Genomic DNA, 72,089 nt, shown 5'->3' with positions numbered 1-72,089 from the left:
TGTGTGCATATCAATAAATCTAAAAATAAAAGGGAAAGTACCTAGTGCCTGATTTATTATAATTTTACACAAAATACTCTATAGAGCAAAGATAGTTCATTTTAAAATGTATTTAACAGAGGCTGACAAAATCGCCTACCTTCTGGGTTTGAACTCTGCTGACATGCTGAAGGGTTTGTGCTACCCCAGAGTCAAGGTCGGAAATGAGTATGTGACCAAAGGCCAAACCGTGCCACAGGTATAGTAACATTTCCAGCATGCCATGTGTTTAACCTAAAATTCTGGCTAATTATTGCAGAAGCAGAATAAAATATCCACTCTATTCTACGTACAGGTGTACAACTCTGTTAGTGCCTTGGCCAAATCTATCTATGAGAGGATGTTCTTGTGGATGGTCATTCGTATCAACCAGATGTTGGACACAAAACAACAAAGAAATTTCTACATTGGCGTGCTGGATATTGCAGGCTTTGAGATCTTTGATGTAAGAATGATTCTTTTATCTCTTTTTATGTCAAAATGAATGATATTCAGAAGGTAATAAATGTTTCTGTCATTTTTTGTCCTCCAGTACAACAGCATGGAGCAGCTGTGTATCAACTTCACCAATGAGAAACTGCAACAGTTTTTCAACCACACCATGTTTGTGCTGGAGCAAGAGGAGTACAAGAAGGAGGGCATTGTTTGGGAGTTCATTGACTTCGGCATGGACTTGGCTTCTTGCATTGAGCTCATTGAGAAGGTTATCAATGGTTTATGAATTTATTAATTTCCATTGATCCTATTCTCCAAATCTCCAATTTCTGATAATAAACATTTTTTTTTATAAACAGCCGATGGGTATCTTCTCCATCCTTGAAGAGGAGTGCATGTTCCCCAAGGCTTCAGACGCTTCCTTCAAGAACAAGCTATATGATCAGCATCTTGGCAAGAACAAAGCTTTCGAGAAACCAAAGCCTGCCAAAGGCAAGGCTGAAGCCCACTTCTCCCTGGTTCACTACGCTGGAACTGTGGACTACAATGTCACTGGCTGGCTGGACAAGAATAAGGATCCACTGAATGATTCTGTTCTGCTGCTGTACCAGAAGTCTTCTGTCAAACTGCTGGCTACTCTCTACCCACCTGTTGTTGAGGGTAAAGAAAAAATCTATTTAACAAAACTTTGATTCAGTTTTGAACTTTCTTTCTTGTTTTTGCATTTATACATGTTCCTTTGTATTTTTATCTCAATAGATACTACTAAAAAGGGAGGCAAGAAGAAGGGTGGCTCCATGCAGACTGTGTCCTCCCAGTTCAGGGTATGTATAGAGATGACATCACAGCAATATTGCTTTATTTTAGAAAAAAAAAAAGAAAAAAAAAGAAATACAAAGCATGCCAACCTTTTTCTATTCTCCACAGGAGAACTTGGGCAAACTCATGACCAACTTGAGGGCCACTCACCCTCACTTTGTGCGTTGCCTGATTCCTAATGAGTCCAAGACTCCAGGTAAAGTATTTTTAAAAAAAGTACATATACTTTGGTTCTCAATATATATGATGAAGTTAATTTACCAAGTTCATGGTGTAAACTGTTCGTTTTAGGTCTCATGGAGAACTTCCTGGTTATCCACCAGCTGAGGTGTAACGGTGTTCTGGAGGGTATCAGAATCTGCACAAAGGGCTTCCCCAGCAGAATCCAGTATGGTGACTTTAAGCAGAGGTAATGGGACCACATGAAAACAACATTTCTTAGGAGGCTCCTAATTAAAAGATTAATTTATTTTGATAAATTCTCCACAGATACAAGGTGCTGAATGCCGGTGTTATCCCAGAGGGACAGTTTATGGATAACAAGAAGGCCTGTGAGAAACTCCTGGGATCCATCGACATTAATCATGACGACTACAGATTTGGACATACAAAGGTTCATTATTTAGCTTTACAAATTTCAAAGATTCAGTAATCATGGTCATTTAGCTTATAGAGTTTAAATCAATATATTTTGATGTACTGTTTTACATAAATTCAGGTGTTCTTCAAAGCTGGTCTTTTGGGTGTTCTTGAGGAGATGCGTGATGAGAAACTGGCTGCTCTGGTCACAATGACTCAGGCTCTCTGTCGTGGCTACGTCATGAGGAGGGAATATGTGAAAATGACAGAGAGGAGGTGATTATTGTCATGAGTAAAGATGACATCAATGATAACTGTGCAAACTTAATGATGATTATGCCATTTAATGATGAATTATTCACAGGGAGTCGATTTACACCATCCAATACAACATCCGTTCATTCATGAATGTCAAACACTGGCCATGGATGAAGGTTTATTACAAGATTAAGCCTCTTCTTCAGAGTGCAGAGACTGAGAAGGAGCTGGCAAACATGAAAGAGGACTATACAAAATGCAAAGAGGCTTTGGTTAAGGCTGAAGCCAGAAAGAAGGAGCTTGAAGAGAAGATGGTAGCACTGCTGCAAGAGAAAAATGATCTGCAGCTGCAAGTAGCATCTGTGAGTATATTTTATAATGAACTGAATTTTGGCTACATTAAAAATGAGCAAGGTTGTTTCCAATGAAATAGCAATCTATTTTACTAACAGGAATCTGAGGGTCTCTCAGATGCTGAGGAGAGGTGTGAGGGTCTGATTAAAAGCAAAATCCAGCTTGAAGCTAAACTCAAGGAGACAACTGAGAGACTGGAGGATGAGGAAGAAATCAATGCTGAACTGACAGCCAAGAAAAGGAAACTGGAGGATGAGTGCTCTGAGCTGAAGAAAGACATTGATGACCTGGAGCTCACCTTGGCTAAAGTGGAGAAGGAGAAACATGCCACTGAGAATAAGGTTAGAGATTGAGTTGGTTTAAGATTAGATTTAATCTCTGTTTTACATATTGATATAGAATATGAATTGTAATATTTAAGCTTATTTGGAACAAAAAATCCTACAGGTCAAGAACTTGACTGAGGAAATGGCAGCTCAGGATGAGAGCATTGCTAAGGTTACGAAGGAGAAGAAAGCCCTCCAAGAGGCACATCAGCAGACACTGGATGATCTTCAGGCCGAGGAGGACAAAGTCAACACCCTGACCAAATCCAAGACAAAGCTTGAGCAGCAAGTTGATGATGTGAGTTGATTATGTAAATTAATTATATTAATTCATCAAATCATCTGTTTTCTGCTGTGAACATATTTTACATTTCATTGTCCTGTAGCTTGAGGGTTCCCTTGAACAAGAGAAGAAGCTCCGCATGGACCTGGAGAGAACCAAGAGAAAGCTTGAAGGAGACCTGAAATTATCCCAAGAGTCCGTAATGGACCTAGAGAATGACAAGCAGCAATCTGATGAGAAAATAAAAAAGTAATTAAAGCAGGAAATCTTTGAAAACATTGACATTTTTTATTGTTGTGTTATGGTTTTTTTTACAAGTACTTATTGTTGAACAGGAAAGACTTTGAAACAAGCCAGCTGCTCAGCAAGATTGAAGATGAACAATCTCTAGGTGCTCAACTCCAGAAGAAAATCAAGGAGCTTCAGGTATTTTGAGATTTTTCAAACATTACATCATTATGATCAAATACAGATAACCAAAAATCAAATTAACTACTTACCACCATAGGCCCGCATTGAGGAACTGGAGGAAGAGATCGAGGCTGAGCGCGCTGCTCGTGCCAAGGTTGAGAAGCAGAGAGCTGATCTCTCCAGGGAACTTGAGGAGATCAGTGAGAGGCTTGAGGAGGCTGGAGGAGCCACTTCTGCTCAGATCGAGATGAATAAGAAGCGTGAAGCTGAATTCCAGAAGCTGCGTCGTGATCTTGAAGAGTCCACCCTCCAGCATGAAGCTACTGCTGGTGCCCTCCGCAAGAAGCAGGCAGACAGTGTGGCTGAGCTGGGAGAGCAAATCGACAACCTGCAGCGTGTCAAGCAGAAGCTTGAGAAAGAGAAGAGCGAATTCAAAATGGAGATTGATGATCTTTCCAGCAACATGGAAGCTGTTGCCAAAGCAAAGGTTGGGAAATATTCTAAAGAATATATTTGACCCATGCTGGCAAAATGAGTCAGAATACGCATGTGCTACAGGCAAATGTAAATTTTGGTCGAATTTTATTTTCATTCACAAAAATTGGTTCATTAAGCCCTCTTCTAGCGATCCTAATGCTCCAAATTGTAATGAAACATCTAAAATGATCTTTATTTTTATGTTCTCTGAGAGGTGTACCTTCCTAAATCTTTCCTTTGTTTTAATAATCCATGAAAAATTGCCATTTTCCTTTCTCGCAACGAATGCACAAGTTTTAATATTCATAGCGAAGTCTCGATGGCGTAAGCCTGAACCAATGAAATATGATTTTTAAACTCATGCTGATGTAAACAAAATGATCTTACTCGCACTGACTGACAGATAAACACAAAGCACAAAGTGCAAACCTTATCTGTTATGCCTTAAGTGAACGTTTGGTTAACTGTTGGGGAAAAACATCTGATATAACATTATATTAGATTACGTGCATTACAGTAGGTCTCAATATACAGGCTGCTGTCTCATTAATGTTAATCAAACAATTGTGGTATCATGAAAAAAAAAAATATATATATATATATATATTTAATTTTTTTCTATAAATATTTGGTTTTGATTTGGTGTGTGCCAAATTTGGTGGTATTACCATGGTTTTTAATGTATGGTTGCAAGGTGATTTTGTTTTGGATCCTTCAGAAAACTTTAACTAGATTTTTCTCAAAATATACTTTGCTGACTCTATTGACTTCAAATAGGTGTAGCACAGTCCTTTTTTGTCTGATTCCAACAAATCATACATCATCATACATGAAGGTTTTTTAATAACAATAAAAGTATATAACAATAACATTTTTGAAAATGTGCTCATTGTGACTCATTTTGCCAGCACGGGTCACATACAACAAGTCTTGAAGTTCTTTCAAATATCTAATGACTTTTGTTTTTGCAGGGCAATCTTGAGAAGATGTGCCGCACACTTGAGGACCAACTTAGTGAAATTAAGTCCAAGAATGACGAGAACATTCGTCAGTTAAATGATCTCAGTACTCAAAGTGCAAGATTTCAAACTGAAAATGGTAACTCATGAACAAATTAATATTATATCAAAAGTAATTAATGTCAATAATTAACAATAATTATCAACAATAATCAATATTAATTATCAACAATAATTAATAAAAAATAATAGTGTATTAAGATTATTCAGCTGTAAATTTCTGACTGTAACACTGATAAAATCTTACATCCATTTGTTTTTAAATAAACTGAGAGAGACATAGAAAAGTCTGACACAGTGAATCTAAATCTATACAGGTGAGTTTGGCCGTCAGCTGGAGGAGAAGGAGGCTCTGGTTTCTCAGCTCACCAGAGGCAAACAAGCTTCCACTCAGCAAATTGAGGAGCTTAAGAGGCATATTGAAGAGGAGGTTAAGGTAATACAGCATCATCAATTCATGAATTACTTTACTGTAGAAACAATAATACAATAATATTATGCGACTTTGTCCTTTAGGCTAAGAACGCACTGGCCCATGCTGTGCAATCAGCCCGTCATGACTGCGACCTGCTCCGTGAGCAGTTTGAGGAAGAGCAGGAGGCAAAGGCTGAGCTGCAGCGGGGAATGTCAAAGGCCAACAGTGAGGTTGCTCAGTGGAGAACCAAATATGAAACTGATGCCATCCAGCGCACTGAGGAGCTTGAAGAGTCCAAGTATGTATATTATTGTATAATATTCCTAACTCCCACAGCTATTTTATAGATTAGAATTCAAAATAATGTGTATTACTTAACAGGAAGAAGCTGGCTCAGCGTCTGCAAGAGGCAGAGGAACAAGTTGAGGCTGTGAACTCCAAATGTGCATCTCTGGAGAAGACCAAACAGAGGCTCCAGGGTGAGGTGGAGGACCTCATGATCGATGTGGAGAGAGCCAATGGTTTGGCTGCCAACCTTGACAAGAAGCAGAAGAACTTCGACAAGGTAAACAGTTTTAGTCATATTATATTCTCTTTGTAAAGTATTGCTGGAATGGGCTTTGTTCAACATTTTTTTAAACAAACTCTATCCTAAAATATCTCCACCAAAGGTCCTGGCAGAATGGAAGCAGAAATATGAGGAAGGTCAGGCAGAGCTGGAAGGTGCCCAGAAAGAGGCTCGTTCACTCAGCACTGAACTGTTCAAGATGAAGAACTCCTATGAGGAGAGCCTGGATCAGCTGGAGACCCTCAAGAGAGAGAACAAGAATCTGCAGCGTAAGAATGAAACCGTTAAATTAGAAAAAAAAAAACTTAAAGGGATTATTCACCCAAATTGAAAATTCTTTTACTAATTACTGACCCTTATGTCATTCCAAACTCATGTCGTGAGACTTTTGTTAATATTCGGAACACAAATTAAGATCTTTTTTATGAAATCTGAGAGCTCAATTCATATGGATTAGTTTTATGATCTTTTTATAACCTTTTTGAAGTGTCAAAGAATCAATTGTGTAGCTGTCTATGGAGGGACAGAAAACTTTCAAATTTCATCAAAAAGATCTTCATTTGTGTTCCAAAGATGAACGAAAGTCTTATGGGTTTGTAATGACATGAGGGTGAGTAATTAATTAATGATAACATTTTCATTTTTGGTTGAACTATCCCTTTAAATGTTCTAATTCTCAGTGAGCATTAAAAAGTAAGCACATATGATTAATGAATGTGCATTATGATACATATTATATGTTTTTCTCTTTATAGAGGAAATTTCAGATCTGACAGAGCAGATAGGTGAGACTGGTAAGAGCATCCATGAGCTGGAAAAGGCCAAGAAGACAGTGGAGACTGAGAAGTCAGAGATTCAGACCGCCCTGGAAGAGGCTGAAGTGAGTATCTGGAGATCAATATGGAATTCTTGCTAGAACCATCATACAGTGTTGTTGTATTCATCAATACACTGTGTGTATTTTCATTCTTATATTTAAATGTTGTTTTATTTTTCATAGGGTACACTGGAGCATGAGGAGTCCAAGATTCTTCGAGTCCAGCTTGAGCTAAACCAGATCAAGGGAGAGGTTGACAGGAAGCTTGCAGAGAAGGATGAGGAGATGGAACAGATCAAGAGGAACAGCCAGAGAGTCATTGAATCCATGCAGGGCACTCTGGACTCTGAAGTCAGGAGCAGGAATGATGCCCTGAGAATCAAGAAGAAGATGGAGGGAGACCTTAATGAGATGGAGATTCAGCTGAGCCACTCCAATCGCCAGGCTGCTGAGGCCCAGAAACAGCTCAGGAACGTTCAGGGACAACTCAAGGTATTGGACTTCTGTTCGACTTTGTGATGTATTAATATGTTTGTATAATCTAACTTTTGTTAGGTTCAGGGCACCAGAAAGCACATTGAAAGCTCATTCTAAAGCTATTGTTATGTTCAGGATGCCCAACTGCACCTTGATGATGCCCAAAGAGGACAGGAAGACATGAAGGAGCAGGTGGCCATGGTGGAGCGCAGAAACACTCTGATGCAGTCTGAGATTGAGGAGCTGAGAGCTGCTCTGGAGCAGACAGAGAGAGGCCGCAAAGTGGCTGAACAAGAGCTGGTGGATATCAGTGAGCGTGTTGGGCTGCTGCACTCTCAGGTAAGGGCATATTGTTTCCCTGAAATTAAGGGAATTGAGAGCATCATTCAAAATGTTCAAACTGTTGCTTTCCATTTTGTAGAACACAAGTCTCCTGAACACCAAGAAGAAGCTTGAGGCTGACCTTGTTCATGTCCAGAGTGAAGTTGATGACACTGTACAGGAAGCCAGAAATGCAGAGGAGAAGGCCAAGAAGGCCATCACTGATGTGAGCAACAGTAGCTGCCAAATGTTTCATAAGACGCTTACGTACATTTTACGTCAAAAATGACTAATGACTTTCTGTATTAATGCAAAAGGCTGCAATGATGGCAGAAGAGCTGAAGAAGGAGCAGGACACCAGTTCTCACCTTGAGAGGATGAAGAAGAATCTGGAGGTCACAGTGAAGGACCTGCAGCACCGACTAGATGAGGCTGAGAATCTGGCCATGAAAGGAGGAAAGAAACAACTCCAGAAGTTGGAGTCCAGAGTAAGCCTCTTTATAGTTATGATATGGGCAAGGTGAAGTATGTTATATTATGATTTGTTTGAATAAAAATAATATGTTCTTTAGGTCCGTGAGCTTGAGACTGAAGTTGAAGCTGAGCAGAGACGTGGAGCTGATGCTGTTAAAGGTGTCCGCAAATATGAGAGGAGAGTGAAAGAGCTCACTTATCAGGTATGACCATATTCCTCACAAGTTTGTTCGGACAAAAGAGTCTGTATAACAGTGTATGTACTGACAATGCCTTTTTTTAGTAAAGGATCAATGCTTAATTTTGTAAATGTGTATTTTCTGAAGACTGACGAGGACAAGAAGAACATCACCAGACTCCAGGATTTGGTTGACAAACTGCAGCTGAAGGTCAAAGTCTACAAGAGGCAGTCTGAAGAGGCGGTATGTAAAATCTAATAGAATATTTTGACACTGTAATTATTTATATTGGAATTCTAATTTGATGAAACGTGATACATGAACCATATAAAAAAAACCTTTAGGAGGAGCAAGGCAATGCTCACCTGTCCAAGTTGAGAAAGGTGCAGCATGAGCTTGAGGAGGCTGAGGAGCGTGCTGACATTTCTGAGTCTCAGGTCAACAAGCTCAGAGTTAAGAGCCGTGACTCTGGAAAGGTTAGACTAAGTAGATGAGTTTTTTTGCATTATTTATTCAACTTGTTTATCCAAATACATGAACTACCTCTTAGAAGAAGTAGTGGAACTATAATAATTGCATTTTGCTGATGTTACATATCCTGTATGACATTTGCACATCTGTATTCTCTTCATTATGTAAAGTGAAGAACATTTTTATTAATAAGACTAATGTTTAACTCTTCCTTCTTTCCCAGGCCAAAGAAGAATGAATCTATAACACTTGAAAGGAGCATTTACTGACGTCATATAATATGAATGTTTATTGTAAAAGTACCTTTCTTAATAAACCTGTTTATTTCAGCAAATAATTAGCCTTTGTGTGATTTTTCAAAGAGATACACTATTACAACACTATCTGATCTGTATGATTACATTAAACCTTATTATTCGCATCACAAGTGTTGAGTGTTGAGTATCAGGAGTGTCTTGAATCCAAATTTGAACTTTTAAAGGTTCCATAAAAGTTCAAAGGGTTTCATACATTTTAATTCTCATGTTTACTGAATGCATTCGCTCAAACATTTCTGCTATAAAGTTTCCACCCTGGACTGATGTTATTGACTATTGCAATATTCTGTGAACTAGCCTTCCAGTTAGCACAATTAAGCCTCTACAGATGATCCAGAGATCTAAAAAGTAAATATAATACCTGGAAAAAGCTATCTGTAACCAATCACATTTATTATTTTCATTTTCATTAAATTATATTATATTATAATATATTATATTTTATATAATATATATTTATTATAATTATTATATTTAATATAATATAATTTAATTAATTTATAATATAATGCATGCATTTATAATATAATACCCTATAATGAGCAAGCAACAAGGTGTTTTTCTGAAATACAAAAATATGAGTGAATGACACGTGTGGAGTACTATGATGTATCACACAACGCTCCCAGACCAAGCACTGAATGAGTCAGAGATGGCTCAGTCACATGCAGTGTATGATATCTCGCAGATGTTTGCGGTGATGCCCAGCTCGCCACAGCACAAATGTCCTAAATAGAAACACCCCTGAACAGTGCCCAAGAGGTAACCATTCCTGGAGTGAGCTTGAAGCCCTGATGAAGATTGTCAATTTTTGCGTCTTTGTAACACATTACAATCGTGTTTACAACTCAGTGAGAGAGTGGTAAAACGAAATGGGTCCCCCCTTATAATTGTCAGCACAAGAGATGAAGAGCAGACTTCTCTTTCGTAACAAACTCATCCTCTGCACATTGACTTTAGGAACAAACTCCGGATTAGTTTTCAGTTTAACTTTCGATCCACCCACTAAAAACCGCATATTCACTCACCCGCTTTGATGTAGTTCAATAGGGGGCTGGAAGAGCACATCCAGAACCACAGATAAATCCAAGGATGGGATCACAGACTTAGTGACCGGAAGTAACCATCTCACCCCCTCATAAATCATTATACTGTATTAAGGGGTGCTGGCTTATTGTTTCTGAATCCAGCCTAACCCTAATGTCAAGCTGAGATGAACTTTTACTGTTGAAAAGGCTCTACCTTTTTCTAATAGTTCCTGCAGAAAGCAGAGAAAATCTGATACAGAGCATAAGAACGAAAGGATTCGTCTCTCTGCGCACCATCGTTCAAAAACGTCTCGGGTTACGACTGTAACTCTTGTTCCCTGAGAACAGGGAACGAGACACTGCGTCCTGAGACACTTTGGGGAACACCTCAGCATGACTGATGACTGAAGTTCTGTATAATCACTGCAATCGTATTGGCCGGCGACAGCCATGACGTCACTACTAGTGTGACCAGGAAGTTTAAAAGGGTGCCTAGAGAACATGTCATCCACTTCTTTGTCTGAAGGGACTGTGCAGGCAGCCCGGAGGCATGGCGACGAGACGCAGTGTCTCGTTTCCTTGGGCCCGTATTTATAAAACTTCTCAGAAATGCTCTTAAGAATAGTCTTAAGCTTTGACTTAAGTGTCAAAAAATTCTTAGTAAAAAGTAGGACTTCTCTAAGAGTAGGAGACTTTTATAAAGAGGCTAAAAGCAACTTTCAGTAAAGCCTTAGACTGATTCTTAAATGCTGACTGAAGTGGGACTTAAAGGAGAACTCCGGTCAATTTTAACATTGAGCTCATTTTTTTGTACATTTGGAGTGCTGTCAATACAGAGAACAACGACAAAAATCGGTGTTGCCTACACCGAGTTATTCTATTTTTAATAGGATGGAGGGTTAGGATAGGAGTGTCGAGTTCACGCGCGTGATCATAGGTACTAAACCTATGCGCGTGAACTCGACAATCGATTACTATGGCCTTCCACCGAAAACAGGATGTAAACAAAGGTATGAGCGCTGGCTGAATTAACTTCATTTTTATTAATATCTCTAACATCTACTGCAGTCAGATCCACCCGTGTTCACTCGGAAGGAATCACTCACATTTTCTGTGCACTTGTAATGACACTTAAAGGATGTTAAGAGGCTAAAAAGCAGGCTTACTACTTGCCCCATTGAAGTCAATAGGGTGCAAATTTTAAAAATAGAATAACTCGGTGTAGGCAACACCGATTTTTGTCGTTGTTCTCTGTATTGACAGCACTCCAAATGTACAAAAAAATGAGCTCAATGTTAAAATTGACCGGAGTTCTCCTTTAAGTTCTGCAAACTATGGACTACAACGATGTCAACCCAAAATTTCCGCCCTCAACCACTGAATCAGTCAATAGTGAGCCTGCAAGGGTGAGGTCACTGCAGCATGACACCAATCATTTAATGTAATTAAAATAAAATAATTTAATTAAGACACTGAAACTTTAATATTTCAATTATTATTATTTTTTTTTGCTTTGCATTGTGCAAAATTATCAGAAATTATTATTGATGCTGTGGAATCCCCTGTGGAAAAGTGAGGCAAAGGAACATTGTCAGATTCACCCTTTATTCAAATAGTATTAAAAATGTGTTAAAGATTTTGTAAGCGTATTGTGTACTTGTGCCTGGAGTCAATTGTTTATTTGTGATAACACAATGAAACATTCCAAATTGTACAGACATAATTTTTAGCCAGGCTGTCATACAAAGAAATTATGAACACATGAAAAAACAAGAGAGAAATATTAATAAATGACTATGCTGCAGACAATGTATGATTTTGTTTTTTTGTTTTTCTAAAACCTGTAGCTGTAGTTTGCCCTTTTTTGTCACTTAATATTCAACAATATTACTGATCTTCCTGCATTGACACCATATGTGAACTGAACTAAGCTGAACGATGACATCACTGTTTTCTCTAGAGCAGCTGTATAGATAAATGAACTAAATAGATAACTAATTATTTTTTTTACAATGGAAACGAAAGCTTTAGCGTAAGTTCTGCCAGGAAGTACCTTCTCATCTATCCAATCGTGTTCTAATACTTGTAGTATAAAAGATTGGTACTTACACATGTCTGAGTTTGCATATGCTGATGCCTACATTCACCTCCATCCTCCCCACCACCACCAGGATGGTCCCTTACCCTCCATCCTCCCCACCACCACCAGGATGGTCCCTGTCCATACCTCCCAGGGGGTAGGCTGTGCTCCACCTTCATCTTCAGGCAAGAAATACAGATTCTGTACCCTCTGATTGCGAGCCACGGATTCGTACTACTATGCCAATAATATTTGCTTGCTGGGCTGTTAATAAATGTACACTTTTTTCGGTATTTTGCCTCTCGAGTCTTTCTGGTAGAAATTAATCAACACTGAACTTACTTAAGCTGTTAAACTTACTTAAGCCATTTAACTCCAAAACATCATATTTTCGTTGAAAAGTGCTTGACCTTTCCGTTCCGCTGCCATCTTGTTACTTCTAACTAGGTTAGGAGACCTCTCCAGCTCTCTTAAATAATTTACGAGCTGAGACCAAGTCTTAACACTTAGGAACCTTTATGAATCACACTTATTTTAAGTTTAGGAATAAGAGTAAAATTATGTCATTCTTGGAATTTTGACAGACTTGAGACTAAAATTTTACTCTGAGTGGCTTTATACAGTACATACGGCCCCTGTTCTCAGGAAACAAGGGTTACAGTCGCAACCTGAGACGTTCCCTTTCAAAAGGGAACCCGCACTGCGTTCTGAGGCAATTTGGGGAACAAAATAACCATGCTGAGGGGATGTTTGCCAATCACATTTAACTCAAATCTCCCTACTGGTACACTACTGTTTTAAATGTAGTACACCACTTAATGTTACCCTTTTGTTTTGTTTGTTGAACTGTTGTATAAAATCAATGTCATATTTGGAATCGTGTGGATATTCAGGAACAATATATTTTTATTTTTTTTTTGCTCATATAATATGATCAACATTAAAAACACTGCTGGATATCAGCCTGCGTTTTGATCGCATGTTTTAGTCGCACAAACAGCTCAAGTGGCTCGTGACAGAACACAGTCCAACTGAATGACACTTTAATTTAAGCAGAACTTCAAATGAAGATCGTTGAACTCCAGCTTACTTGTCTGTGTTTTCAGATCATCCGCGCTTCTTCAGCAGTGTCGAGAGAGCGCGCGCGCATGGCTGCCAGATACTATTAAAAAGACTGGATAAAAAAAACGTGTTCTTTTAACCAGGGACGGACTGGGGCTAAAAAACAGCCCTGGACTTTCTCCCAAATAGGCCCATCATCCGGCCATTCGCCTCTAGCCGTGTGCGACAGACACTAGCCAGGATGTCCTGATACTATGCCACAATACTGTAGCCTATCAGACAAGGTATTCACAGCAAGTAACATCTCAAAACCAATGATGATAATTGGGGTTGTGTTTATTAATGAAGCCTCAGCCTTCAAATAAAAACAAAAAATGTACAATGCCATAAAATACAAATAATGAAATGTTACTGGCTACAGTAACCCCAAATTACACAAACTAGTAATTATAAAACATATAGTTACTATATACCAGGGGTCTCCAACCTTTTTGTGTGCGAGGGCTACCTCAAGGGATAAAATAATCTAGAAGGAATTTTTATTTGTTATACTCCAATATTTATTATACATAACATGGTGAAGCTTTTTTACTTTTCACCATCATATGGGAAATAATAAAATATCTTGATATTCTGGTTCAGACAAAAATTATGAAAATTTATAGATTTTTTTGTTGATTTTCTATAAACCTATTGTATGTGTTATCAAAAACATTAGCCCAAACATTTAGTATAAATATAAATGAAAAAATAAATAAATAAACTGCCATAACTTCTAAACAAAAACATTACTGCATTACATTTAATACATTTATACATGACTATATTAATATAACAGCATTTTTAATATGAACACAGGCACATTTCTGCCAAAAAAGTTTGTTTTACTAAAGTTAATTCATAAGTTGTGGTGTGAAATGGTTTGTTCTTGGAACAATGTTTCCCCTGTTTTTTTTTTTTTTTTTTTGTCAATATGTTGAGAATATCAGCGCTGTTTCATCTGGCTTTTTACAAGCTTAAATCACATAGTCATCTGTGGGTTTATAATAGAGAGAGAATTCTGCGCTGAATTGAAATGCTTCTCAGTGGATCGCGCAGCTCTGTGTAATAATGTTCGCGTGATCGAGATCAGCCCGCACAGCTGTTTTGTCCGCGATCGCTGTTTTTTAGGCCGAGCTGATAATGCACTGCTCAGATCAAACAAGTTTTGTTCCGCTTTTTAAGCGTGTGCCATTTGATGTTTCTCATACGAAACGCGAATGACAGCGTATAATCAAAGAGAGTTGGGTAATTTTGGCAAAAATTCAAATTGAAACGTTTAGTTGAAAAGGTCGCAAAATTATACCATTTATTCGAAGTCTGGAACCCCGACGACAAGTTGGGGCTATTTATAAAATGTGTTTAGCAGGCAACTCACAGGCACCACGCTGGAGACCACTGCTATTCAAATATAATGTAAGCAAATTTAAAAGTGCAGCCTTATAAAACTAACGTTATGTCAGTGGAAATAGGCCGACTCTTCTTCCTCAGTTGTTGTTTTTTACACGTAGCATAAGTGATCATATTAGTGCCCCTGCTGTTGGCTGTTAATATTGCTTTATTAGACTTTTTTTTTTTTCTGCCGACGGCCCTTGGTTGGACGGCCGTTCTGGACTTTTCCAGAACGCACAGATTGTCAATCCGTCCCTGCTTTTAACATAAAAAGCTCTGACTGGGGGTTTAAATTATTGAAATCTAGCAACCGTAAGCATGATGCTCGTAAAAACAGTCAATGTGTTGATGTCTCCTTTATATGACAAAAACAAGGTTTTGGTCAAGTTTTTATTTTTTTTAAACACATTTCAGTCTCGTCTTTTTTCGTCATCGATATTGCATGTGTTGATATAGTCACAATTATTGTTTAATGACGTGGGTGTCGTCTCTCATCGTCTTGTCTAAGTCAGGGAAAAACAGGTCGTCAACGAAACATTTTCGTCATAGTTTTCGTTAACGAAATTAACACTGCAGCTTAGCAATGAAAAAGTACATGCAGCACCTTGGGAAGAAAAATGCCTTGGCAAGAACTCTACAGGGTCCATAATAGCCGCTTTCTGACCAAGTAGTTACAGGAACTTAGTTATAGGAACTGTCCACTTCTAAACAGTTCTATGAACTACTCTCCCCCAAACTCGGTTTTGCTGTTTGCATTCGCACTGGCCAAGTGGCCATATGAACTGGTAGGAGGGGTAAGGGAGTGACGCTTGCTGTTGCGACCTTTATTTTGATGGCGCTGAGAACCCCAGAGCAAACAATGCTCGCATTCTGTGTTCATTAGTTAGCGATCTGTCTAACAGTACTGTTTAATATGTTATTAGATAGAACTGTTATACATAGAAAGTAGACAGTATGAAAAAAAATTATTAGCCTATGCCGTGTGGTTGATGTCCAGTGTTGCTAGCTGAGCAGAAACATATTATCATGTTTGGCTTGGTCCCCTCTGTTGCGTTGGATTTTCTCTTCAGCATGTAGCGTAGCGCCCATATGGAAAAGGTTTGCTAAAAACTCCTGTGATTCTTATATGTTCCAACAGAATATTGTAAGGGACATATATGCTGCAAAAACCACATATATAAATTGTATAATATTAGTGTATTTTTAATCATATTATGTCATATATGTCCTACATACAACTGAAGCCATATAGATTTTCATGATGTAAAAACATAGGAAAATAATGCTAATTTAATATGAATGTCCAGCATGGATGTGTATAAAACACAGTGCAGTTTACCAATCAGTATAAGGCTGTACTTCACTCATGCTTGTTCTTATCTTGTCCTAGGTCAAGCCCTATGCCTGTAGTCAATCATGGTTACTGTATATACTGTATAATCAGCCTTAGATGAAACACAACATTTAAACTACACACACAAGCACACATTTATTAGAGTGTGTTCTACAAGATACAGTTGCATATTTCACATATAAATAGTTTTCATTTTAAATCCTGCATCACCTGTTTTCATCTTCATTTGTGAAAATTTCTCTAAACATTATCTATTGTATACAACATGCAGTTCTATTCTTAACATATAACTTTCCTATATGTCGAAGTGATTCTTATGGGTAAAATAAAAAATAAATTCAAAAAAAAATAATTCAGTGGCTTAGTAAATATCACAGCAATAATTAACTTTATTCACTTAATAAAATCTCTGAATATCATTTACTTGATAGTTTGAGTTGAACATACCGAAATAGGCTAATTGACTAAAACTCCAACAATTAATTTTGTCTGAAATTTACAGTTATATTTAAGTTTGAAGTTTTTCACTAAAATAATTTAGTATTTGACTAACCAATTATTTATTTAAAATACACTGAGCTAATATATTTGTGAAATTTCCATCACCATATTTGAGAATGGATAATTAAAATGATCTGTTTCAAGAACCACAAATATTACTTAAATAAAATCAATATTATTAATATTTAACACGCATAAGAAATTAAGTTTACTCAATTAAAACAATGCGCGCACCTCCTCCCTCCCCCCTCCACTCTGACGTGACGACAGCTCAGCGGTTGAGTGAGCGCGCGCTGTTTGAATTCTCTTCAGAGAGCTCTTCTCTTCTCAGCGGCGCAGAATTGGTGCTTTTCCTCTGTGAAATTCAGGTGTGTGGATGTTTTATTTGATCTGTATAATCATTAATGTGCTTTAAATCATTTTATTTAATGCGAAAGAACATACAGAGATGCAATGTTACTCACCGAGTGTCGGCTCGCGTCTGCCTTTTCGCATGATTGTAACGCCTTGCATAAACACACGACTATATTCCTAAAGATAATGAATAGAACTAATTTGGATGATAAAATGTCCTCAGAACTGTGCACTGTTTGTTTATTGGCAGGTTATGGAGTCAGTCGCGTCGCAGCGTCTTTCGGCTGTGAGTGACGCAGGACGGCGGTGTAAAGTTAGAGGCTCCCCGGCAGAGGCGAGTCCATCTCCGGCACGGGAACCAGCGCTGATCCGGTGGATACTGGATAACAGACCGGTTGATTACACTTGAATTACTTGAATGTTTAGGCCTAAATGTTTAATTTTTACTTCGAAAATGTTTCTTACATGAGTTTAAATATTGTATACGTGTTAAAAAGATTATAAAATATGCTGTATTGCTGTAGGCTACTCATCGACAATAAAGGCCAATGTCATGTAGTTATACTGGTGGTTGTATGGAATATTTTTTACAAAGGTTTAGAGGAAATAAAGAAGTTAATATTACTGGCATATAAACACAGTTAATATTACTCATAAATATTTGTTTTTAAATGTTCTCCCCAAATTATTTCTACTCAATTTTATTTGTTAATGTACCAAATGCAGTTACTCAGATCTATTTAATTAGTTTTACTTACATTTACTCAGTTAATACAGTGTATGTAATTTATTTCACCGCTTAAAAATCTAATCAATATTCTAAGTGTAAAAATGTTTCACCAAAAAGAAATTGAGTAAATAATATTAAAAGTTTTTTGAGTGAATCACCACCAGAGTTCATATACAAAAGCATATTCCAGCCAATTTTCAACATTTTAATCACTGTTCTAGAAACATATTTGACTCAACTTTGATCATTTGCAATAATATGTTATGATTTGTTCACAAACAACAGACCCAGACAGTTCACAATTAATGTAAATGCACGGTCTTACAATGTCATTGCTTTATAACTGCTCTTTCAAATCCTGTAGGAAAATTAACAGTCTTCATAAGGTCAGTGATATTCTGACAGCTAGTAATCCTCGAACCGGCTTCTGCACTGTGTACAATTTAAAGGCATACTTCACTTTAAAATGAAAATTCTGTCATCATATATTCACCCTCATGTTGTTTCAATCCTTTATGAATTTCTTTCTTCTGCTGAACAGAAAGGAAGATATTTAGAAGAATATCAGTAACCAGACAGTTTCTGATCTCATTGACTTCCATAGTAGGAAAAAAAGTCAATGAGACCAGAAACTGTCTGGTTACTGATATTCTTCTAAATATCTTCCTTTCTGTTAAGCAGAAGAAAGAAATTCATAAAGGATTGAAACAACATGAGGGTGAGTATATGATGACAGAATTTTCATTTTAAAGTGAAGTATCCCTTTAAAAATTTGCCAACTGCATATAAGTGAATCAGATGTTGGTCATCAAAACATGAAATCTGTATGAAACACATAAACAAATGACACAAAATGTGTATAAATTCTATATGACTTTAATTTGACTAGCATATGATTCAATATAAGAACTTTAAATGATTTATATATGAATTTTATATGAGTTTTATATATTTCTACTAATACCATACACATTTGCATACTTTTGTCATATAAAACTCATATAAGTCTTTTAACAGTATTCATATATAACGCAAAAATCCCCTACAAGTTGTATGTGTGCTATTTAGTATGAAAGTGGCCATAATCGGTCTGATTTTGTATAGGACATATATTGGCCTTATATGAAACACAGAAGGTAATTCTGGCCGATTTAAGTAAGGAAGATATATGGTTGCTGTATATGAACCATGCAGGTTTTTTTCATATGGGCGCTCGGGAGAGGCAGCTCTATTTTATATGACATTGGGCGGAACAACAATTTATACCCACGCTCAGTTCAGTTTATTATTTCCGACTACGCCACTTGGGGAATTTCGCCCCAAGAATTTAATATAACCTCTAAGCTAAGGCACACACAGATCCTAACCACAGTTGGAGTCAGAGACATAGGTGATTGAAAACATATATATTTTATTAATTGTTAAAAGACAGTTCTGTTTTTATAAAAGGTGTTGACCAGCAATCACTCTCTTCAATTTACTAAATTCTAGAGTTGGCTGCAAAGGAACCTGGGCATACCCAAGGGGCAGTCTCAAGATATCACCTCTATAAAGAGTACTCTATTCAGTGCACACACACACCAACACAACACACACTCCACAACTCATGTCAGAGAAGACCACGACTATAGTGAGGACCCTACCACCTAATTGGTCACTCGTCTGCCCCCCGGGTGCCCAGGTCCTGCCAACAAACAAAAGAAAAAAAACATTAAAGAGCAGTGTTATGCAAAACAAAATAACAACAAAATAATGAAAATGATCATACAATTCCAGGGTGGAACCAACTCCTTGGTTCCGACCTGATCGTCACCAATCAAATCCCAAAAAATAACAAAGAAATCACATAAATTCAGCAATATAATTCAATCACAATAAATGAAAAAATATATATAAATTCGCTAATACGATAATTAGATTCAAAACAAAACACAAATTCAAAAGTACTCAGTCTTTGAAAGTAATTAAAGAAATGAACACAAAAAAAAGGAAACAACAAAAACTCAAAACATATCACGGAAACAGAGTCACCGTTCGCTGGAAACAGTTCACTTGAAATGGCTCACTTAGAACGGTTCACTCAAGACGATTCAATCAAGATGATTCGCTCGAGACGACTCGCTCGTGACAGAACAGCACACACCAAAAATAGAACAGCAGCTGATGAGGCCCAGCGCGAACAAAATCTTATGACGAAGCACAGGGCCGATGATGCTCATTCAGAAAGTCAGTATCATCCTTATCGCATGCCTAAAAGCAAAACAGAAGGTGTTACACTGAGAGTTCTTCTCCCTTGGCTTACACTCGAACAGCATACTCACAACCAAGCATGCTGTCCCAGAATCACTATCCCCAAGCTATGCGGTAGATGGAGCCGAAGATCTCCGACAAGCTCGTTGGCATGAAGCACTGATAGATCGTACGCTAAGCATACAGATCAGTCAGATTACTCGCCTAGTCAAAGCAAACCATAAAACTTCATCTACAAACCACCGTCGCATACAAATACTTCTCTTACCTGTCTCAAATGTCCACATTCAACTCTCCAAACAAGCACATAGACCCGCCAACAGCACCGCCAGTGGATAAACAGCTTTGGCAAATTTTTACAAGCAGCACATTTTACACTGACTCCAACAGAAAGCAGCAGGGCGCATGGATGACGTCACGACCCCGGATAATGACTCATACCAAGGAACTGGTAGCTCATGCTCTTATACGCACCGGACGCCTGGCCATTGGTCAAACACTAAACGATGACGTAGGAAGTAGGAGGGGTAATAACCCTTCCTGCTACAAGCATAAAGGTTTAGAGGCCCATCTATCACAGTTTTCCATGTTTGTATAGTTAGTTTCTGGAGTAAATATAAAATCTGTGTGTTTACATAGCTGTTTTAAAAATGGCAGGTGCTGGTGTTTTGCGTGCGTTCGGTCAGCGTACACTAACGTCACGAGTAGTTCCTACAGGTATAGTGCTGGTTTAGACCTTACTCTGAAGTAGGAGCTAAATTAGTTCCTCCAAATGGAGTTCCTAGAACTAAAATCGTTTCTAGTCGGCGTGTTCGCACCGCAGGAACATCCGGGAACTTTAGCCAATAGTTCTAGGAACTGTGAAAAGGTTCCTCCGGTCGGAAAGCGGCTTTTATCAGGGTCAAAAGCACCCACTGCTGTAACAAGACTTTGAATGTCCATAAAAGTAAGCTGTCAAACAACATAGCCATTTTCAGTTATTTGATCAATAACCCTCTTATTTGCACTTCCAGTCTGTCTTGTTTGTACTGGTGCTATTTGGAACTTTACAAAAGACCTGATTATGACCCAATCTAGACCCAATAAATCCTGATGCACTCGTTACATCATAAGAAGAATGGCGTCTATGCTAATATTAGTCTCTCTGTTTATCCCGAGGTTTATCGCAGTCCACCGTATCTAGGCCGTATCCAGATCTGATGAAGGACCTGCGCCTGGACACACCGACAACGCAGTCCTGAAGTGTCAACTAGTCTCTCCCCTGTGAAGGCCCCCTTCTCCTTACCTTTACCTCTGTACAGATAATAGTCAACCTCTGTCAAAATAGTTCCGGTTCACCAGCCCAGAGCCTGGTCAGTACTTATCAGGATGAGCATAGTGTTCCAGAATCTATCTGACGATCACTCTGTTTGAATACTTAACTCCCCAAGTCTGATCGGAAGGCCGAAGGACTCTCACGAGGCCTCCCTGTTAGATCAGCCCAAGAGCTGGAGGCGCCCCCCTTATTAGGGTCCCTTTAGAGTGCCCAGCAACCACAGGGGTTTGAAGCACTTTGTAGATCAAGGATCGAGTAGAGTTACTCCCCTCGTTTGCAAGGTTTATAAAGCGCTTTGCTGAGTTCTATTCTCCAGGATGCCCGTCTCTATGATCCGGTTTGTGAGTGAACTACTGCCATTAATTGCAGCTTATTCCTATTGGAAGAGACTGTGTTTAGGAAACAGACAGGTTGTTGGCAAGACTAGGTCAGTAAATTTGACCGAGTTAGCCTCCCTGGTGGCATGTGGGGTTGACTTTATGTTCCCCTCAGAAAGTGACTGGACTGGAATTCTTTCGGACCCCATGGCCATATTCCCTTAAAGGAACCCCTTCAATGGAAGCTGTTGGTTCCAAGCCTTTGAGCGGCCTTGGTAGGTTGTTCGGAGGCCAATTTGAGGCTTATAGCTTTGGCAGTGACCGTAGGGAATAATGTATGTGACCCGAAGGGGGAGTGTTTCTTGGCATTTTCTGTGAAAATAACTGCCATTTCTGACGTTTGTTACAGCCATAATTTGGCATGCACTCCCCTCAGCATGGTGGTGAAGGGGGGGATTTTGGAATACAATGTTGCTTCAATGTATATGTAATGAGTGATTATAATCTAGGTATTAATCAATATTTTTTCCTCTAAATATCAAATGAGTTGAATGAGTTCTCAAGGCTTGTGAGATTTTACTTTGTTATAGAAGTTACCAGTGTGATTACTGAAATGTTCTTTTCATGTATTCTCTAATGTCTGTATTTGATATACATGCAGTAACAGTGCATGCTCATTTAGCCTGGCTTCCAGAAATGAATTATGGACTTCTTTAACATGTCAATACATCCATATGCTTTTCTGGGGTACCATGACAACGAGGTTACAAGGGTAATTGGAACCAATAGTTTGAGTGACCATTTCGTGGTTAAAGCCTTACTTTCCAGTTAGACTAAAGTGTAGCTCTCCTTGAGAGAAAGAACGTATTATCTTGATGTTTGGAGAGGACTCTCCTGTTTATAGTTAGAGCCTGGCCAAATCCAACCTTGGAAAAGCTGTGTGTCGGTGTGTGTGTTAGTCTTCTCGGTTACAGGTTAAGGAACAACTGCATTATTAGTAGTGCTGGGAAAAAATTAATCGCGATTAATCGCATCCAAAATAAAAGTTTGTGTTTGCATAATATATGTGTGTGTACTGTGTATAATTATTTTGTATATATAAATACACACATATGCATGTATTTATTTAAGAAATATTTGCATGTATATACTGTATATACATTTATACATAATTTATATTATATATAAATATAAATAATTTATATATAAATAAATAAAAATCTTAAATATATACATGCATATGTGTGTATTTATATATACAAAATAATTATATACAGTACACACATATATATTATGCAAACACAAACTTTTATTTTGGATGCGATTAATCGCGATACATTTTTTTCCAGCACTAATTATTAGGGATTGACTGAGTTGTTGTTCTGGACATGCTGGCACCCAGCAACCCAAATCTGCAAACTGGAAGGTCATTACGTGCCTAAATTCAGGGTCCGAGTGTCAGCTGCATAATCGATGGAGATCAATCTATCTGTTTTAAGTGTGGAGAATTCTCTTCTGTCCTTGATTTCTTTTCTGGATTATTTAAAGGAGGGGGTTCCCTGACAAAAACCAGTATTAAATAAAGAAAAAACAAATTTTCTTACCTTTCCCAGGCTTTTTGAAAAATCCCTCTTGGCTGGCTCGCCAATGTTGGAAAAGTACAAAACTCTCTCACACCCTCAGATCACCATGAGTGTTAAAGGGATTTTAATGATAAAATATGCTATTTAAAAATCACATTTACCAATTGCATATTCTTCCTAGAGTGAATATTAAGCTAAAATAGCAATATTTTAGTTAAGGGCAGTCTGTTAGGCAAAGTCGAATTTTGATTGGTCGTTTGATTTAGTGCGCTCCCCCACCCTAACATTATGTTACATTTCTTGCACTACAGAAAGTTCACACGAAGGCAACGGACTGGAGTACAGACATTCCATAATTTCAAGGTTGCATATTGCATCTATTGTTTCACAATGGACATTCGAAAATGGATTAAAAAGAAAGAACCCACACCTGCTGCTACTTCCTCTGGCTCATCTGAGCTCCAAATAAGCAGTGTGGATACTGATAATGCAGGCTCGCTTACGCCACTGGCAGTCACTCAGCCCGCCAAAAGCAAGGACTCGCTGACACCATCACTGTATAGTCTACCAGAGGACCTCGGTAAAGACAAGCCAGTCCAGGTTTGTCTCAAGCAGTTTCCAAAGAAACAACAACATAAAAATGACTGTAAGCATTTGCGCCAAATTGGTACAATGATAGGCAATGGCAAGAATATTCAGAGCAAGCAGATTAGGCATTTTGTTTTCCCTGTCGGAAATTTGGCGGGAGTGACTCTGTGTTTACAAGCACTGGTTTTAGCTATTGGAAGCATGCGACAGATAAAACGAAAGGATTTTACAGACATGCTAACTGTAAAGAGCATCTGGCATGCATGGCTATTTGGAAAGAGCAGCAATTGCGATGTTCCACAGGAAAATAGATTTCAACCCTAGTTAATTCAGATCAGCTTTCTCGAAATCACCTTTATGTGTCTGCAATAATAGACATTATTGAATTCCTGGTATTAAATCATTGAGGGGTACTATTGATTCAGTTGATGACAGAGGTCACGCGGGCAGTGGACTGTTCCTGTCTCTATTTAATTACACACTGAGAAAAAAAAAAGCTAGCGCAGGCCTTCAGTACAATTCCTAAAAATGCTACGTACATATCACACGATGTTCAAAATGATTTAATTGAACGGATGAGTACAATCGTGACAGAGCACATTGTTAAAGATGTTGGGGAGTCATGGTTTACAATTAAAGTGGATGGAACCAAGGACTCGACGGGCAATGAGAATATCGCTATTGTTCTTCGATATGTTGACCAGAACTGCACAGTGAAAGAGAGGATGTTGTCAGTATTGACCACAGACAAGTGCGATGCCCTGTCACTCACAAACATCATGCTTGAAGAGCTGTCAAATGTTGGTCTCGATACAAATAAAATATTAAGTCAATGTTATGACGGGGCCAGCGTAATGTCTGGAAGAGGAGGAGGCATGCAGAAACATATTCAAAACAAATTAAACAGAGAAGTGTGCTACATTCATTGTTTTAATCATCAATTACATTTGGTTATAGTGCATGCAGTTTCATCCGAGAGTGCTGTTGGAGATTTTTTTGCCATTTGCAGTGCACTTTACAAATTTATGAGAAAGCCAACTGTAGCTGCACAGTAAAAGGGAGAGAAGCTTAAAAGGCTGCTGGATCAACGATGGACTGGACACCTTGAGACCGTGTCTGTGGTTCTGAAATCACACGACACGCTTGTGGATTTTCTGAATGAAATCGCAACCACAAGTAAAGGCGCTGATGTAAAAATTTTAGCTATTGGACTTCACAAGGCCATCACAGAACAGACTTTCAAATTTCTTGCCTGTGTGATGTACAAAGTTTTGGGCCTGATGGATCCACCGAATAGGATGCAGCAAGCTGAACAAACGGATCTATTGACGGCAATTCGGCTCATTGGCAGCGCTTCTTGCATTGAAAGTCTACTATCAGATGCAGATTTTGCGAAACTGTGGGCTGAAAGTATAGATGCAAATGATGCGGTTCCTGCCCCTCCGAAACGGCAGCAACAGGCCAGTAAGACTCTGCAAGACTACATTGTGGATGAAAGTGTTGGTCAGTGTGAAGTGAACATTGAACAGGAGTGCAAGCGGCTGTTTTTTTAGCATTATTGACTCCGTTTTGGGAGAAATGTCCATGCGTTTCAGCGAATGTAATAGCAACTACATGGCAGCTTTGGATGCACTGGACCCTGGTAGTGAGAACTTTTTGAATGCGGGGAAAGTGCAACTACTACTGGATTTAACGAACACCAAAATGGTGGAGTCTCAGTTCACCGTTGCACGTCAGTGTTGGCAAACACTGTGCACAGGCCAGGTCGAGAAAGTGACGTTGTTCAATCTTCTTTCAAATTACTCCAGCGTTTTCCAAACCATGCCAGTGGTGCTGACTGCCTTGAAACACGCACTAACATTTGGGGCCTCTACTGCTATGTGCGAGAACTCTCTCAACGCTGAAGAATGTATTTTCTGAGCACAGACGCAGCATGTTGCATAGAAAAAAAGCACATTTGATCCAGCTGGCATTTGAAAATGACCTAAGTAGAAAATTCAGAGACGAATGGAAAGAGTTACTGAGGAAGTTTCACTCATCGAAGAGAAGATTGCAGCTCTACTGAGGCTAAAGGTACGATTAAATATTTTGCTCGTGATTTAAAATGTTCGATAATTAGTCGCAGTTGTCAGCGTTATATTGTCTTTGTAGCAGTTCAGGTTGTTTTAATCGTAATTTTCCGTTAAATGGGTCGCAATGAGCTGAGCATGTGGGTTAAGCAGGCATACATTGATTTTGGTGGTGTTGCCGTGCCGTGGTACCCTGATTTGTATGGCCTTACATACACTGCATGTCTGGTGATCTAAAGACCTATTTATAGGCCTACCTATAATTTTTCTATAAAATTTAAGGAATGTAATAGCCTATGTATTTTCTAGCTGGGAGTATGCATTAATGTGATCGCCCCCTTTCAGTATTTCAGACGCCCCCTCATCAGCGCTCGGCTGGCGCTGGCTCTGCATGCATGCCTTTGTTTTTGTTTTGTTTTTTTTGTATGTGATATAATCACTGTCTGTCTGCCTGTTCATGTTATTATTCTGATTGTATATTTGTTACTGTCAATATTACATAAAGCTCTGGGCCCCTTGTACTCATTCCCAACTTTCCCCCTACAAGCAATGCCTCCGGCTGTGATGCTGGAAATGTAAGATTGAATAGATTAATTCAGTGTATTTAATCAAATAAAAGTGAGTCTTTAAAACCTTAAAATGAGCAATTGAAGTTGAATTGCTTTAGATGAGCAAAAACTAAATCCTTTAGTTCCCTTTCATGGTCACTACGAGTTACGTTGTGACGACAAATGGGGTTTCGCTTAGAAAGCCTCTCATCTTCGAGAAATAAAACAAGCCAATGGCAAAGAAATACCATGGGGCTTCGGAATTTGCATTGCGTAACTCCGCCTTACCTCGTAGGTATATAAGGAAGTATGCTGGCAACATGCAGATATGTTTTTGCTTCTGAGCCAAGAGTTCTCTTCACTCCCACAAGCCATTATAAATCATCTTCACTCTACGAGATGAGCGGCTCTTCAGTGTGTTGGTGCGACAGCGCGTTCCAGCGAGATCGCATTGCCTGCTGCTGATCTGTGCAGTGATCTGACAGTGTGTGTGTTTCTCCCTGGGCGCTTCAGCACTCTGCTGAGCTTTTCCTCTCTCTAAAAGAGCTGCACGCGTCTTTTTCAAGATGGTTTGCCCGTGTATTTTCTGGATGTGGGCGCATGATCCATCTGCCTAACGGTCACGAGTGCTGTTTCGCGTGTAGGGCTTAATCACGCTCGGCAGCGCTCGTGGATGAGTCATGTTTTCATTGCGGGAACATGACCATCGCGATGTTTATAGATCGAGACTCAATGATCTCCGTGTGGGTAGAGTCCCCTCTGCCACACCCCAATTTATCTCTTCCTTGAGAGGGGATACTTTGGCTGGTGGCCAGGGTGATCTGAGGGTTATGGTGTGGCATATAACCAACGAGTCATTCCTCGGGCCACGCCCCCCTCCACATCGCAAACCGTGGTGCTTCCGTATGTGGCTGGTTCCTCTCGGGGACCCAGTTTTTCATTCGGGGCTCCGGCAGATGATGTCATGTCACTCACAGCATCAGAAGGCAGGCTTGATTCGACTGCATTGCCTCCCTCTGGATTGCCAGCGTTAGTTGAGTCAGATCCAGAGCTGACGGCCATGCTTTCCCGGGCAGCTGAAAGTGTTGGTTGGAGTGGCGCTGCCCTCCCCCAAGTGCTTTAGGCTGGACGATTGGTTCCTGGGTGCGGCGCGTGCTGCAATACCAGCACTCGTTCAGTGCTTTTCTTCCCGGACGTGCATCAGGACGCTTCCGGGTTGCGAGAGTTCCCGTGACTTATCGTGGCGCGGGCGTCCTCCGCCTTCACTGCACTTGTTGTCGCGGCGATCATGGTCTGTATGTTCTCTGCCACTATTGTGGCACAGGCATGCAGTTCTCTGTGTCGTCTTTGCCTTCGAGGCAGTGCTGACCCGGGAGTTCTGTCAAACCTGGCCGCTGTGGAACGCTGGTCCTTCCCTGGCCAACACTGACAGAACGCGGAAACTCGACCACGCCCCCACACAGGGACACTATGCCTCCCATGTTCGGGCTGATCGATCCGCCACGCACACTACTGACCGCAGTGACGCCGCTCGGACTGCTTCATATGAGACCGCTTCAGCTCTGGCTTCGCGATTGAGTCCCGAGGTGGGCATGGCAACATGGCACGTTCCGAGTACCAGTTACCAGTTACTCTGACCTGCCATCAGACCTTCATCCCGTGGACGAACCTCAGCTTTCTACGGGCCGGAGTGCCCTTAGAACGAGTTTCCAGGCATGTTGTTGTCTCAACAGATGCCTCCACCACGGGCTGGGGTGCCATGTGCAATAGACATACTGCCGCGGGCTCCTGGACAGGACCCCAGCGCCTTTGGCATGTCAATTGCCTTGAGTTGCTGGCAGTACGTCTCGCCCTGCATCGCTTCCATGCGCTGCTCAAGGGTCAGCACGTACTAGTCCAATCAGACAATACCGTGACAGTAGCTTACATCAACCGACAAGATGGTCTGCACTCCCGCCATATGTTGCAACTCGCCAGCTACCTCCTCCTATGGAGTCAGAAGCATCTGAGGTCGCTTCGAGCCATTAATATCCCGGGAGACCTGAACTGTGCAACCAACGAGCTCTGACGGCTTCAGCCTCTCCCTGGAGAATGGAGACTCCATCCCCAGATGGTCCAGCTGATTTGGGATCAGTTTGGGGACGCACAGGTAGACCTGTTTGCCTCCCATGACTCGTCCCATTGCGACCTGTTTTACTCCCTGACCGAGGGCACACTCGGCACGGACGCACTGGTGCACAGCTGGCCGCGGGGCTTCCGCAAGTATGCGTTTCCCCCAGTGAGCCTTCTTGCACAGATCCTGTGCAAGATCAGAGAGGACGAAGAGCAGGTCATTTTGGTTGCCCCTCATTGGCACAACCGGTTCTCCGAACTAGTACTCCTTGCGACAGCACCTCCCTGGCCAATCCCTCTGAGGAAGGACCTCCTTTCTCAGGGACGGGGCACCCTATGGCACCCTCGTCCCGATCTTTGGAACCTCCACGTGTGGCTCCTGGACGGGACAAGGCAGGTTTGAGTACCCTACCACCAGCGGTGGTGGCTACCATCACTTCCGCTAGAGCATCGTCCACGAGACATACCCACGCGTTGAAGTGGAACCTCTTCGTCACCTGGTGCTCTTCTCACCCAGAAAATGCCCGATCAGTGTCGTGCTTTCCTTCCTGCAAGAAGGGTTGGAGAGAAGGCTGTCTCCCTCCACCCTGAAAGTGTATGTTGCTGCTGTTGCCGCACATCACGACGCAGATGAAGGTAAGTCCGTGGGAAAGCACGACCTGATCATCAGGTTCCTGAGAGGAGCGAGGAGACTGAATCCTCCTTGCCCTCCTCTCATACCCTTTTGGGACCTCTCAGTGGTTTTAACTGCCCTGCAGAGTGCTCCCTTCGAGCCTCTGCAATCAGTGGAGCTTAAGTTCCTGTCAATGAAGACAGAGCTCCTGGTTGCATTGGCCTCCATTAAGAGGGTAGGGGACCTGCAGGCATTTTCGGTTGACGAAGCGTGCCTGGAATTCGGGCTGGCCTACTCTCACGTGGTCCTGAGACCCCGGCCTAGATATGTACCCAAGGTTCCCACCACTCCCTTAACCCTCTGGGGTCTGAGGTGTTTTCTGGGACGTGGAGGTGTTCTGACATGCTCTGACATTTGTGCTTATTTCTGTTACTTGTGACATTTCCATGACTAAAGTCTGATTACACTGTATTTAGCACAAACTCTGCTACAATAATATGTCAGCAGCATGTATGTAAAAGTTTGTAGTTTTGAGATAATGACGTTTATGCGTGGTTTGTGAAAAAAATATATATAATTGTCACTGAAATAAGGTCTTGAAACCCATACTGATTATTTATTCATGAGACTTTTGAAAATTGTATCACGTAGCCTAGAATATTTGCTCCAAAACTATGTGAAAATCATCCTGACTACTGTAGCGACAATGGGTAGAAACCAACCACCAACTAATCTTCTTCCAGAAAATTAGTTCAAACTTCCCACTTCCTGCCGAACAAAGAGGAAGATTTGTTCAGAACACCTCATGATCGTCATCAATCTTGCCATCGGGTCCGGCATCACCGGTCTGACTAATTAAAGGAGCCCCCAGCACTAACTAAATAATGAATGGACAATGCTAGATTTGTGCCGAAACACTGACTGGTCAAGAGATGACGTGAGACCCAAGGTCCCACGAGAGACAAACAGATTTCAGCAGGAAATACCCGTGACCCCAGGGCTGTCTTAAGCCCATAAACGTTACACACAAAGAGACGTTAACCTATCAAAATCCTTGAAACTCAACCCAGAGCCATGAATCATTCACAGTCTCCAGCTAGTCTACGCTAACCAACGAAAACCCCCAACTAAGAACTTTTATGAGCCCAGCTAAAGGAAGAACTTGTCAATGTGAGATAGCTTGGAAAAGAATGATTGGTTCAGAGATGACACAACTCGAGCCCACAACATTCCAGACCCCCTCCTCCTTAAGGACCTCTGAACGAACAAACCAATTCTCTTCTTTTCAAACCAGAGAACTGAGATTTTACCTAACTATACATAAAATCATTCAAGAACAATTTTCAACGGACTTATAAATCAAACATCATGCAACTACAATGATTCGATTTTGTGTCTACAATAAATGTGTGTCTAATATGCTTAGATCCCATATAATTCATGTAATTGTTATAACTGTTAGATGTTTGAATGAAAGTGTGTTGTGTTTCATATCAATATGATCGTATGCTCATGATTCAAAAGATGGCTTGATTGAAATCTGTGTAAAATGTTCGTATTCTTATAATGGTAATGATGTCTAAACTGTGGCCTCTGTTCTCTCTGTTAGTAAGGAGAGCACAGATAAGCATGATTTACGATCAGACCTGAAAAGAACGCCACCTCCTAAATTCAGCCAGTGTCTAATTGGCCAGAACTCATCCTGGAGGTTGGACAAACTTTGAGTTTAACCCTTTATAGGGCACTCATTGAAATATTTGGAAATTCAAATTTTTAACCTCAGAACCCTAATGGGGGATGTTAAAGGACATTTAAACAAAAAAAAAATTTCTCAATTTTTTTCATCTTTGCATTGCAAATCAAGGTCAATGAAGTTACCATATATGAGCACTTGCCTGTCTAGGGTAAAATAAATTACAGAGAGTGAATTAAAAAAATATATGACACAAACACACACAAACTGCAAGGAACATTTATTTATTATAGGCACAAACTGCAAGGAACATTTATTTAGAGACATCTCTGTCTTTAGGTACTGATACGGGCATCTTGTGGAGGGTGCTCCGGGAGTTTGGGGTCCGGGGCCCTTTCCTAAGGGCTATCCGGTCCCTGTAGGAGCAGAAGCTTGGTTCGCATTGCCGGCAGTAAGTCAGACTTGTTCCCGGTGCATGTTGGACTCCAACAGGGCTGCCCTTTGTCGCCGGTTCTGTTAATAATTTTTATGGACAGAATTTCTAGGCACAGCCAGGGGCCGGAGGGTTTCAGGTTTGGGGACCATACAATTTCATCTCTGCTCTTTGCGGATGATGTTGTCGTGCTGGCCTCATCAGGCCAGGACCTTCAGCATGCACTGGGATGGTTTGAAGCCGAGTGTGAACCGGCTGGGATGAGAATTAGCACCTCCAAATCCGAGGCCATGGTCCTCAGTCGGAAAAGGGTGGCTTGCTCACTTCAGGTTGGTGGAGAGCTCCTGCCTCAAGTGGAGGAGTTCAAGTATCTTGGGGTTTTGTTCACGAGTGAGGGAAGGCCTGAACGGGAGATTGAAGACGGATTGGTGCAGCTTCTGCAGTAATGCAGTTTATGTACCGGTCTGTCGTGGTGAAGAAGGAGCTGCCAGGCAAAGCTCTCGATTTTCCGGTCTATTTTCCGTTCCTACTCTCACCTATGGCCATGAGCTTATATTTGCTCATAATTGCGTTTTATCACAAACCAATATTCAGTAATTACAATCAATTCACACAGTACTAGGCCTCACACGAACAATAAGCACCCGTGTATGCCATTTAACTATAATAAAATAAAAAAAAACGTTCATAAGGCATATGTCTAAAAATGGACACTTCCTCGACTTAGGTAAACGGGGCATATGATCAAATATGGTGCATTTAGTTTTCAGCCAATCATTAAACTAATTTTTACAAATGCTATGCAAATAACAGCAATCCTAATCTTTAACACAACTATTCAACCAAATAATTTGTGAGTTACATCAACTTACCATGTTTAGTTATGATGTTATAACTATAACTTTGGGAGAAGCCAGGTTCAAAAAAGCAATATTTTTGATTTCTGCAAGATGGCTGTGTTTGAGGTGCGCCAGGCCACTGCTGATTGGTCAGATGCCTTGATGTCAATATCTGTCAGATAGCTTGATCTCCCCTGATTGGCTGAGAGCAAACTACATGACTCTAGCACTCCAAACGGAGGCAGGGGGGGGGCATTTTGAATGAGTGCGGAAGTGACTAAATATAGTCACTTGCCCCATAAAGGGTTAAAGTCTTAAGACCCAAACGAAGTTTTAGAAGAACTCTCAACAAAGGCAGAACAAAGATGGGCAGAAAAAGATGAAGATCTAAACCAGACTAGCAAACATGTAACAGACGGAGCAGAAGGAACCCAAATTAAGATCAGAAGAACGGGTTCAACAGCTTTATCCAAGCCATCTTACTAGCCTATACTCTCCTCTCAATTTCCTTTCTTTTCTGAGTCATCATTTCTTTTCCGATTGAAAGTCTCGGTTTTAAGCAAAGTTTTGCGGCAAAGTTTCGGTCAGCGATTCACGGCTGCAACGCACGCTTTCAACTTCAAAGACTTTTCATTCAGCAGCTCCAGCACACCACGTGACTGGAACGCCGCAGACATCAGGCACGAGGAGACCAGCCAAGGAACGGACCGGGAAACCCCCTTTTACGCAACAAAAGGAATTCCCAAAAAGGAACGCAAAGTACAAGCAAGTACCTCCAGACTTAAAGCTGAACTGGTGTATTGATACATTTAATAACCTGTCTTAAAACGATAGAAGGGTTAAATTAATGTTTGATGGTTCATTCAGGTTGTGTCTTATTAGTGCATAGAAACTTGGGATTTCATCTTCTCATCTCTTAAAACTCTCTCTCTCTCTCTCTCTTTCTTTCTGCAACTCGTGTGAATGTGTATGCGTGTGTTTGTGTTAGATATTAGTTTTATGTGTTAGTAGCCTATATAATCAATAAAGTATTGTTTGTATTTAAAAGAGATTACTCGTGTGTGCTTATCAGATTTATTGTCTTGAACTTCGATTTAAGTTACCTATGCTGTTACCCTTAATTTACTTCGTAATTTATTGTTAGCTGGGGATTAATTCTTTCTTGGCCAGGAAGATATTATATTTCCTAGAGTTGATACTTGTTTATGCTTTCTGTTCATTGGATGAACTGATAAAATGATCATACTATTGATTCTGCTACGGTAAATTCTGAAAATAATTAAAATATTAATTATTATTCATAATCCGTTATGAAAAATAATTAATGATATTTATTAGGGGTGACCCCGAATAGTCGAAGATTCGATGCTTCGATAGGAGGAGCCTGATTCGACTACCGATCTCATGGTCGAATCTTCGCAGAGGTGTTATGAAACGAGGATCATGCCACTTTGGCTATATGAGGGCGCTCAATTTCACATAGAACTAGCTTTTATGTCAATACGTTAATATTCAGCCTATTATGATAATGCTGTATATAAAAATGTGCAAAGAAAGAAGCTTTTAATAAAAAAAATGTAACGTGCGTGAATAAATCCAAACACCCGTGACAGATTTAAGTTTCACTTTCGATCCGTGACCGACAGAGGAGCGTCTTCGCGGCAAGGATTTAAATCTTTAACAATGTCTGGGATAAGAAAATCTAAAGTGTGGATGTACACCATCAGAAAGGATATTCTCCAAGGCTGGATTTAGCATCAGGAAAACCATTATCGCACTTCTGCCGGCCAACGTTAACACGTTTCACGCATAGACTGGGTTTCACGTTAGAATGTATTTTATCCGCGCGCACAATTTGAAAAGACTCCAACGGACACAGACAGAGTGAAAGGCTGGATTTGTTCTCTCGATCAGGTAGGGTACAAGTGATTTCAAAACTTTTCAGCCGGTTCTAATTTGATTTTTGGATGCTGTGAACATTTTTAGCTAAAAAGACTGCCACTCCAGTTTAGCATTTATTGTTGTTTCTGCAGTTAAAAAGACAAAGTTGAAAATTCTGGCTACTATCGTTATTTTAATAATTTCTTTATTTTTATTTTATTTATTAATCTGTCAGGGTTATCTAATCTAACTATTTGTGGCTTGTGTTTTGAATATATGTTCCCCTGCACTTTAGGCATTTTGCACACATTTGCTCCTCATCTTGTGACTTGATTCTAATTTATTTCGTTTTGTATTTTTTATTTATTAGAAAGGTATAGGCCTATTCTGTTCTAATTTAATTTTAGTAAATTAATTGTTTATTTTTTCGGTGCATCGATGTTGTGCTGTAGGCTGGCCTGCTCGCACAGGTAATTTAGCCGATTTAATTTGATTTGCATGTGAAATGCAAATCCTGTCTGCAGTGTGGCCTTTCTGGAGTTATGTTATTTCTTAGTTTTATTGATCCAAAATGTTTTTATAAATTTTCTTCTATATCTTTGTGTGATTTTCTGTACATCGCGGCTTTGAAACGTTAAAGCCCCGCCCCCATACACATGATTCGACTATTAGTCGACTATAGGCAAGACATGACGATTCTGATTCGACTATGAAAATCCATAGTCGGGGACAGCCCTAATATTTATACGTGGGCGTATAAACGCTACACTACTCATTCAGATAAGACTATATATTGATTTAAAATTTGTAAGACATGTTTTGTGTAAGAAAGCTATATGCGAGTAGGCGTGAACACATCATGAATATTGATGGGTTTCACACCTGAGAAAGACAAAGACCCTCCCCTAATGACCCAATCAGGTGCTATATATATATATATATATATATATATAAAATGAACACCAGGTTTGTTGTGCCTTGTAGGCATATACGTGCAGTGCTGCATAAAATGATAATAACAATAACCTGTAGCAGGCGGCCTATCAGTCGTTAAAAATTAACACTTCAGTAACACACTAGAGACAAATATATTGATTATCATATATTAGTTCAAATGTTTACAATCGTTATGACGTTATGAAATGAGATTGGAGTAAAAACATGAAGCCTAATGTTTGGTGCATTTGCTTTTCAAATGCACAACGCAACTGACTGCAGAGTGCAGAGAACATTTACTGGAGCGATCGAGCCGTTCCAAACTATGAAACATTATTGTTACCATAGTATTCATATCCATACGTTTGAGCAGATATCCACAAACACCATATTTAACAGTAAACCCGGGTCTAAACATTATAATATTCACTATATTAGAGTAAACACTCACACTAGCCTACTTTTATATCATGGTGTTTTATTATCGAACATAAAAACATCCTTGTGTTGTACATGAATATAAATTTCGCACTGAAAGGTAGCCTGCCTGTCTATAGGTCATATTTCAACATGTTTCTGTCGATTTCATTCATTTTAGTCTAGCAACAGTTCAACTGCAATGTGAAGTTTATACAGCAATAACACTAACTAATATAATTCAGAATCCATTTCTTACCTTAAAATCTTTCTTGTCTTCAAATCGAGTTCTTCTTCTTCTGAGGTAAATCCAATGTATGCTCACAGCTTGTCTTCCAAACTTTACGAAAATCAGAGGACTGATGAAGTTTGGTGCTTTGTTTTTGAGGTAATGAGCGCGTTCGCGTTACTTAATGTGGAGATTTGCATGTCAATCTCTTTTGCGCGCGTAGGCGTGGTCACATTAAAACTAATAAACAAGCGTTTGAGAAACTGGACATCTTGTTGGTTTTATACAGATTACTTAAACAGAGAATATTTGTTTTCATTTTGAATCCGATCATTTAAAAGTACACACTTAAACGTTTATAAAGATATATGGCTCATAAATGTGTGACAAGTATTCGCTGAGTTTTGTTTCAGTTTATAGACGTGCTCAAGAAAAAAAGTTCACAGAGACGGAGAGGCAGAAAGCATACCCTGTTTATTTTCTTTATTTTACAAAAGCACTATGTTTTGTTTTGACTGTAGGTGGACACATAAAAAAGTAGACATCTCACAGATTCTTTTTCATATTTATTTTTTCTGTATGACCATACTTTTTTTTTTTTTTTTTTTTTTGAACAGGGACAATGTAAAATATACATTAACCTTAAAAAGGAGAGATGTATTTTACCAGGTTGTAGCACTTGTGCTAATGTAGTCCCTGTGACGGTGTAATTTAAGTTTATTGTGCTACTATGTGAAGAAAATCCAGCAAAACGCGCCAGTGCGTTTGCTGACCCCAGAGGGTTAAATGAGACCAGGTGGTGAACCTGCAAGCACTGCTCTTGGAAGAGGCAGACCCAGCCTTGGCACTGCTCTGTCCAGTACGCGCCCTCCGTGCTTACGTAGACAGAACGTAGTGTTTCAGGACCTCAGACCAGCTCTTTGTCTGTTATGGTGGGAAGCTGAAGGGAAAGGCTCTCTCCAAGCAAAGGTTGTCTCACTGGATAGTGGACGCCATTGCTTTGGCATACCAGCAGCAAGGTCGACCGTGCCCCATTGGGGTGAAGGCCCACTCCACCCAGAGTGTGGCCTCCTCTTGGGCTCTATCACATGGCGCCTCGCTAACAGACATCTACAGAGCTGCAGGCTGGGCGACACCTAACACATTCGCCAGGTTCTATAACCTCCGAGTGGAGCCAGTGTCCTCTCACGTACTCGCTTCAACCAGCCGGTAATAGGACCCGCTCAGGTGTCTTCGCTTGCTGACCATTCCACTCCACGTAATGGATACGTGTGATTATTCTCCTCAGGTGCGCCTCCCCGAGAAGCCCTGAGTTCCTCCAGCACTGTTGACGTCAACGCCAGAGTTATGCCACCGGCAGCTTTCGCAATTGGCTAGGTGCCGCCATGTGCATGGTTCCCCCTCTGGGCGACCCCCACATGTGTATTTCCACTGTAAGCCTCTCTGAGCATGTGTCTTGGCAAGCCAAGGGGTTGAAATATTCCACCTGCGGCTGGACACCCCAGTGATTCTCCATATGCAGCCCCCTCCCGGGTCATATGTGTATTCTGTGGATGTCCCCCCCTTTCGGACTGGCACTGATTGCATATTTCCACTGAGATATGCTTCCCAGTGTACCTTGGTATTCCTGTGTTAAGTAGGAGTTCTTCGTCCATGCTAGTCTCACGACAGGGATCTCAGACTTTCGCAGGGCACTGGAAGACAGCCGAGCCGTAACTCTTAGTGACCACGAAAGGGTTACGTCTCCCTGCCACTTCCGCTGTACCGCTGGAACGCCGGAGTTCAGTCTTGGCTCCTCAGCGAAGAAACATATCTGTATGTTGCCAGCGTACTTCCTTATATACCCATGAGGTAAGGCAGAGTTACGCAATGCAAATTCCGCAGAACCATGGCATTTCTTTGCCATTGGCTTGTTTTATTTCTCGAAGATGAGAGGCTTTCTAAGCGAAACCCCATTCGTCGTCACGACGTAACGTCTCCGTTCCCTACTCAGGGAACGAGGATTACATACGTAACCGAGACGTTCCTTTTATTCATACATGATAATATCTCTGGCATTTGAGGTTAGACGTTCTTGACTGTTGTGATCACTAATTGCAACAATACTTTGTTATTTGTTCCATGTTAACTTAAAATTCATGTTAACCCCTTACCAGTCACCTCCAATTTTGGCAAGTGCTGCATACATGAAATGCCCAAAATAAAAAGGTTACTGCTCATAAGTATAAACTTTGAATGAGTCCAAATTGTTGTACCACTTCTAATTAAGTTTAAAGATATCTAACATTAAAATATGGAAACATTGCAATAAACAGAAATAATAATGGAAACACAGCAGTGTTCACGACAAAGCAAATGGACAAATCACTGAATCTTTCCCCTCATTGAGTAATATAGTCTACCCATCCCAATCATAAAAAGCATTAGGTATAAATAGACACTCGTACTCATACACTGGGAGTGAACTATCATGGTATTTTTTATGGGACAGCTTGGATGGCAATCTTCCATGCAGTCAATCACTTATATGGCCATTTGTGTTATACGTGCTTGTCTTTGTGAAAGATATTAGATATCAAATGTGTCTTTATATGTTTGTTTTAATATTATTCCAATTTAATCTGCAAATGAAAATAATTCCCCACAAATTAAAATCAATAGATGCAGATTTTTTAAAAGGATTTTTTTCTTGTCAGTCAATTAAAAATGAAATATTTATGAAGTATAAATGTAAAAAGATATTTAAAAATATGTAAAAAAAATATATATATATATGATTATGACCATGAATATCATGTAATTTATTCAAAATATGGACACATTATCAAACTATTGCATTGTCAAATGTATGTGATACCTATAACTGATGTGTAAAATGATGTCATATCTGTTGATGACTGAGAATAGGTGTAGCTTCTTACCATAAATTAGGACTCTAAAGCTTATCCATTTATAGCCTCTGCTTAGTGTGCAAATTGACCTCAATATAAGTTTTGAGGAGAGCACAGCCAGTCTCATAGGAGCCTAGAGGAGTTCCTGCTTGTGGTAAGAAGCTGAAATACTTAGCATTTGATGTTGTTATTAGTAAGAGGTCATACTAAGTGAACTGATATGACATAAAAAGTCTTTTAAAAGATATTATTACCATATATGCCTAAATGTAGTTTTTTTTTTTTTACTGAATTCCTTTACAGGGTGTTAAAATTTCATCTGGTCTTCAAGAGGAGGAAGGTAGGTGGTAGCAACACACTGCATTACTGCATTAAAAAGACGTGGTTGAATATTAGCATGTTTTCAGATGCACGTAGACTCTAGTTTATTGTAGATGTGCTGTTGTTGTTTTTTTTTTTTTTGGTTTTTTTGATAAATTACTTAAGAATTTTATACTTGTCTTTTGGCAGATTTTAAGTGGGACTCTTGACACTTTTTATAAATATGGACACTGTGGTATATAACTGATATAACAAGTGGTACATAACTGAAACAAAAGACAAGTGCTGAAAAAGTTTTGTTTAATTTGTTAATGCAGTTTTTTTATGTATTAGAACGTATCAACAAAATGCATATTGTGACAGATGATTTCATTAGAGACGCCATAAATTAAGGACTATTGTGTTCACACTTTTTACATTTGAATAGGCCTTTTCACTTTAATATTCTATAAAGACCTTAACTACATGAGACCCTCTATGAATACTGTTTGTGGACAGTATGTTTGATTATCAATACTTATTTTATTGATTCATGTCAATGTTTCTTATCCAAATTTTAGTAAGTCGCCGCCATGAGTACAGACGCGGAGATGGCCGTTTATGGCAAGGCTGCCATTTACCTTCGTAAGCCTGAGAAAGAGAGAATTGAGGCTCAGAACAAACCGTTTGATGCCAAGACTGCCTGCTATGTGGCTGATGACAAAGAATTGTACCTCAAGGGAACAGTCAAGAGCAAAGAGGGTGGCAAAGCCACAGTTATTTTGCTTGACACTAAGGAGGTGAGTTTTAATTTCCACTTAATGTAGATGCTCATTCAATTATTTATTACATTGTTTTCTTTTATATCTAATTTCTAATTTATCAAATTTAAAGGAGAGAACAGTAAAGGAGGATGACGTCTACCCAATGAATCCTCCCAAGTATGACAAGATTGAGGACATGGCCATGATGACCCATCTCAATGAAGCCTCTGTGCTGTATAACCTCAAAGAGCGTTATGCTGCATGGATGATCTACGTAAATTCTGAAACAACATAAAAAAGCATTTAAGTTATTTTTTTCTGTGTTGTTGCAATCTGACCATGTCTCTGCTCATTTCAGACCTACTCTGGACTCTTCTGCGCAACTGTGAACCCCTACAAGTGGCTCCCAGTGTATGATGCAGAAGTGGTGTCTGCCTACAGAGGCAAAAAGCGTATGGAGGCCCCACCCCACATCTTCTCTGTCTCTGACAACGCATATCAGTTCATGCTGACTGGTAAGACATTATGGAATTTAATTCTATAGAATTAATTAAGGTGAATTAGATGATGCTGTTAATATAATAAATATTTATCGGATATTTTACACATTACAATCAACAGATAGAGAAAACCAGTCTGTCCTGATTACGTAAGTATTTTCATTTAATCTCAGACCATGACAAAAATTAAAGTATAATGTAAATGGCAAATCTATATGGAGATATTTACAAAACAGAATTTAAGAATGAACTTCTGAATATACTTTGAAAAGTCTACATGTCTTTTAAACTTCTGTTTTCTATAATCTCTCATAAACCAGTGGAGAATCTGGTGCTGGAAAGACTGTGAACACCAAACGTGTCATCCAGTACTTTGCCACAGTTGCAGTGGCAGGTGGTGAAAAGAAGAAAGATTCCACTCCTGGCAAAATGCAGGTATGAGATATTAAACTATATACATATTATTTTGAATGATGGTGATTTACACTCATCTCACATGAAATGTGAATTTGTGAAATGCCTATAAATAGTGTTTAGTCATGAAATGACTATAAAAATGAATAATTGAAAACCCTTCAAACATCACAGGGCTCTCTTGAGGACCAGATCATTGCTGCCAACCCTCTGCTTGAGGCTTATGGTAATGCCAAGACTGTGAGAAATGACAACTCCTCTCGTTTTGTAAGTGAACCACTTTTTATTTACAATAATAGTTAGTCAATTGTGTTGGATTTTTCTATACAGAATTTTATATAAAGAGATTATTTATGTATTGTGCTATTTGGTTTCAAACAGGGTAAATTTATCAGAATTCACTTCGGCACCACTGGAAAACTGGCTAGTGCTGACATTGAGACATGTAGGTGGACACGATTTAATTGATCCATCCTGAACATTTGTCTTTATCTGTCACTCTTCAGATGATTGTGACTCAAGTACATTCTCTCAACAGATCTGCTGGAGAAGTCTAGAGTGACATTCCAGCTTCCAGATGAGAGAGGCTACCACATCTTCTACCAGATGATGACCAACCATAAGCCTGAGCTGCTTGGTAGGTGCACACATTTCATTCAGTGTTAAATGGCAGATAATATTGTAAGACACTGTTTAACCCTTTGATGCGCAAGCTATGGAAACCCCTTCTAATGCACAACATGGGTCTAAAAAGACCCGTATTCATTTCCTATGTTATTTCATGCATGGCTGGACTTTTTTTTTTTTTTTTATCTTTTGAGATCAATTTATTTAAGCATTTAATATTCCATGATCTATAAATTCCATGATTTATAAATATTAAAAATGTCTTGTTTTCAATTACCAAAATTTTTTATTTGAATTTTTTCTAGGTTTTGTGTTACTCTATCAAATTTACTTATCAAGCATGATAAAACAAAAGAATAAAGACAACATTTTGTCAAATTAATCATTTTAGCAGTCATTTAGACAACACATTTAACACTTGAAATGTTTATTTGCCACTTTCTCTAACATAGCAATCACCAAAGGTGTAAAGTCCAGGTTCAGAAAGTAAAGGTCCTCCTCAGTATTTTGTTCCAATCACCTGAATTAGCCTAATTACACCACCTAATTAGCAGTTTTTCAGCCAGTAGGTAGAACTAATTAGTGAAATCAGCTGTCTGAGGTCATGGGTGGAATAATATGGCAGGACTTTTACTTTCTGACCTCTGGACTATACACCTCTGGCATTCACATATCATAGATAACTGATAACACTGAAATTGAACTGTGTAAGTGTATTGAATTGAGGTGAATGTGATCAAATAAAAGAAAATACAACAAACAAAATAAAATCACACTGGTACAGCGGCATCTCAAATTGCCATCTTAGTGCTTACATGCCTCACAAATGACAAATGACACCTAAACTCTTAAAACATTGAATCATTTCAGCATATGAAGGATTATGAACTGTTAGGCCTTCTACATGTAAATAAGCTTTAAAATACAATCTTTTTTTTAGTGTAGCTAACATTAGCTAGCTAGAATATGTCACCAGCTAGCTAGCTCATAGTATTGGACATGTTTCTCCTTCTCACAAGTAATTTCTCAGTAGGATTACAAGGTCAAGGTAACCATAGCCTAATATTCAAATATTATGTCCATCTTTTACAAAATATAAAATATTTTCTGTGGTTAAAATAAAATAAGACTTGCATCAAATATACAAAAGCAGCCGTGTTGAGTTGTGAAATGTGTGGCAGGTGAATAATATTCTGCAGTAAATCTTCCTACTTGCAAAAATGTGCAAATATCAAAGGTTTATATATGGGTCATTTTTGACCCATGTATGTAAAATTGATGTAGAAATAAAAAAAACTGTGTTTGTTTATAAAATAAGAAAGGAAACATTAACATAATGATTTGTGGAAATCCAAAACAAAATATTTAATGAATACCTGGAATAAGAAAGAAAAAAAAGAAAAGAAAAAAAACATATCTTTTAAAGATTCAGCAAAGAAACACTCAGCCATCACTGAAATAACATAGGAAATGAATACGGGTCTTTTTAGACCCATGTATGTAAAAAAAATGTAGAAATACAAAAACTGTGTTTGTTTATAAAGTAAGAAAGGAAACATTAACATAATGATTTGTGGAAATCAAAAACAAGATATTTAATGAATACCTGGAATAAGAAAAAAAAAAAAAAAACATATCTTTTAAAGATTCAGCAAAGAAACACTCAGCCATCACTGAAATAACATAGGAAATGAATACGGGTCTTTTTAGACCCATGTTGCGCATTAGAAGGGTTGCGATACAAAAACGATTTTTATTCGAAAAGAAAGAAATGAAAAATTTCAATTAGGATTTTTAATAATCTAAAACAAGTTAATTGAGGAATACCTGGAATACTGAATGATGAAATTAATTTTTTGCAAAGATATAGAAAATGAAAACTCAGTCGGGTCTTTTTAGACCCATGTTGTGCATCAAAGGGTTAAAAAAATCTGTGTATTTTACAGAAATGACGCTAATCACCACCAACCCCTATGACTACCCTATGTGCAGTCAGGGTCAGATCACAGTGGCCAGCATTGATGATAAAGAGGAGCTGGTTGCTACTGATGTGAGTCATTGCTATTTGAATACTGACATACTGTATGTTTATATATGGCAGAAAAGATCCTAGAGCGCATTCTTCTCTGTAATTTTCAGACTGCTATTGACATTCTGGGCTTTACTAATGAGGAGAAAATGGGGATCTACAAGTTCACTGGAGCTGTGCTTCATCATGGCAACATGAAGTTCAAGCAGAAGCAGCGTGAGGAGCAGGCTGAGCCTGATGGCACAGAAGGTGAGACTACATTGTACTAATATGTGTCATAACATGCAGTGCTTTGAATGGAGAGATCCTTATTTCTATTTTCACAAGGAAAAGGATGGTTTTCATTTAGTTTTCAAGGCAAGAAAAGGGATGGATTTTTGTGCAACTTTTTTAATTGCAGAGGCTGACAAAGTTGCCTATCTTCTGGGTTTGAACTCTGCTGATATGCTGAAGGCTTTGTGCTACCCCAGAGTCAAGGTCGGAAATGAGTTTGTGACCAAAGGCCAGACCGTGCCACAGGTATAGTAACATTTCCAGCATGCCATGTGTTTAACCTCAAATTCTGGCTAATTATTGCAGAAGCAGAATAATATCCACTCTATTGTACTTACAGGTGTACAACTCTGTTAGCGCCTTGGCCAAATCTATCTATGAGAGGATGTTCTTGTGGATGGTCATTCGTATCAACCAGATGTTGGACACAAAACAACAAAGAAACTTCTTCATTGGTGTGCTGGATATTGCTGGCTTTGAGATCTTTGATGTAAGAATGATTCTTTTATCTCTTTTTTAATGGCGCATTGAGTGATATTCAGAAGTCAGTAAATGTTTCTGTTTCTTCCTCCAGTACAACAGCATGGAACAGCTGTGTATCAACTTCACCAATGAGAAACTGCAACAGTTTTTCAACCACCACATGTTTGTGCTGGAGCAAGAGGAGTACAAGAAGGAGGGCATTGTTTGGGAGTTCATTGACTTCGGCATGGACTTGGCTGCTTGCATTGAGCTCATTGAGAAGGTTTTTACTGGTTTATGAACTTATTCATTTCCAATTTCTATGCTTGAAATCTTAAAATTGTAATACTTAAACAACATTCTTTTATAAACAGCCCATGGGTATCTTCTCCATTCTTGAAGAGGAGTGCATGTTCCCCAAGGCTTCAGACACTTCCTTCAAGAACAAGCTATATGATCAGCATCTTGGCAAGAACAATGCTTTCCAGAAACCAAAGCCTGCCAAAGGCTGAAGCCCACTTCTCCCTGGTTCACTACGCTGGAACTGTGGACTACAACATTACTGGCTGGCTGGACAAGAACAAGGATCCACTGAATGAGTCTGCTGTGCAGCTGTACCAGAAGTCTTCTGTCAAACTGCTGGCTACTCTCTACCCACCTGTTGTTGAGGGTAAAGAAAAAAATTATTTAACCAAATTTTTATTTAGCTTTGCACTTTCTTTCTTGTTTTTGCATTTATACATGTTCTTTTGTATCTTTATCTCTATAGAGACTGGTAAAAAAGGAGGCAAGAAGAAGGGTGGCTCCATGCAGACTGTGTCCTCCCAGTTCAGGGTATGTATAGAGATGACATCACAGCAATATTTCTGTATTTGAAGAAAAAAAGAAATACAAAGCATGGCAACCCCTTTCTATTCTTCACAGGAGAACTTGGGCAAACTCATGACCAACTTGAGGAGCACTCACCCTCACTTTGTGCGTTGCCTGATTCCCAATGAGTCCAAGACTCCAGGTAAAGTATTAAAAAGTTTACAGATATTCTGGCATTCAATTTATATGATGGTGTAAACTTCATTATAGGTCTCATGGAGAACTTCCTGGTTATCCATCAGCTGAGATGTAACGGTGTTCTGGAGGGTATCAGAATCTGCAGAAAGGGTTTTCCCAGCAGAATCCTCTATGGTGACTTCAAACAGAGGTATAAATGACACCACATGAAAATACAATTTCCTGTTGGAGACTCTTTATTAGAAGATATAAATCATTTTGATAAATCTTCCCATCTTCCATAGATACAAGGTGCTGAATGCCAGTGTTATCCCAGAGGGACAGTTTATGGATAACAAGAAGGCCAGTGAGAAACTCCTGGGATCCATCGACGTTAATCATGACGAGTACAGATTTGGAACCACAAAGGTTCATATTTAGCTTTACAAATTTCAAAGATTCGGTGATAATGATCATTTAGCTTATACAGGTTAAATCAATATTTTTTGATTTACTGTTTTACATAAATTCAGGTGTTCTTCAAAGCTGGTCTTCTGGGTACTCTTGAGGAGATGCGTGATGAGAAATTAGCTGCTCTGGTCACAATGACTCAGGCTCTCTGCCGTGGTTATCTGATGAGGAGAGAATTTGTGAAGATGATGGAGAGGAGGTGAATATTGTCATTATTAAAGATGACATCAATAATAACTGTGCAAACAAATTATAATTTAAATAATTATAATGATTATGCCATTTAATGATGAATTTTTCACAGGGAGTCCATTTACACCATCCAATACAACATCCGTTCATTCATGAATGTTAAACACTGGCCATGGATGAAGGTTTACTACAAGGTTAAGCCTCTACTGAAGAGTGCCGAAACTGAGAAAGAGCTGGCAAACATGAAAGAGGACTTTGTAAAATGCAAAGAAGATCTTGCCAAGGCTGAAGCCAAAAAGAAGGAACTTGAAGAGAAGATGGTAGCACTGCTGCAAGAGAAAAATGATCTACAGCTACAAGTAGCATCTGTGAGTATTTTTTTGAGATGCACCGATAATACATTTCTCTGCTGATACCGATAGCTGATTATTCTAAATTATATCGGCCCATGCCAATACTGATACCAATAGTTAGATTTTTCTTAAGGAAAAAAAATCTCTCCCAAATAATGCTGCAAACAATACAGGGAACCTTCTCATTTGGTACACTATGATATTAGAATTTTAAATGAACAACAGAGCTATTATATTCAACTGCTATTTATATCCAGATATAATAGGCCATTTACACTCAAATAAAAGCTGAAATGTTTGTACAACTCCGTTATACAGTAGTTTTCATAAACACTTCATGGCAAATTTATTCAAACATACATATATATTTAACAGTAAATAAACTCTTCTCTGGTGTTTTTATAGCTAACTAACAAACTGTGAGTGACAACTTGATAACTTTCCTGAGATAAATGTAACATTAAGTTATATTGTTCACAAGCTGTTTTATTGACGTCTTTCTGTGGTCGAAACACAGATTGAGTGATTATGAGTCATGATACAGATTTTGGTAAGTTGTATACATATATGAATTATGTATGAACATTATGTATATGAATATAGTATATATGTATACTATATATGAAATCAGAATACCTTCTGAGATTCATGCATGTTTTTCAAGATATGTTAAAGTGGAAGAATAGACTCGCGCTCTGCGCTGCTGCTTGAACTGAGGTGTTACAGCGATCTATCACATCACATTTAATTGTTTGAATTTCGTGAGAAAATTTACAGAATTTGAAAGCTGAGACTTTGTTTCTTGTCAGAAGTAACAAAAGCACAAAGCTCTTTGCGATTATTGGATGGGAGGAGCTACAAATAATGTTTGATGTAGGGAAAAAACGTAGATCTGGCAACCCTGGCTTGACCTACGGGTGATTCATAGCGTCTAATAAAGCCTACATTAACGTCACTTTTTTTTTCTTTTCTTTTTTAAGCGTTAACTGTTTTGTTACAGTTTTGTTAATTGTTAAAGCATTATTGTCGCGTTAACTTGCCCTAAATTTAACACTAAATTTAACACTAAATTTTCTTCACACACAGTATGAGTTGCAGTCTGACACGTTAAAATGAGCAATGTGGTTTCCAATGATATATCAACCTATTTTCTTAACAGGAATCTGAGAATCTCTCAGATGCTGAGGAGAGGTGTGAGGGTCTGATCAAAAGCAAAATCCAGCTTGAAGCTAAACTCAAAGAGACAACTGAGAGACTGGAGGATGAGGAAGAAATCAATGCTGAACTGACAGCCAAGAAGAGGAAACTGGAGGATGAGTGCTCTGAGCTGAAGAAAGACATTGATGACTTGGAGCTCACCTTGGCTAAAGTGGAGAAGGAGAAACATGCCACTGAGAATAAGGTTGGAGATTGAGTTGGTTTAAGATTAGATTTAATCTCTGTTTTATGTGTTAATATAGAAAATGAAGTGTAAAACATAAGCTTATTTGGAACAAAAATCACACAGGTGAAGAACTTGACTGAGGAAATGGCAGCTCAGGATGAGAGCATTGCCAAGCTTACGAAGGAGAAGAAAGCCCTCCAAGAGTCACATCAGCAGACACTGGATGATCTTCAGGCCGAGGAGGACAAAGTCAACACCCTGACCAAATCCAAGACAAAGCTTGAGCAGCAAGTTGATGATGTGAGTTGATAATGTAAACATGTTATTAATTCATCAAATTAGCTTTGTATTTATTTTATTTTTTTGCTGTGAACAAATTTGTTTATCATTGTCCTGTAGCTTGAGGGTTCCCTTGAACAAGAGAAGAAGCTCCGCATGGACCTGGAAAGAGCCAAGAGAAAGCTTGAAGGAGACCTGAAATTAGCCCAAGAGTCCATCATGGACCTGGAGAATGACAAGCAGCAATCAGAGGAGAAAATAAAAAAGTAATTAAAGCATAAAATCTTTGAAAACAGTATTGTTAAGTTTTGTTTTTGTTTTGCAAACCACTTATTGTTGAACACCCACAGGAAAGACTTTGAAACAAGCCAGCTGCTTAGCAAGATAGAAGATGAACAATCTCTGGGTGCTCAACTCCAAAAGAAGATCAAGGAGCTTCAGGTATTTTGAGATTTTTTCAACATTACAATCAATATAATTAAATGCTGAACAATAAAAATCTAATTAACTACTTTCCACCATAGGCCCGCATTGAGGAACTTGAGGAAGAGATCGAGGCTGAGCGCGCTGCTCGTGCCAAGGTTGAGAAGCAGAGAGCTGATCTCTCCAGGGAACTTGAGGAGATCAGTGAGAGGCTTGAGGAGGCTGGAGGAGCCACTGCTGCTCAGATCGAGATGAATAAGAAGCGTGAAGCTGAATTCCAGAAGCTGCGTCGTGATCTTGAAGAGTCCACCCTACAGCACGAAGCTACTGCTGCTGCCCTCCGCAAGAAGCAGGCAGACAGTGTGGCCGAGCTGGGAGAGCAAATCGACAACCTGCAGCGTGTCAAGCAGAAGCTTGAGAAAGAGAAGAGCGAATTCAAAATGGAGATTGACGATCTTTCCAGCAACATGGAAGCTGTTGCCAAAGGAAAAGTAGGAAATTAAAAGTTTAAAGAATACATAACATGTTGAAGTTTTTCAATTATCTAATGACTTTTGTATTTGCAGGCTAATCTTGAGAAGATGTGCCGCACACTTGAGGACCAACTTAGTGAAATAAAATCCAAGAATGATGAGAACATTCGCCAGATAAATGACCTCAGTGCTCAAAGAGCAAGACTTCAAACTGAAAATGGTAACTAATGACAATCATGAATAAATTAATAGTATTCCAACAGTAACCGAGTGTGGTGTATTAAGATTATCAGAAGAAAACACACTTATTTACATTTTGCTTTCAAAGAGTTTGTTTTGATAGTAACTGATAGAGAAAGCACAATCTGACACAGTGAATCTAAATCTATACAGGTGAGTTTGGCCGTCAGCTGGAGGAGAAGGAGGCTCTGGTTTCTCAGCTCACCAGAGGCAAACAAGCTTTCACTCAGCAAATCGAGGAGCTTAAGAGGCATATTGAAGAGGAGGTTAAGGTAATATAGCATAATGAAAACAAATACATAATTTCCACTTACTACACAACAAAGCTAATATAATGCAAAAAAATTAATACAACACTATACAACAAAGTTAATGTAATACAATAAAGTTAATATCATATTTTGTATTGCTAATTTGTAAGTCACTTTGGATAAAAGTGTCTGCTAAATGAATGAATGTATATTATGTGACTTTGTCCTTTAGGCTAAGAACGCACTGGCCCATGCTGTGCAATCAGCCCGTCATGACTGCGACCTGCTCCGTGAGCAGTTTGAGGAAGAGCAGGAGGCAAAGGCTGAGCTGCAGCGGGGAATGTCAAAGGCCAACAGTGAGGTTGCTCAGTGGAGAACCAAATATGAAACTGATGCCATCCAGCGCACTGAGGAGCTTGAAGAGTCCAAGTATGAACATCAAAAGAAGTGATATGTGTTAATAATTTGTGCAATTGCATGCATCTTCTGACTAAATGTTACAAAAAATATAACAGAAAGAAGCTGGCTCAGCGTCTGCAAGAGGCAGAGGAACAAGTTGAGGCAGTAAACTCTAAATGTGCATCTCTGGAGAAGACCAAACAGAGACTCCAGGGTGAGGTGGAGGACCTCATGATTGATGTGGAGAGAGCCAATGGTTTGGCTGCTAACCTTGACAAGAAGCAGAGAAACTTTGACAAGGTACAATCAATTTCTCTTTGAAAAGCATGGCCAGAATGGGCTTTGTTCAACATGTTACATATGAAACCTGACCCTGAAATATCTGGACCAAAGGTCCTGGCAGAATGGAAGCAGAAATATGAGGAAGGTCAGGCAGAGCTGGAAGGTGCCCAGAAAGAGGCTCGTTCACTCAGCACTGAATTGTTCAAGATGAAGAACTCCTATGAGGAGAGTCTGGATCAGCTGGAGACCCTCAAGAGAGAGAACAAGAATCTGCAGCGTAAGATTCAATGTGTTAGAGTGTTAAATCTGTAGTGATTCACAATATATTTATGTTGATAATATTTTCTTTATAACTTGTAGAGGAGATTTCAGATCTGACAGAGCAGTTAGGTGAGACTGGTAAGAGCATCCATGAACTGGAAAAGGCCAAGAAGACAGTGGAGACTGAGAAGTCAGAGATTCAGACTGCCCTGGAAGAGGCCGAAGTGAGTATCTGGAGATTAATATGTCATTCTTGCTCAAACCATTTTACTGTGTTGTTAAATATTATTTTAATTCTGAAATTACATGTTGTTTTTATATTTCATAGGGCACCCTGGAGCATGAGGAGTCCAAGATTCTTCGTGTCCAGCTTGAGCTAAATCAGGTCAAAAGTGAGATTGACAGGAAGCTTGCAGAGAAGGATGAGGAGATGGAGCAGATCAAGAGGAACAGCCAGAGAGTCATTGAATCCATGCAGGGCACTCTGGACTCTGAAGTCAGGAGCAGGAATGATGCCCTGAGAATCAAGAAGAAGATGGAGGGAGACCTTAATGAGATGGAGATTCAGCTGAGTCACGCCAATCGTCAGGCTGCTGAGGCCCAGAAACAGCTCAGGAACGTTCAGGGACAACTCAAGGTATTTGACTTCTGTTCGACTTTGGGATGTAGTAATATGTTTGTATAATCTAACTTTTGTTAGGTTCAGGGCACCAGAAAGCACATTGAAAGCTCATTCTAAAGCTATTGTTATGTTCAGGATGCCCAACTGCACCTTGATGATGCCCAGAGAGGACAGGAAGACATGAAGGAGCAGGTGGCCATGGTGGAGCGCAGAAACACTCTGATGCAGTCTGAGATTGAGGAGCTGAGAGCTGCTCTGGAGCAGACAGAGAGAGGCCGCAAAGTGGCTGAACAAGAGCTGGTGGACGCCAGTGAGCGTGTTGGGCTGCTGCACTCTCAGGTAAGGGCATTTTGTTTCTTATAATTAGGGATGAACTGATCGATCAGCCGCAGATCGGTATCGGCCGATATCCACATTCTATGACTCAAATTAAAGTAGTCACTAAATTTGGCCGATTTCACAAACCGATCGCAATTTATTGACATAATAAAAATGGTAAACAGTAATGTTGTAAACATGTAAACAGTATACAGATGAGGCTTTTGTGCCACATTTTGTTTTGCAACTTCGCAAAACATCAGTAAAACATAGTAAATCACACATCTTTATTTAGAACAGGCTGTCTTGATTCAAAGAGACCACACAACATAACATGATGCGTAGCTCTTAAAGCTGCACTCAGCAAGATTTTTTTGATCATATTCACTGAAACCAACACTATGCTCCGACAGAACAACATAAATCAGCCGCTTTTAGAAAAAAACCTGTGCTTCTACCTCCGCCTAGAGCCTGTTATTTTTTTTGCAAAAATAAAAAAAATGCTCGGTTGTAGTGGGGGAGGGGCATGAGAGTTGTAAACATTAAAAATTTTGCCTAAGTCCCCTCAATCTGCCAGACTTGCCAACTGCAGCTTTAAGAAAATCCTTATGGAGATACATGACATGCTGCTTGGCTAAAGCTATAGGACTTCCAGGATCTGATCGTGTCGCGATAATGACACAGTTTTTCCATTGTCATTTGAAAGTTAAAAAAATGGAAACTGGATCTTGGATATGGTGGGTATAGGGATGATGTGGAGCACACTTTGATTGGTTCGATCGTTCAGATTGACAGGAGATTTACTGTGTGCCATAGAAACAGCGCTGGAAGATCATCACTCATCATTCGGGATCTTATTGCTTGTTACTTCAGGGTTCTCAAGTCTCACGCATTGGCCGTGAGACACACGCAATTCAACCAGTTCACACGCTCACACGCCACACCGTGTATTTCTCACGCTGAAAAGGCAATGCCAACCAAGTTGTCCTGCAAGCTTTATATATAACGTTGTATACGAGCGCAGGCACACAAAGTGAAGTTTCCTGCCGCCAGCACGTATCTCGGCCAGATTGCGTTCGTTACATAGATGCGCGAACCATAGGCGTGAACACACGGAAGTTGACGGAAAATTCTCGGCCGCCGTACGTTCGTTACTAAGTAACCAACAACATCACGCGAACACACGTCTTGATGGAGAAGGTAAGTTGGAATTAAGAAAGCTCGTCTAACATTTTTAGGCCAGAACATTAAATATATCAATGTTATCAAGGCGTCAAAATGTGCAACAAACACTTACAACACAAAACACATTTCATAAGCTGCAGTGTGTACTCTTGTGTACACACACACACACACACACACACACATGTAGTGTTTTAATTTTTTATGGGGACTTTCCATAGACATAATGATTTTTATACTGTACAAACTGTATATTCTATTCCCTTACACTAACCCTACCCCTAAACCTACCCATCACAGAAAACTTACTGCAATTTCACATTTTCAAAAAAACATAACTTTTTTGATTTATAAGCCGTTTTCCTCATGGGGACCAAAAAATTTCCCCACACGAACAAGGATTTCGGATATTGCCATCCTTGTGGGGACATTTTGTCCCCATAATGTAAGGTTTACCAGGCCATACTTACACACACACCTTAATACTATGTCATTTGTTCACAATGTCCCACCACACAATAAATCATTATACCATTACGACTAGACACATTCAAAATGCAAAAAGATTTGTTTTTCCAAACTGTTTGGAGCAATTTGTTATATTTTTGTATATTTGTAATTTTGAAATATAACATTTAAGAGTATATTTGATGTGATTAATTGCTCTGTCATTTATCAGATTTACCAATTGTTATAATTTCAATTTGTGCTGGTTAATTATGAACAATGGGTAAAATTGGGGGGCGGGGACGGACGGGCGGGGGCGGGGCTCCATTAGGGCTCCCCCCCTAACCGCATGTGATCTCACTCCAAGCTTTTGATAAAACTTGAGAACCCTGTTACTTATTCTATGTTATTATAGATATTTTTATGCTTTGTGGCATTTACACATGTAAGTAGTTCTTATGTTCAGTAAAACACTCAGATCACTTGTTTGGAGAGGTTTTTGGACTTTTTATAAAAGGCTACCATGGTTCTAAATGCCATAACTTTTTATTGCTTTGAGATTACAACACAGAATTTGGATCAGATGCAGTTGACATGATTGTGAAATCAAACTTGATTTCATGACATGTCATGTATACTTTCTAATAATCATCATGTCAAGCATGAAAAAGTATGCCACTTAGAAAATGCCTTTCAGGATGTAAGGAGTCAACAGAGAGCTTACATTTTATGTAAAGCCTGAATGATCAGGATCGGCTGCAAAAATCCTGATCGGAGAATCCCTACTTACAATGAAGGAAATTGAGAGCATCTTTCAAAATGGTTAAACTATTGCTTTTAATTTTGTAGAACACAAGTCTCCTGAACACCAAGAAGAAGCTTGAGGCTGACCTTGTTCAGGTCCAGAGTGAAGTTGATGACACTGTACAGGAAGCCAGAAATGCAGAGGAGAAAGCCAAGAAGGCCATCACTGATGTGAGCAACAGTAGCTGCCAAATGTTTCAAAAGAAGTTTCCATACTAGAAAAATGTGGATCTAATGACTTTCTGTATTAATGCAAAAGGCTGCAATGATGGCAGAAGAGCTGAAGAAGGAGCAGGACACCAGTTCTCACCTTGAGAGGATGAAGAAGAATCTGGAGGTCACAGTGAAGGACCTGCAGCACCGTCTGGATGAGGCTGAGAGTCTGGCCATGAAAGGAGGAAAGAAACAACTCCAGAAGTTGGAGAGCAGGGTGAGAACTTTTAAGGGATCACAACAAACATCATTTTAAAATTAAAGCATTATCTCAGGTTCCCAATGACTACACTTGTACTTGTCTGAGAATTTTTATGTGCTATCAAAGGTCCGTGAGCTTGAGGCTGAAGTTGAAGCAGAGCAGAGACGTGGAGCTGATGCTGTTAAAGGTGTCCGCAAATATGAGAGGAGAGTGAAAGAGCTCTCTTATCAGGTACGACCATGTCTGACTAAATCCATTGAGTCATTCATACATGCATTTATAGTCAAATATTTAGAATAAATCTATGAAATTGTTTTTAGACTGAGGAGGACAAGAAGAACATCAACAGACTTCAGGATCTGGTTGATAAGCTGCAGCTGAAGGTCAAAGTCTACAAGAGGCAGTCTGAGGAGGCGGTATGTATATATTTTTGCACATTGATTATTAATTAATTAGTAATTTATTTACCGGTGAAATATCACTGCTGCTCCACAGCTTAGTTAACAAGCATGGTAAAAATTTTACTCTTTAGGAGGAGCAAGCCAACACTCACCTGTCCAAGTTGAGGAAGGTGCAGCATGAGCTTGAGGAAGCTGAGGAGCGTGCTGACATTTCTGAGTCTCAGGTCAACAAGCTCAGAGTCAAGAGCCGTGATGCTGGAAAGGTCAGTTGCATAATTTCAGAGTCTGTACTCAGTAGATGCGTTCTCACATTTACAGAGTAGAAACATATGTAGTATTCAGCTTATTCTTGAAAATGTACTGATTACTTACATGACTTATGAATGTGCTTCATTTTGTTTTAGGCCAAAGAAGAGTGAAACCCCCAAACCCAAAGGGAGCCTCTACTGAAGTCATATAATATGATTGTTCTGTAGAATTACTTTTAAAATTCTTTTTGAAATAAATATGTCCTTACCATGTGCAAACATTTGTTTTGGAGTGATCTTTAGAGGAATGTTACTCACAAATAAAAAATAAATAATGATTTGATCAAAATAATTGACATTATCACTTAAGTACTGAAATATTTCTAAAGTTCTAAAAGTACATAATAGCTTTGTCGGGAATAACACGGTATCTTCTGAACATTCACGTTTTACTTCATTTTGAAAGAAATATAGAACACTGCGCCTTTTTCATTTATCATCTCAAAAAAAAAGATTTTGGCTTGATTTTCAGGCCGCACCATAGCACTGAAACTGCGCTCGTTAAAATCACAAATGATTTACTTTTAGCTTCTGACCAAGGCTGTATCTCAATACTAGTTTTACTTGATCTTAGTGCTGCGTTCGATACTATAGATCACACAATACTCTTAGATCGACTACAAAATTATACTGGTGTTCAAGGACAAGCATTAAGCTGGTTCAAATCATACTTATCTGACCGCTACCATTTTGTCTATTTAAATGGAGAAAAATCGATCATAACTCCAGTAAACTATGGAGTGCCGCAGGGATCTGTGTTAGGCCCTCTGTTATTCTCAGTATATATGATGCCACTTGGAAATATATATAAGGAAACATGGAATTAGTTTCCATTGTTATGCTGATGACACTCAAATATATATTTCATCACGGCCAGATGAAAACGCTAAATTATCCAAATTGACAGAGTGTGTTAAAGATAGAAAAGATTGGATGACGCGTAATTTTCTTTTATTAAATCCAGACAAAACAGAGGTACTAATCATCGGCTCAAAAAACCGCCCACAAAACCTCTCGCAATACAACTTTAACATCGTAGGATGTCCTGTTACTTTATCCTCTACAGTAAAAGACCTGGGTGTTATACTCGACTGCAACCTGTCTTTCGAAAATCATATTTCATATGTTACAAAAACCGCCTTTTTCCACCTTAGAAACATTGCTAAGCTACGTAATATGCTATCTGTTTCTGATGCAGAAAAGTTAGTTCATGCATTCATGACCTCGAGACTATAGATTACTGTAATGCTTTATTAGCTGGTTGTCCTGCATCCTCAATAAACAAGCTACAGTTAGTCCAAAATGCCGCCGCTAGAGTTCTTACTAGATCAAGAAAATATGATCATATAACACCGATTTTATCATCACTGCATTGGTTACCTATAAAGTTCCGTATTAATTACAAGGTATTGCTACTGACTTATAAAGCCCCTATCGCACTATAATCCATCGCGCACTTTAAGATCACTAAATTCAAGGCTTTTGGTCATACCTAGGATATCCAGATCCACCAAAGGAGGGAGAGCATTTTCACATTTAGCTCCAAAACTCTGGAATAGCCTTCCTGATAGTGTTTGTTGCTCAGACTCGCTCTCCCAGTTTAAAACTAGATTAAAGACGCATCTCTTCAGCCAGGCATTCATATAATATTTTTAATCTTACAGTTCAAATTACAATCCGGCCTCTAGTTAATAAACGCCAGAGGAGAACTGGCCCCCGACTGAGCCTGGGTTCTCCCAAGGTTGTTTTTTTCTCCATTGGGTCACCTGATGGAGTTTTAGGACACCATTAGGTCACTTGATGGAGTTTTTCGGTTCCTTGCCAATGTTGCCTTTGGCTTGCTCAGTTGGGGATATTCTGGGGATATTTAATTTGATTTTATCAATCAATAAATTCTACTAGAAACAAACCTTGTTGTATTATTTTAATTTAATACTGTGAAGCTGCTTTGATACAATCTGTATTGTGAAAAGCGCTATACAAATATACTTGACTTGACTTGACTTGACTTGACTTGACTTGACTTGACTTGACTTGATTTTTCGTTTTTTACGTTCTGGGGTTGAAAACAAATAATCAGCTTGAATATTCATCTCTACATGTGGGCGGGAGTGAAACACTCCTTTTTCCGCTGATTGGTCAACCAGACATCAAACCATGCCGTCAGTTGTTCATCAGTCCCTCTCCATGGTTCTTCTCAACAGAATAATAGTCCTCCTCCGCTGCAACAGCTGTTCGGATTCTTAACGCGTTTATTTCAACTACATTTCATCTCTTTCTCATTAAACAACCAGACTTGCGATGGCTTAACACAAACTGTACTGGGGCAGAGTCAGGGCTTCACAGTAGTGTAGACATAAATTCACCTTCATGTGAAATCACAGCTCCACCCACAACTACCCCCAGCCTACAACTTTGGCACACCACCTGATTTATTTTAATTGATTTTTTTTCCTGTCAGGTTTTTTTTTATTGATTATAAACACAATTAAGAGTGTAAACAGTGATAATATCAAAACAAAGATAAACACAGTGTGTACCAATATATGAATAAAAAGTCAGTTGTTCAAGCTGTTTATGACATAATACAACCACCAGAAACCAAATCTTACTCCTTACCCATCAGGCCCAAATGTCCTAATTAGGACTGGTTAAGAATTTAGACTTTTTTAGATTAGACTTTTTCTCGGATCACCAGCACGCCAAACTTCGACACTCATTTTTGGGGGGTCTTTTAGTCTGGCGGCTGTCTTTTTGCAGTTTACATACACTATATCAAAGTATATTATTTGTATAAGTACACTTTATAAAAGTACACTTTTTTTTCACAAGTGCAGTGAACTCCGAGAAAACGCTACTTAAGCTCCGCTGCTTTCTTCGACCCTCTCTGTCTTTGGTCCTGGGCTGTGCTCACTCAGTGTCAGTGAGAGGGGGAGTGGCCAGCTGTGCTCACTCAGTGTGCAGTGTGAGAGGGGGAGTGGCCAGCGGCTAGAGCAGCAAAAGCCAGTGTGTGCTTCTTTTACCAATATTTAACGATATATTTTGCATTTCTAATCCAAACAACATCAAACTTGGCACTGTACTTACTCATGCCGTAGACACCTGTCAAGTTTGAAATAAGCGCGACGATTCAGGGAGCAAGCTACATAGTGAACTTGACGATTCAGTGGATTCAGGGGGAAGGCTACACAGTGAACTCGACGATTCAGGGAGCAGGCTACACAGTGAACTCTGAAAAAATGCTACGCTTGAGCAAACAAAAGTTTCAAAAGTTTGTGAATAGGTTACTACAAATGATGGCTGTGAATAAAATGAAGAGTTTGGTTCCAAAACGCAATAAACGCCATTTTTCAAAAGATTGAGTTCCCACAAAAATCTGTATTGTACAGGGTCGGTATTGAAAAGTAAATTTTTTATTTTACTTAAAATGCTATATCCGCCGTGTTATTCTGTCATGTTTTCTCCCTTTCTTTCCAAACCGCGACAAACGCCAGTCTCCTTTCTCTGCAGAATGTGATCAATCCGCTCAACCAATCACAGCGCACCATTCCACGCATTGTAAACAGTTCGGCGGCGCTTTGAATACATCCTAGTTTTCCTTATCTATTTTGTACTTTTGATCAACAAACAAACAAAAAAAATTAATACATTTGACGGCATTGATGAACCTGTGGTGGTTTCTGCCGTAGGGAACAAACGTACGCCATTGAAATCGTATCATTTACGTGAGGAGATTAAGAAGATGAGGCACGCGGAAGGAGGAAAAATGCCGACTGTGCTTGTTCTCACACGACAGCATCAAACTTCTGACACGTTGACCCCATGGGATCTTTTAAAAAACGTTCAATTCCTGTACTAAAAGTCAACGAAAACCGAGCAGGACCAAGCCATTTTACAGCTGATCGCCGTCAAAAAAGTTCAGGAGGTATTTCTTAGCGATGGCTGATTGAATGTATTTTAGTCCAGTGCTGTTTAGCCCCTATAAGATTAGTATTAACTGAGTTCAGAGGCTGTCATATGTGGATCAACTTACTTTGTTGAGTATTTTCAGCAGTTTCAATATGAAAAAACTTTTATATTGATTCAATGGATTAATTGCATTTTGAAAAAAAAAAAAGTGTCATGAATTTATTGCATTTCTGGGGAAAAATAATCCGTCTTTATGTGCGCGCGCCCAGCATCCTGAATGAGTCCCAGGGAAAGCCCGGGGAACGCGATAGCGGAGCTGGGCGGCCAAGATAACACAGTACACAAGCACATACTATGGGGCATGGAGCGGCACAGCCGGTCCAAACTGACACTTCCCTCGTAGTGCAGCTCAACCAGTAGAGCTAAATCATACAACGTAGCCCGCGCACAGACAGTGGGCTGGCTACGCGAGACTTAGACTGATAACACTTTAGCCTGCAAGGCGGGAACTTCTAGGTTGTAAAACCTCACAAATGTGGAGGGGGAGGCCCAGCCTGCCGCTGCACAAATGTCATGAATGGGAATCCCGCTGGACCACGCCTACGATGAGGCCATGCCTCTGGTGGAGTGCGCTCGAACGCCCAATGGGCACTGCAGGTTTTTAGACGCGTAAGCAGCCGCGATAGCGTCAACTATCCATCTGGATAGGGTGTGTTTCGAGGCGGCGAGACCCTTGGTGCGCCCACCAAACGAAACAAAGAGCTGCTCTGAACGCCTGAAGGCGGCGGAGCGAGAAATATAGTTTCTCAACGCCCTAACTGGGCAGAGGAGATTACTATCTGCCTTGCAGCCAGAATTCGGCAGGGCTGAGAGAGAAATGACCTGCGCTCTGAAGGGAGTGCCCAATATTTTGGGGACGTACCCATGCCTCGGTCTGAGAATAACTTTAGAGTCATTTGGTCCGAACTCGAGGCACGCAGCGTTAGTGGATAACGCGTGAAGGTCTCCCACACGTTTGACTGAAGACAGTGCTATCAGAAAAACGGTTTTGAGCGTGAGGTATTTCATATCCACAGTTTCCACGGGTTCAAAGGGATGTGCTTTCAGGGCGTCTAAGACCAGTGAAAGATCCCACATAGGAACCGAAGGGGGTCGCGGGGGGTTCATCCTCCTCGCTCCTCTAAGGAAGCGGATGACAAACTCGTTCCTTCCTAATGCGCGGCCCGGCTCTGAGACAGAGAACGCTGAAATGGCCGCGACATAGACTTTGAGCGTGGAGGGGGACCTGCCCGCGTCCAATAGCTCTTGAAGGAAGCACAATACTTGCGAGGCCCCACATGTCTGTGGATCGAGCCCTTTGCCAGTGCACCATTTGTTAAACACCGACCATTTAGACGTGTAGAGCCGCCTCGTGGAGGGAGCTCTAGATTGTATGATCGTGTTCATCACCCCTTCTGGTAGATCAGCATGTAATTGTTGAGGCTCCACGCATGCAGAGACCAGCGCTCTGGGTGGGGATGCCAGATCGAGCCGCGGGCTTGAGAGAGAAGGTCTCTCCGCACCGGGATCGGCCAAGGGGCTGAATCTGCCAATTGTATGAGTTCCGGGAACCAAGCTTGGTTCTCCCAGAACGGGGCTATGAGGAGCACTGTGTGGCGCGCTTCCCTGACTCTCTCGATGACCTGAGGCAGCAGAGAGACCGGGGGAAAAGCATATAGCGGGCCGCTGGGCCATGTCTGGGCCAGCGCGTCCTCGCTCTTTGAAAAGAATACTGGGCAGTGCGCGTTGTCTTTTGACGCAAAGAGGTCGACTTTCGCTCTGCCGAAGCGGCGCCACAGCGACTGGACTGTTTGGGGGTGTAGAGACCACTCCCCAGGGGGAACGTTGTCCCTGGACAGTCTGTCGGGGGCCTCGTTCAGATGGCCAGGCACATGCGATGCTCTCAGAGAGCGCAGAGAGTGCTGAGCCCATACGAGGAGGCGTTCCGCCAGGGCTTTGATCTGACACCGCCCTGGCGATTCACATAGGCCACTACTGATGTATTGTCCGTGCGGACTAGAACATGGTGACCATGGAGGAATGGGAGGAAGTGTTTGAGCGCTTTCTCGACTGCGAGCATCTCTAGACAGTTTATGTGTAGGAGATTCTCCTGGTCTGACCAGCGGCCACAGACCGGTCTGCCTTCGAAGAGCGCTCCCCAACCTAGGTTGGACGCGTCTGTCGAGACAACTTTCCGGTGTGAAATCACTCCCATAATCACTCCAGTGTGATACCATTCGGCTGCTAGCCAGGGCTGCAGGGCTGAGACACAGCCCTGAGTCACTCTGATTAGCGAGCCGCCGGCCGCCCAGGCTCGATGGGGTACGCGCGCTCTCAGCCAGCGTTGAAGCGGGCGCATGCGCAGTAAACCCAGCTGAAGCACTGCCGCAGCTGAGGCCATATGCCCCAGGATGCGCTGAAATGCTTTCAGAGGAACCCGGCTGCCTTCTTTGAAGGATGCGGCGAGGCGACGGATGCGGCGCGCGCGCTGCTCCGACAATCTGGCCGTCATCGCCACCGAGTCCAGTTCTATTCCAAGAAAGGAAATTGACTGACGGGGCGAGAGCGAGCTCTTGGTCCAATTGACCGCTAGACCCAGACCTTCCAGATGGCTGAGAAGCGCTGTTCTGTGAGACACAAGTTCTGTCTCTGACTGCGCTAGAACAAGCCAGTCGTCCAGATAGTTCCGAATTCGCATTCCCTGACTTCTCAGGGGAGCGAGAGCCGTGTCCATGCATTTCGTAAATGTACGGGGTGCTAAAGACAGGCCGAACGGCAGGACTGTGTATTGATAAGCTCGACCGTCGAAGGCGAATCTCAAGAATGGCCTGTGACGGGGAGTTAACTGGATCTGGAAATACGCGTCTTTCAGATCGAGAGAGATAAACCAGTCTCCTGGGCGGATCTGCGCAAGGATCTGTCTGGTTGTAATCATCTTGAACGGCCGTCTCATGAGAGCCTTGTTCAGATGTCTCAGATCTAAAATAGGTCTTAATGCTCCGTCCTTCTTGGGAACGAGGAAGTAACGGCTGTAAAAGCCTGACTCGCTCAAGGAAGGATGAACCTGTTCTATGGCCCCTTTGCGCAGCAGCTTCGCTATTTCTGCTTGAAGCAGGTGCGCTGTTTCCAAACTCACTTTCGTCTCCGTCTGCGCTAGAAAGCGCGGGGGGGCGACGAGCGAATTGGAACGAATAGCCGTGTCTTATAGTGTTCAGCACCCATTCTGACGCGCCCTGAATAGCTTCCCATGCTTTTGCATGCATAGCTAGGGGTCGAATGGTCTCTGGGTTCAGATCGCCGCACTGCGCGGGATGGGGAACCTGTATCAGAGAGGATGGGGCGGCGCGCGCGCCGCCGGTGCTCGGACACGGGGGCTGAAAAACAGAGCTGGCCAGCTGTACAGCGTTTAGTAGCTCGATCCCGGAAGATGGAGCGCGATCTGCTGTCAAACACCCCAGGCGTGAGAGCGGCGTGGGGATTATGGTGTCTGAAAGTGGGTGCGCGTGCTCGTGAGCTGGCGCAGGATTTACACTTATGACACGGCCAGTGTTTGGGAGCTTTAGAGGGTCTGTAACCCGTATGGCAGAGCGGGCAGCGGGCAGGTGTGAGCACAAAGTTGTGGGCACATTCACTACACTTAATGTTCGAGCGGAGTGTTTCCGCTTTAAGAGATAGCGCTCTGGACGCGTTGCCATGGGAACCTTGTCTGTGTGAGGCAGTGAACACACGGGAGTGGGCACTTTTTCTACACTTAATGTCCCTTCGGCCTGAGCCGTAGCAACTTGAGGTAACTGAGTGACAGAAAGAGCAGCGGGTAGGTGTGAGCACGGAGTTGTGGGCACATTTACTACACTTAGTACTCGAGCGGCGTGTGTCCGCTTTATGAGAGAGCGCTCTGAGCGCGTTACCATGGGGACCGTACTTGTGTGAAGCAGTGAGCACATGGGTGTGGGCACATTTTCTACATTTAAAGCACTTATACTCTTTTTGAGATTTATCTGGGTCGCCGTAAAAACGGCGTTTGTGTGCAGGTGAGCGAGTGCTATTACTGGCTCGTTGGCTGCGGTGTAAGCTGCTGCAGTAGCCTGAATAGAGGGGACTGACAGAGCTGGGCGCTTTGATGGCGGTCCGGCCGTAGCGGGACTCAACCATCTCTTCCTCCTTGCAGATGCTAGGAGGACTTCGCGGACTCAGACTTCAACGCAATCTTGGGCCGCGGGCCCCGGGGGTCTGTGACGGCTGGTCGAGCGCGACCTAGGGCGGCCGCCCTGGCGTCGCTGCGAAGTGCTGGGAGGCCGGGAAGAGCGCTGTGTAGAGCTGCGCACAGGAGGCTGAGTTTGAGGGCGGCCTGTGGCTGGGCTCGATCGGCGGGGCAGGAAGAGGTTCATAGCCTGCGACGCCTTCTGCACTTCAGAAAAGCGATCCACTATCCCGCTGACCGCAGGGCCGAAGAGGCCGGTGGGCGAGAGTGGTGCATTGAGAAATACAGCGCGCTCTGACTCACTCATATCCGCGAGCGTCAGCCAAAGATGCCTGTCGATGACGGTGAGCGCGGCCATAGATCTGCCGATGGCTTGTGCAGCGGTCTTGGTAGCACGGAGCTCAAGGTCCGTAGCGCTGCGCAGATCCGTTAAAGCTGATTGATCCGAGCCCTTCTCGTCCAGTTCACGGAGGAGGTCGGCTTGAAGGATCTGGAGTATGGCCATCGAGTGCAGGGCGGAAGCAGCCTGGCCGGAGGCGGCGAAAGCGCGGCCGGCGAGAGCTGAAGTAGTCCTGCAGGCTTTAGACGGCAGGGCAGACTTTGAGCGCCATCTAGCAGACGGCGGGCAAAGGTGCGTTGCCACAGCCTCCTCAACGGCGGGGATACCATTGTAGCCGTTTTCGGCGGCCCCATCCACTTGGGAGAGAGCCGAGGAAACTGGCGAGCGGAGTCTGGCGGAGAACGGCGCGTTCCAGGATTTTGAGAGCTCAGCGTGGAGCTCAGGCAGGAAGGGTGCTGACCTAGAGGCAGGCGCAGGGCGGCGGCTAGGTAAAAAGCACCCGGCGAGACGATTGGGCGCCGGCTCCTTGGGTGGGGACCAATCCAGTCCCATTCTCTCGACCGCTTGAGTGAGGAGGCGGAGAAGCTCCACGTCGACACTGGCGCGGGATCTGGCAGACTCCAAAGTCCGAGGGGGCGGAGCGGTGAGAGCCCGACCACTCCTCGCTGTCAGACGCAAGCAGAGAGCAGCTGTCAGCGGCGTCATCTGCATCATCTCCCAGGACGACGGCAGTGCGGGCAGAAGCCGGCCGCTGCGCGTCGGTGAATGGCGGGGGAGAAGGAGAGAGCGAGGCTCGCGGGAGGGGTTCCGGCGAGCACTCAGCTGTAGCGTCAAGTTCAGGCGGCCTTTGAGAGCGACGTTTCTTTTTACGTGGCCCAGAAGACGTGGCCGGAGAAGGTGGAGGTTCTTCAAATTTAGCGAGTCGAGCCCGTAGGGTCGACATCGGTAACTCCTCACACTGTTCGCAGCCGCCCTCGGAGAGAGTGCGGGCTGCGTGGTCGAAGCCCAGGCAGAGAGCGCACACCACGTGGCGGTCTCCGTCGCTGAGCGCGGCTCTGCACGAGCCACAGGATAAGCGAGGCATTTGAAACAACGCCTCGCGCTCTTTTAGATGCAAGTGTGTCGCGGGGCGAGCACACAAACACACAAACACAGAGCGGATAAAAGGATATATATGCCGGATAGCACAGCAGGCAGGGAAGGCTGAAGGCGGCGAAAACGGCCGGCGTCCTCAGGCTGAGATCCTCGGCGTGCTGGTCGCTTGCTTCGACGGCGGCTTCCTCAGAGATGCGATGCGAAGAGCTTCGCTGAAGAGACAGAAATCAGTGAAGCAGCCTCTGAGCCCTGCTTATATACGCTAAGCCACACTCCTAATGACGGGCTGTGACGCATTAAGCACGCCAAGCGCGCTCATTGGACGTGACGTCACGCCTAGGGCTCAGCGATAGGCTGCTGCAGTTGCCGCAGAGCAGCCAATGGGCACGCGAGTCGCCTGCCCTAGGTCTGCAGGCTGCCGCACTGCGTTGACAAGATTTTTAAAAATTAAGGATAATTTTTTGGCTTCAGTATCTCGAGAAAGGAGACTTTCCCGCAGCGTAAGCTACTTACGCAATACGAGAGAACCTCTCGTAAGAGAACACATTTTTACTCAAATTCATCAAAATGGATTTATCACATATTCAGAAGTAAACAGTGTAGCTGACAGAGTGTTTATGTCAGAATGTTTATTTTTAAACCACAACCTTCTTGGGGCTTCTTTGACAGATACAACCCTCTAATGTCAGAATGTATATTTTTAAACCACAACATTTCTGGATTAGAAATGCTAAAGATATCGTTAAATATAATGATATCTTTAGCATTTCTAATCCAAACAACGTCAAACTTGGCACTGCATTTACTTGTGCCCGTAGCGAGACACCTGTCATGTTTGAAATACGTCGGACTAATGGTTCAAGAGATATGCGAATAACAGACAGACAGACACACAGACACACTGACAGACAGAGACGTTTCTGTAATTTATAGATAGACTAGTGCAAAGTGCCCGTGCAAAATCAGTTTTTGTCTGTGTTTTTAATAATTGTTGGTTTTGTGTGTTTAAGTGCTCATTGTTACAATTATACAACAAAAGTTCAGTGACATTTTTATTTGTGCATGGTAGAGAGCAAATACTGATACTGACATAATGATGCATTGGAGTATAGAGTGGATATTTGTGTTTTGTTAATGCAGACTGGCTGTTCTTGAAGATTACATGTTGTTATTGTGTCAGCACCTCTTTATAGACAACATTGCTCAGAAAGTGGTGCTTTTTGTTTGTTTCATCATCTTGAGCAAGAATATGAAGTCTGCTTGATCTGCCAACTCTGCTGGCTGCAATGTAGAATTGACCATGACTGAAGAAGTCTCTTGTGCAGAAGACAACAACACGTTGCAAAGACTGGCCTTGTGACTTATTCACTGTCATGGCAAAGCAGGGTCTCACTGGAAACTGCTTACGTCGCAGGGTGAATGGAAATATGTTGTCAGATGGGATGAGGATGATGATGCGTGGAATGAGTAATGTGCGTCCAGCATTGACACCGATCAACAGAAGTCGCAACCAAAAGATGAGGTAGGATTTGTTCAGTGATGTATCTCGATCCATTGCAGTGTCCATTTTGTTGGTCGAAATTTCGAAGTAGCATGATCACCATATTCCCACCTTTAAAGTGATGCGATGGGGAGGCATACCAGATGGGCAGAGGGTATTTAGAAACTCAGTTGGGTACATATGGTGACCCTCAGATTCTGCAGTGTACACACTGTTACAAACATGCTCTTCTCCAGGAAAATTGACAATGTCCTCAAGTCTCTCGCCAGAAATTGATAGTGATTCATTGAGCTCAATTGCAAATTCACCCTCTTCTGTAACCACAGGAATTTTCCCCTCACCAAGGTTCAAAAGGAATTTGGCAAAATCTGCTTCTGTTTGTTGATCTCCAGCAGCTTGAGTGATCCTCATGTTTTCTGTTAGACGAAGAATCTCAACATTTTTCCATAGGTGTGAGCTCTTGAAACACCTCCCTATGATCTGGGTTTGGCTACCATGTGGGACAACAGTAAGGATTTGCCTCCAGTCACCGCTGAAAACCATTGTGATGCCACCAAATGGCTTGTCTGATCCTCTGAGCCACTGGAATGTACGATCTGCTGCTTCAAATGCACGGCGATCCATCATTGACACTTCATCCAGAATCATGAGATGCGTCATTCTGAGGAGTGTTGCAGTACTGTCATGTTCACTCATACTGCAAGTGGACTCGTCGGTGAGAATGAGAGGACATTTTGTCCTACTGTGAAAGGTTGTGCCTTTCAGCAGTAGGGTAGCTGCAATGCCACTTGCAGCTGTTGCAAGAGCTACTTTGCCCTGTGCACGTACTTTGTTAAGGATGTGGCACAATATGAATGTTTTCCCAGTTCCACCACTTGCATCAAGGGATATAATTTTTCCAAGTCCCTGTTCCACACTTTCCATCACTGTTCCGACAACTTTTTGCTGTTCGTCATTGAGGCTGTTTTCTGTGTCAGTAATGATAGTTTGAAGTTCCTCTATGTTGTGTTCAGTCTCATGCTGGATGATGCGGGGAATTTGACTCCGGACGTGAAGTGGATCAGGCTCAGGGAGGCCAAAGTTCCCATTTAAAGTAAAACCATGTCTTTCAACATGGTCCTTAAGGTCAAACTTGTAGCACTTGAGTCACAATAAATTCATCTGGCTCATTCACATTGGCCCTGTGCATGAAATCTTCACACAGCACATGCTTGTGCCTTTCCCAGAACTGCAAGTGTTCCCCTCTAAGAACAAACATTAGCATGATGGCAAATAGGGCTGCACAATTAATCGAATTTCTAATCGCGATTACGATTATGGATGCCACGATTACGTAATCGTTCAAAGCCACGATTACAAAAAAATAAAAAACACTCTGCGTGCATTTAGAGCATGTTATAAGAGGCGAATCACAACTACTTTAGAAAACCCTGCACAATAGGAACTACCAGGCAGCGACGTAGGCTATGTGTACGCTGAAATAAAAAGTCTTTCACCTCAGAAAAACGGACGTTCCTGTCATGTCAGCCATTATAGGCATAGACATAATAAATACATAGACGCCCTATTGGCCGCTTTGGAACGTTGCTGCGATACGTCAACGCGTCCGCCATTTTGCGGAGGGCAAGACTGCGCTGTAATCAAATGCAAGTAAACAGGTGAGCTGCGGTTTTTCTGTATAAAAACCCCCAAAAATATATTTATCAACCGATTTCAGTGGTTTGTATGTGGTGTACAAAAAAGTTCCATCTCTAGTTATTTAAAATCTCGATAGTTAGACTTATAAAATTTATTTATTTTTAATAAGGAATGGCCAAAGCTCAGGGTTGTCATGTATTTTGGTTTTTCATTCTTGGATAAGAATTGTGAACACCCCCATACTGATATATAATTTAATTTTCACATTAAATTAAATAAAGTTTTCTTATTGTGGGAAAAGCATATTCTGTCATTGACCCGATTTTAGCAATAACAAAGATAACTGATGGATCCTTTATGGTAATACATGGTACAACTACAGTGCAATGCAAATAGTAAATATAAAATAAAGTGAGAAGTAGGCTAATAGTAAATAGTTTAGTCAATAAAATAAACAAACAGTATACAGCAAATTAAATAGTAATGAAAAGTATAATTATATAATATCATAAGTACTAATATAATAATAATAATATATTGATAATAGCATATAGTTTATGTATAATACTATAATAATAGCAATAGAATATGAAATATCAATTACAGAATATAGACAATAAAAAATAAGTTAAATGGTTACTATGAATAGTACAATAATTTAACAGCATAACTATAATAGATTGATAATCGCAAGTGGTATATTATTATAATAACAATAATAAATAATGTAAATTTATATATTTTAAAATATTCTTAAATAGGCTATATAAAATAAAATGACGCAACCCTGTCTCTTTTTGTTAAATTTCAGTTTTTAAAAGGTATAAGAAGCTATACAAGTCAAGAAATAAAGTAAACGATTCAGTAAAAAATACAGCAGGCTACACCGTTAAAGTGAAATAGCCTAAATATATAAAGTTATGAAACTTCACTTTGCCCTCAGTCAAAACAATCTGCCAAGGAACAAATTATAGATTAATGAAACCAAAGATCGCCCGTTAGATATACACAAGACGAATTATTCTCACTAGACTAAAGACATCAGATCCAGCGGCGAACGTCAAAAGCACTATAGCCGAGGTAAGGCTGTTCTCGGCGGGGTACATGAGCGCTGAGCACCCGGTGATCACTGGATCTCACAACTCCGAAACCGCCAGACAACATTTTTTAAAAGGCACTCTCTTTATATAAAAAACACAGATTTGAGCTTTAAACAACTACATTGTCGACTGAAAAACTCTTAAAACTACATTTCGTGACACAATAACAGTAGTATTTTTAAATTTCGCGGACTTTCTCCTCTGAAAATAAAAATAGTAAATGAAATACAACCAGGAACAAATTTTCAGTTTTGCTTGTGAAAGGTAATTCCCTGAGACCTGTTTTCAATTGTGTGGCGATTTGTAAAGCCCCAAGCAGCACACGAAATAGGCATTTTTCTCAATTCTCGTTATAGTCAGGTCCGAATCTTCAAGATTGTGTAACCCTGTAGGCATTTTTGAGGAAAAGTTGTTATACCACATTTTTAGAAAGTTCAATGTCTCCTGAATAAGGATCCACCGTATAACATTGAAATAAGGGTCCCATTTTCTTGTAATTGTTATTGAAACAATAGGTGCATTATTCACAGCCGAAACACTACAGGTGGATAGGGTAAAAATTTTAAGTTATAGATATCACCATAAAACCTTTCCAGTTTTTCACTTACATAGAGACAGACATTTTTTGTATTACAAGTTTTCTGAAATGTCATGTTTACATATGCAAATGAGGCATACCAGTATATATATATATATATATATAATTCGAGGGGCAGGCATACCAGTACGCGGTTCTCCCTTTCGGGCTAGCCCTGTCTCCTCGCGTCTTCACGAAGGTTGTCGAGGCAGCCCTTGTTCCTCTCGACGACTGGCTGATCCTAGCTCACTCTCGAGACAAGGTTTGCGAACACAGGGACCTAGTGCTCCGGCACCTAGCTTGTCTGGGCCTTCGGGTCAACTGGGAGAAGAGCAAACTCTGCTCCGTGCAGAGGATCTCTTTTCTCGGTATGGAAATCGACTCGGTCGCCATGTGCACTGCTAACTTGCCTTCGTCAGTTCGAGGGCAAGAGTGCGGTTCCACTGAAACTATTTCAGAGGCTCCTGGGGCATATGGCATCCGCAGCCGCAGTAACGTCGCTCGGTTTGCTTCATATGAGAACGCTTCGCGATCAAGTCCCGAGGTGGGCATGGCAACACGGCACGCTCCGAGTCCCAGTGACTTCGACCTGCCGTCAGACCTTCACCCCGTGGACGAACCTCAGTTTTCTATGGGCTGGAGTGCCCATAGAACGAGTTTCCTGGCATGTTGTTATATCAACAGATGCCTCCACAATGGGCTGGGGCGCCATGTGCAATGGACATGCTGCCGCGGGCTCCTGGACAAGACCCCAGCGCCTTTGGCATGTCAATTGCCTCGAGTTGCAGGCTGTACGTCTCGCCCTGCACCGCTTCTGTGCGTTGCTCAGGGGTCAGCACGTATTAGTCCGATCAGACAATACCGCCACAGTAGCGTACATCAACCGACAAGGTGGTCTGCGCTCCCGTCGTATGTCGCAACTCGCCCGCCACCTCCTCATATGGAGTCAGAAGCATCTGAGGTCGCTTCTAGCCATTTATATCCCGAGAGACCTGAACCGTGCAGCCGATCTGTCTCAGTTTCGGCCTCTCGCTGGAGAATGGAGACTCCATCCCCAGTCGGTTCAGCTGATTTGGGATCAGTTCGGGGATGCACAGGTAGATCTGTTTGCCTCCCACGACTCGTCCCACTGCGACCTGTTTTATTCTCTGACCGAGGGCACGCTCGGCACGGATGCACCGGCGCACAGCTGGCCGCGGGGCCTCTGCAAGTATGCGTTTCCCCCAGTGAGCCTTCTTGCGCAGACTTTGCGCAAGATCAGGGAGGACGAGGAGCAGGTAATTTTGGTTGCCCCGTATTGGCACAACCGCACCTGGTTCCAAGAACTAGTACTCCTCGCGACAGCACCTCCCTGGCCAATTCCTCTGAGAAAGAACCTGCTTTCTGAGGGACGGGGCACCCTATGGCACCCTCGTCCCGATCTTTGAAATCTCCATGTGTGGTTCCTGGACGGGACGAGGCAGGTTTGAGTACCCTACCACCAGCGGTGGTGGCTACCATCACTTCCGCTAGAGCATCGTCCACGAGACATGCCTATGCGTTGAAGTGGAACCTCTTCGTCAACTGGTGTTCTTCTAAACTTCAAGAACCCACGAAAGGCCCGATCAGTGTCGTGCTTTCCTTCCTGCAAGGAGGGTTGGAGTGAAGGCTGTCTCCCTCCACCCTGAAAGTGTATGGTGCCGCCATTGCCACACATCATGATGCAGTTGATGGTAAGTCCATTGGAAAGCACGACCTGATCATCAGTTTCCTGAGAGGATTGAGGAGACTGAATCCTCCTCGCCCTCCTCTCGTTCCCTCTTGGGACCTCTCAGTGGTTTTAACTGCTCTGCAGAGTGCTCCCTTTGAGCCTCTGCAATCAGTGGAGCTTAAGTTCCTGTCAATGAAGACAGTGCTCCTGGTTGCATTGGCCTCCATCAAGAGGGTAGGGGACCTGCAGGCATTTTCGGTTGACGAAGCGTGCCTGGAATTTGGACTGGCTAACTCTTACGTGATCCTGAGACCCCGGCCTGGATATGTGCCCAAGGTTCCCACCACACCCTTTCGAGACCAGGTGGTGAACCTGCAAGCGCTGCCCTCGGAGGAGGCAGACCCAGCCTTGGCACTGCTCTGTCCAGTATGCACCCTCCATGCTTACGTAGACAGAACGCAGTGTTTCAGGACTTCAGACCAGCTCTTTGTCTGTCATGGTGGGAAGCTGAAGGGAAAGGCTCTCTCCAAGCAAAGGTTGTCTCACTGGATAGTGGACGCCATTGCTTTGGCTTACCAGCAGCAAGGTCGACCATGCCCCCTTGGTGTGACGGCCCACTCCACCCGGAGTGTGGCATCCTCTTGGGCTCTAGCGCATGGCGCCTCGCTAACAGACATCTGTAGAGCTGCAGGCTGGGCGACACCTAACACGGCCTCTGGGCGACCCCCACGTGTGTAGTCCACTGTAAGCCTCTCTGAGCATGTGTCTTTCCCTCGGCAAGCCACCTTGCCACCCCTGGGTTTGAAATATTCCACCTGCGGCTGGACACCCCAGTGATTCTCAATATGCAGCCCCCTGGGGTCATGTGTATTCCAAGTTCCCCCCTTCGGGCTGGGCATAATTGCATATTTCCACTGATATATGCTTCCCAGTGTACCTTGGCATAATTCCAGCAGCCATTAAAAACTGTCCCTTTCATGTTAATGTTGTTTTTTCATTTTTTACATGTTTAAATATTCTGAGAATGCATAGTTTAGTTATAATGTTTAATGTTTAAACTGCAATAAATGCATTAAAACGTTTTTTTTTTTTTTTTTGGCAGCCATTTTTTTTTTATTGTTTATGCCAAAACAGTGATGTTTACAACTTGTTATACGGCAGAAATGGATTCAGCACCTAAAAATCATATAGAAACAACACTTGAAGTACTTTTCCTCAAAAATGCCTACTGCATCTTATCCAGGGCTATTTATCTATTTTGGGACTCGACTATTATGAGAGGTATGGGAAAGTTGCCCTCCGCAGTATGGCGGCGCCGTTGACATACGATCCAGCGGCCAATAGAGCGTCTATGTATTTATTATGTCTATGATTATAGGCTACTGTGTTCGTAGCGCACACTCTTCAATTGCACGCGCAAATGCGGCGGCGCGCGCTGTGTATAAAGTGCAAAGGAAACTACGAGCATGCAACGTTGTTACGTTGTAAATTAGTAAGTCACAAAATAAAAGTAAAATACCAATAAATCACGTTACTGGTACGTCGTGTGTTAGCTGAGAAGAATTTGCATGCAGGAATGATTTTCATTCTATTCACCAGGAGCAGTTTCCATGTTTCATTAACAGTTCTTGTTAATATTGTGTATTCACCATGGTAACTGTCGTTTCAATATTAACCCCAAAATGCCACTTTATTTTCACTTTGTGTTATTTTTTATATTTTTAAATGATTGTGGTGGCTCATACCAACTTTTTATTTACAAAAGCTAGTTTGGGACTGCTATTTAATAGCTTTAGCATCTATACCTAATGTTTATTTCTTAGTAGTCTTTGCTATTAGTCATAT

General features: G+C 41.2%; 1 protein-coding gene and 1 pseudogene across 3 annotated transcripts in view; both read left to right on the top strand.

Annotated features, from left to right (window-relative positions):
- Positions 1-9,059, top strand: part of LOC311294056 (myosin heavy chain, fast skeletal muscle-like) — a 12,496-nt gene extending 3,437 nt beyond the window's left edge. For both annotated transcript variants that reach the window (XM_084414707.1, XM_084414708.1), the window contains exons 13-41: positions 120-238; positions 335-484; positions 572-742; positions 834-1,134; positions 1,234-1,298; positions 1,402-1,489; positions 1,585-1,702; positions 1,783-1,906; positions 2,012-2,148; positions 2,237-2,492; positions 2,583-2,825; positions 2,932-3,108; positions 3,197-3,342; positions 3,429-3,519; positions 3,602-3,991; positions 4,953-5,079; positions 5,318-5,436; positions 5,517-5,713; positions 5,797-5,980; positions 6,087-6,252; positions 6,739-6,863; positions 6,984-7,292; positions 7,413-7,616; positions 7,699-7,824; positions 7,916-8,086; positions 8,171-8,275; positions 8,399-8,494; positions 8,596-8,727; positions 8,946-9,059. In XM_084414707.1, the coding sequence (XP_084270833.1) occupies positions 120-238; positions 335-484; positions 572-742; positions 834-1,134; positions 1,234-1,298; positions 1,402-1,489; positions 1,585-1,702; positions 1,783-1,906; positions 2,012-2,148; positions 2,237-2,492; positions 2,583-2,825; positions 2,932-3,108; positions 3,197-3,342; positions 3,429-3,519; positions 3,602-3,991; positions 4,953-5,079; positions 5,318-5,436; positions 5,517-5,713; positions 5,797-5,980; positions 6,087-6,252; positions 6,739-6,863; positions 6,984-7,292; positions 7,413-7,616; positions 7,699-7,824; positions 7,916-8,086; positions 8,171-8,275; positions 8,399-8,494; positions 8,596-8,727; positions 8,946-8,960 (4,652 nt within the window). In that variant the 3' untranslated portion in view covers positions 8,961-9,059. The remainder of the gene's footprint in view (positions 1-119; positions 239-334; positions 485-571; positions 743-833; positions 1,135-1,233; positions 1,299-1,401; positions 1,490-1,584; positions 1,703-1,782; positions 1,907-2,011; positions 2,149-2,236; positions 2,493-2,582; positions 2,826-2,931; positions 3,109-3,196; positions 3,343-3,428; positions 3,520-3,601; positions 3,992-4,952; positions 5,080-5,317; positions 5,437-5,516; positions 5,714-5,796; positions 5,981-6,086; positions 6,253-6,738; positions 6,864-6,983; positions 7,293-7,412; positions 7,617-7,698; positions 7,825-7,915; positions 8,087-8,170; positions 8,276-8,398; positions 8,495-8,595; positions 8,728-8,945) is intronic.
- Positions 9,060-38,418: 29,359 nt separating this feature from the next.
- LOC311294055 (myosin heavy chain, fast skeletal muscle-like) lies at positions 38,419-54,439 on the top strand (annotated as a pseudogene). The gene is made up of 41 exons (XR_014630288.1): positions 38,419-38,447; positions 38,597-38,633; positions 39,175-39,393; positions 39,488-39,631; positions 39,716-39,872; positions 39,979-40,006; positions 40,178-40,292; positions 40,446-40,538; positions 40,653-40,716; positions 40,810-40,908; positions 42,845-42,948; positions 43,038-43,176; positions 43,328-43,446; positions 43,541-43,690; positions 43,775-43,945; positions 44,037-44,332; positions 44,432-44,496; positions 44,587-44,674; positions 44,743-44,860; positions 44,955-45,078; positions 45,183-45,319; positions 45,425-45,680; positions 46,825-47,067; positions 47,173-47,349; positions 47,449-47,594; positions 47,679-47,769; positions 47,853-48,242; positions 48,318-48,444; positions 48,618-48,736; positions 48,948-49,144; positions 49,231-49,414; positions 49,508-49,673; positions 49,757-49,881; positions 49,986-50,294; positions 50,415-50,618; positions 53,076-53,201; positions 53,290-53,460; positions 53,572-53,676; positions 53,766-53,861; positions 53,978-54,109; positions 54,251-54,439. The product of XR_014630288.1 is annotated as a myosin heavy chain, fast skeletal muscle-like (transcript).
- Positions 54,440-72,089: the final 17,650 nt, after the last annotated feature.

Source organism: Rutilus rutilus (genome assembly GCF_951802725.1).
Source record: "Rutilus rutilus genome assembly, chromosome: 7".
Taxonomy (NCBI): domain Eukaryota; kingdom Metazoa; phylum Chordata; class Actinopteri; order Cypriniformes; family Leuciscidae; genus Rutilus; species Rutilus rutilus.
This window is presented reverse-complemented; position numbering and strand designations above follow the sequence as displayed.